The sequence below is a fragment of the Haplochromis burtoni genome, unplaced genomic scaffold (genome assembly GCF_018398535.1).
Source record: "Haplochromis burtoni strain Fernald_Lab_line unplaced genomic scaffold, NCSU_Asbu1 Contig_164, whole genome shotgun sequence".
Taxonomy (NCBI): domain Eukaryota; kingdom Metazoa; phylum Chordata; class Actinopteri; order Cichliformes; family Cichlidae; genus Haplochromis; species Haplochromis burtoni.
Window position 1 is genome coordinate 749,335 of NW_024582525.1, and position 72,089 is coordinate 821,423.

The following is a 72,089-nucleotide window of genomic DNA, read 5'->3' on the forward strand; positions in this document are numbered from 1 at the left end:
TTCTACTGTAAACAAATATGGGGGTGTACGAAAGTAATGGAGTTGAGTATGGTGAGGCAGCTACCGAGTGCCAGATCCTCCCTGACATTTCATATGCCTCAGTCATGTTGCAGAATCCATCAGCAGCATTTTTGGGACTGTTTTGGACACATAGGAAAGACAGTTGTATTGTATAATTAGGCTAGATTAAGGTATTAAGTATATTTTCAAATACTTGGGGCTATAATGGAACCCATATGAGAGAATGCAAGTCGTAAAACAGACAAATTGCCTCACAAATGCAAATAAACTGTCAAATATACAAATCAACACAGAGCAAGCTGGCATAACAGGCTGCTGTGCTGTGAGCAACTGTTTCATAGTTTCAACGCTGCCGTGTTGGTTTACTCTCTCGCTACGTTGTCTTAATTTACTCCATAATTCTTGTCAGATTTTTTTTTTCTTAGCCCACATAAGTGGAGTCAAACTGTACTTTGTGTTGCTCCATCTATCAGAGACAACTTGGGTAGGACTGAACAGTTGAAAGGCATTCACATAGTCATTGAAACTCGCCTTGTTTGACTGGTACGGCTAGTTTCACCTGCTGCTGCTCCTCCACCAATCACTTGTCTGGGATCCTACGTGATCTGTTGCCTTAAATACTTCGGCTCGTTGACCATAGTTGGGATAGCTAACTTGTCTGTTGGAATGATTTCATCTGCTCTGGGTGGGAACTAAATCAGTTTGTAGGTTTGACAACAAAGCTCAACTGAACAGGTATGTTCCAGTGTCTTCCTTTTCTAAATTAGACTGAGTGTCATTCAGGTTGCTGTATATCCAGCTATTTTTTTAAAATACAGATTTGTTAATTTTTTTTATGTCAGCATTATTGGTAAGATTGTTTTTGTTGTAATATGTTTTTTTGTGTTGAATCAAGGTGAAAGGCAGAAAAGTGGCACATTAAATCACACTAAACATTCGTCCCAATGTGGTTTGTGTATGTTGATAAAATCTTAGCCATAATGCTGCCAACCTACTACCTACCTCCTTGATATGTCACAAACCTCCATATAAATTCAATTTCTTCTTTATAAAATTTGACTCAAGCTTAAATGTCACACAGGAAATATAAATCACATTAGGAAGATGAGTAAGGGGCTGGGCTGCACAGTCTGCCACATTACCTTCAGTGTGTCTTGGCACTAATTCTACCAGTTTTTTTTGTTTTAAACCTACTGGTGAGATGAAAACCCTTCCCCCAAAATATAATTCGCTGTTCTAATTATAGTGGTAGAGCATCATGTTGGACACTAAAATGTCCTAGAGCTGTTCAGTAGAGTTGGGATCTGGTTCCTGTGAAGCCCATGGCATATAATTTCCAAAATGTTCATGCTGATTAAAGCGTTAGCTACCCCCCATGCCTTAGGTATGGGGGGCATTGTTACACTGCAACTTTTCATGTCAGCAAAATATTCTTACAGCATAACAGAAACATTGCAGGGGTTAAAGTTTCAGCCTTTTCCTTTTAACTCGTTGCCCAAGTCGATCTTTTTCACTGACTGTCTCCAGTATGTTCACATCAGCTGATCTCCATGAAGCTTCTACGTAAATTATGTGCATTAGACCTCTAAAAATGCACAGCAAATTAACTCAATTTCACTGTTGTTGATTATTTTCATCTAAAGGGTAGCCCTCAAGATGGAGAACAAGAAGAAGAATTTAGCGGAGAGATTCCGTCTGAAACCCAAGTTTCCCAACTTAAAGAAGCCCGCCAAGAAGCCACTGGCCAAGCAGGGTAGGAATCTGGCCAATCGACGAAGTATCTCTGTACCCGACCTAACAATGGTGCCAGGTGAAGCATCTACCGAGGATGCTTCGCTGTCTTCTGCTGCTTTTGGCATCTCTCCTGGTCTGAGTGATAGTGATTCTATTGCAAGTTCAGAGTTTGCAGACAAACTAAGTGATCCAATCCCAGAAACCAGAACCAGATTTCTTCAGCCTGATCACTCAAATCCAGCTCTGAATAGATTAAGCACACCCCCGGGGACCCTGGGCATTTATGAAGAAATGGATGATTTTGGTTTAGAGAACAAAACAAACCCAGCTGTAGATGAGTTATATGCTAAAATAGACAAAAAAGGCAAAGGGGCCTTATCAAAATTCCCTTTTGAACCAGCTCCTACAGGAAAGAAAATGTCTAACAGTGGACAAGATCCCATACCAAGACCAGACCTTCCAGAGAGAAGTGAAGAAGTCTCAGAAAAGGGGTCTAGAGAAAGTCTTGCTGCTGCAGCGCTGTTTAGAGCACAATCAATGGGAGAGCAAATAAACCCTTATAGAGAAAAACAGAACTCATCAGTTGAGCCGAAAAAGACATCATCTGAAAAAGGGACTCCACCAACAAAAAGACAAAATGCTCGTATAGATAAGCTGATGTTGGACTCTATGGGCAGACCTTTGGAAAGTGGAGATGGCAACTCTCTGAACTCAGCATGTGGCACTCCCAGTGAAGAGAAAGCCAACATGCCTTGGGTGAGAGATGTGGAAGAACAAGACAGAGAACCCTCTCCTCCCCTGCCGATAAACGAGTTCATAGATGAGAATCTCCTCGATGAAACCCCGGCAGATGAGGAGGATGAGGAAGAGGTCAGTATTATTTTTATTATTATATATTTCGGCACATATATATATATATATATATATATATATATATATAACACAAAATATATATATATATATATATTATAATATATATATAATATATTACAATATATAATATATATATACACCTATATATACAATACTATATTACATATATATATAATAACATATATACATACATATATATACTATATATATATAATATACTATATATAAAACATAATACATATATATATATACTATAATACATATCAATATACATATAATACATATACAATACATATATTAACATATATATAACATATATACTACATATACATATATAATACATATACATATATACATATATTCATACATATAACATATACATACTAACATATATATACATACATACATATATATATACATATGATATATATATGTATATATATATATATACATATATACATACATATACATATATAAATACATATACATATATACATACATATACATATATATATACATATACATACATATACATATATATATACATATACATATATATATACATATACATATACATATACATATATATAAACAGGTTATCTCATCAAAGTGAACCTCAACTGTCACGAGTAGTTGCTTAAGAAAATAGTTGCGGTAAATATAACATGAAGTAACAGCACAAAAACTGCCAGGATCACTGGACACATTTACTTGAACCTTTCCATGCTTTCATTTAGCTTTCAAATAGTGTGGCTTTGTTTTTCCACTCGCTTTTGCAAATGAAGCCAAATGTTGTAGTTACTGTATCCTCTAGTAAGCAGTCATGAATGAAACCTTTTCTAAACCTGAGCCCAGACCTTTGGTTTTATTACATTTGATCTCTGCAGCTTTTAGGCAAATCACTCAACTGATGAAGCATCAAAAGCTGGTTGGTGTTCAAGTTAAAGTCCCTGTGTGGAGAGAAGCATCCACTTTTGTTTAGATGTCTCTTAGATTAAAATAAAAAAATGAAAACAAACCTCAAAAAGGAAAGATAAAAACCTGTGCTACAAGTTAGTCACACAATGTGCAAACAAGCCAAAAAAGAAAAAGCACAAAAGAGGTCAAGCAGAATTCACTTTCTCTTCAGATGCTACGTCTACAAAGCATCTACTGACTTTTTCACCCAAATGCAATAGGTTGTCATTAGCAAGACATTAATAGACACCTTTTTTGTAATAATGCAAACAACTGACTAAATAAATAATAGTAACGCTATTATGATTCCCTTGGAATGCTACACAAACCTAGATGGCTTGGCTGTCCTCGACTCGAATGATTGCGCAGTTTTATGTTTTATAAAGTGTCACAACATTTTTAAAAATCTATTTTTTTTTTACACAGCTTGCCAGTGAATCAGCTGACTTCTTTGACGAAAATGCTTCAGTGAGTATCCACTGAGTTGTCTTCATTTTATTAAGCTAATCATCTGGTGTGGTAAATGCATACAAATATCAGTGATTCTCCGCAGGATGTTACAGGGGGGTGTGAGGATCGAGTACCTGCCCCATTCCAGAGGTATCTCTTGAAAATCAACCTGAAACGAGGAAAAAACCTGGTCATCAGAGACAAGCGCTCAGGTACGCCAAAAACCTACAGGTGATCCATAAAATAAGCTCCCGACCTTTAACAACCTGTAAAATTAAAAGATCTCATCTAGATCTTAGAAATTTGAATAAACTAACATCAAATCCTGTTCTTATAACAGCAATTTTTTAAAACAGTCTTGGTTGGATCCGTATCTATCAAAACGTTAGATCATAGATAGATCACATGTCCTGTATACAGTAAAACAATGCATTTCTTTATTTGTTGGCTCCTAGGGACAATCTGATAAAATTTTACAGGCACGTGAAGTCCATATTGATCTTGTCAGTCTTATTGTTACTGTGACAGGAATGTAAGGTGAGATATCCTTCAGTTCAGGTCAGTTCAGTTAAAGCTCCTATTTGCAGGTGAGACATCTCATGTGAAGTTATGCACGGACAAAGAAAAAACAAAACATTAGAAAAGTATGCAGTCAAACGAGTATGACAAGAGGCTGACGATACAATGAGACACTACTGGTATTGTGACGACTGTTTGCCTGTAGATTTTTAAAGTGGAAAAGTCATCCCTTACCTCCTAAAGTCAAAGCTGTCTACCACTGTAATTACTTTAGAGATGTCTTTTGGTTTGATAGTTTGATGTTTACTTCCTAAAGTGGCAGAGCCGTGCTTTGGTTACGTTACGAGTCACCGTGTGTAAAATCAGTTAGATATTTTGAAAGGTGGTTTCAAATCTTTGTGTGCTTAAATGACTGTTTCCCCCCATATCTGGCATTGATCTGTGAGAGGCAAAAAAGTTTTCTTTCCCCTGAGGCCTAGGTCGGCATTTACTCTGGGAAAGCTACACCCTCACGTGGTCATAGGTTGAATTACAACATATGAGAAAACTCTGAAGGCTGATTAAGAATCCAAAATGAAAGCAACATTCTGGCTTTTATTTTAAGGTTAGAACAAATGTGTTCAAATTGGCCTCGTAGAAGGTCAATATTTTAAAGCTATGTTAATCTCATCAGTTTCCTTCTAACCAATTATAAACTTTGCTTTGCCTCCCATCACCTAACAGCTATATATGGTTGTGGTACTTGAAATGGTGCTGCTTTGTGGTACAAGGCTCTCCCAGCCATACTTCTAAGCTAGTTGAGACCTCACTTCCCCTGACAAGATGGCACAGTGATGATGCAATCCCCACACGCCCCCTATCTCTCCACTGTTTGCCCAACAGTCAACACAGTGCCAAGAGCTCACCAATGGCATACATTGTCATTACATATTCTAAAAGGACCCACATAACCAGCCCCTCCCCTCTCCCATTCCTTGGTTTTTGTTCTCCCCTTTTTTTCCCCCTATTAATTTCCATCGTCACCATTCTCAGTCATGCCAGAGCTTTTCTCCTTGCTAGCTGCCACATTCTCCTCCTGTCAAGCTGCCTGGAGGTTTCCCTGTCACAGGCTGGCAGGGTGGAGCTGCTGTGGGTCCTGCCTGCCTTTGCGAGATGTTCATTTGGAGTGGGGAGCTGACAGGCCTGACAGCCCATCCCCACAGGGCCTTTGTCATGTGATTCAAGCCTCCCTGCAGGCTCTCTCAAGCACCCCTTTATTCCCCTATACAAATGAAGGCATGGGGCTGGCTTTCATTTTTTTGGCCAATCTGCATGCAATTGCAGAAACAAAGAAGTCCCTTACCCCCACCCCACTCACAGACAGACTTTCTTAACAAGCTTGGAGGATTAACACTGGTTGCTTCTAGATTTTGGTTTCTGGTAGCCTCATGCTGGCGAGTGTTTCTACCCTGTGACAATTAAACAGCTACATTCTTCTGTTTTTGCCATGTGTGGGGTGCACCTCCTCCATACATATTTCACTCTCTCACACGACGAGCATGTGGGGGGGAGGAGGGAGTGTATACGAATGTGCGTTTTCATGCACAGTGTACACTAATAGAGCGACAAGCTGCTAACATCGTTTAGTTTCCATTTAGTATTTCCACTTCCTCTATATGCTGTCATGGAACCAGCTTGATGATTGATAATTTAACACATAAGATCGCTCCCCCACTTGTGTCGCACGACACTCTCTTGCTGATTTGCCCTTTATTGTGTTTCATTTAGGTACCAGTGATCCTTATGTGAAGTTCAAAATTGAAGGAAAACAGTTCTATAAAAGCAAAGTGGTTTATAAAGACCTGAACCCTCGCTGGAACGAGTCCTTCTCCCACCCTCTCCGAGACAGAGAATATAACATAGAAGTTCGGGTAGGTGCTGCTTATATATGATTGCATTTTGCAAGGGACACTGGTCTTGTGCCAGACCGGACAATTTCAGTCTGAATGCAAGGCCAAGAGATGTTTAATTTAATACATGCCATACCTCTAATAATGTTGCAGGTCTATGATAAAAATCGGACCTCTGATGATTTCATGGGTTCCAGCTTTATTTCCCTGAGAGAGCTTGAACTGCACAAGTGAGTAATACTTTTACATTTTAGAGATTAGCTTATGCACAAGGGGTCTTCTCATTTTTAATCTTCATACCCTTCCTGTCTCCTCACAGAACCAATGAAATGGAGTTGCGTCTCGAAGATCCAAAAAGCAAAGAAGATGACATGGGAGTCATTATTGTTGATGTCTGCCTGATGTTCAGAGACGCCACCATCAAAAAAGGCCCGGTAGGAATATTTCAGACATTACAAGTGTTTGTGTGATGAAAATCTATATTCTTACCTGCTATTATGCACTCATTCATTGCAATTCTTCTCAATTTTATAGAGATTTGGACCCAAAAGAAATAAGGTATGGGTTTTTTAAATCTTCACATTTGCTTTTAATGCCATGATATTTTTTTAATTTCCTCATTAGCGCTTATGGTTAGGCTAATCTAACTCACTAGGGGGCAGTAGCTCACTACACAATGGTGCAACAAAGAACGAGGCATATGTTCAGGACTCAGGCTTTTGTGTGTAACCTTGTTATCAGCACAGCCTATTTCCTTTCTGCTTTATAGTTAACCTTTTTAGCAATGCATACTATATTCAGTCAGTGGAATCATTTTGTGTAAAGAAAGTATGGTACAATATTACATTCTGATCAAAATCAAAGTAATAGTATTCGCTGAATATGCTGTCATGAAAGAGCCTTTTGATGAGCATTATAGAGCAGTATTTGGTTTTGTGGTAAACAAAGTTCCGTCTCTTCTCAAGTGGTTTTCAATATATTGAAGCAGTAATTAGATTCAGAGTGAAATAGGAGGGTTGCTGTTTGGGACTCACACTGCAGCGATTGGGTTTATTTTCACACCTATGCTGTCACTACATCTGCCACTGTTCAGTCTCTTGATGGTCCAGTAGGCAGTCTCAATTTGAAATTAGATGACAAAGGAATGAATGCCATTTTCATACACATTGTAGGTTATCCACTACAGATGGTTAAATATACTCAAAGGGAGACAGAAATGTGTGGCGGGACTCTGCGCGCTGTTCTCCTGCCTAAATCACGGTGCTAATTTAACAATGTAACAATGCCATTTTTACCCCCCCTATTTCATGTTTTTTTTTTTTTGACAAACGTACAATATCTTATTGCGTTTAACACCTATCCTGGAAGTGCTGAATAGCCGGCTCTTGCAGCTCTACTCCCCCTCCGTCAGAACATCGTTTTCTCCCTCTGTGTTACCACGACAGAGACAGGGAATTGCAAGTGCCTGAGTAAAAGTCTGCTGTGTGACAGTGTTTCAAACAGGAGGGGGCGTATGGGAGAAGCGGAAGGGAAGGGGAGCGGGGGGGGGGCTTGGCTGTTGGAGGCATGTTGCCAGTGTGGGATGACTAAGATCGGCAAGGCTGATAATTCCCAGGCATAGCGGGCAATAACCCAGATGTTAGGATGTAATATCACAGCTGTGGATGGACAGTGCTGAGACACCAGCCAAATGGACCTGGGTCTGAGCTCATCATGCTTGTCCCCATGCTGTCCCACCATATGGAAGCAATCGCACAGCCCTTTTAAGACCAGGAATAGATTCTCTTTAGGGGCCACTTACAGTTAAGTGGAATTGTTTTATTGGCCGCTGAGATAGAAATGTGTCCAAGATAAACACTTGGGATGACTTGGCTGAGGCCTGTTTTATATCGCTCCTCCACTCCCTCTGTTCCTCTTCTTTTGAAGGGCCTGATATTTATAGGGCTGTGCCTGTGGTATTCCATGTTAATTCAGGTCCCCGAGATGTGCTTTGATCCCCTCCGGATTGGGTGGCAATGTGGGTTGCGACCCCGTAGCTATTGAGGAGGGGCCGGAGTGGCAGGGGAGTTGCAGTGGGGCTGTTTGAAGCGCCGTCGCCGGGGCAGCCGAAGGAGCCGGGCAATCAAAGAAGCGAGAGCAGATTACGCTCCTTCGCTTTAATTACAGTCAGCCCTACACAACCTCTGTGCTGTTTGTTTTTACAGCCCTGGCCTATCACCGCACAGCCTCACGGGAACTCTAACATGGAAACATATCAAGGTCTCTCGTTCTCTCTCACACTTGCTCTGTGACACACGGCGGGAGAAGTGGATTATTTGCTGCTCTTGAAGGCTTATTGAAAGCACAGTACCCTGGTCAGTTTGATATCTTCACCTGAGCAGAAAAACACTCGTTACTTTGCTGGCTGAATTCAAAGTGGATACATTTGCTAACATGCAGTAAAACTCTGATGCTGGCTATACATGCTGCATGTATGCATAATTTGCTGATGAGAGAGAGAGAGAGCTGTGTGGTTTGCATCATTACTCACTGCTGCCTGCTGTCTCTGGTGCAGTATGCCAAGTGTCCTGCCTCCCCACACTCAGTCTGGGAGCCAGTGATGAGTGGGACTGTCACAGCCAGGGACATCTGGCTGCTCGCTGACGTCCCTCTCTTCCTCTCGTTCCAGGAGCCGCCATGGTGTGGCTCGCCTGTCAGTAGAGATGTGCTAATGTGCACCAACAGAGATGCACTGTATAATGTAAACCTTTGTCCTACTTTTGTGCACTCTGTGAACATGATGAGATGCCAGGCTGAGGCGGGAGCAGGTAAAAGGGAAGCGATCTCACAAAGCTTGCGCGCATGTTGCGTTGAGGAAAAAAAAAGAAAAGAGAAAAAGATCTAACTATCTGTGTGCATCTTTGCCCCGCAGCAGAACCAGGCCACGCCGGCTCAGCGCTCGGCTGAAACACAGAAGAATCAGCTGAGGAACCAGATGTGGACCGGGGTGCTCTGTATCACCTTGGTGGAGGGACAGGACATGCCGCAGTGTGGCCAGGGTGACATTTACGTCCGCTTTCGCCTCGGTGATCAGAAGTACAAGAGCAAGGTTGGACTGGTCTCATTAAAAGTCGCTCTCTTTTTGCAATTCTCCTACACTCCCTTTACTCGTGCTCCTCTGTCTTTTTAATGTCTGCTCTTTAGACTTTAACTTTCTTCCTAGGCCCACTCTCTTACTTCCCCGCTTTTCTCTCCCAGCAGGCGCCTGCCACTGACTCACCTCCACCTTGGCTCACTGGGCCATGGCAGAGGCAGCTCATTAGACTGGGCAAGGCTGCCACTCACTTCTAACTGTGCTTCGAGTGCCGGGCTTCATTGCCTTCATTTGCATACCCAGCATGCCCTGTTCATCTACCTGTACTTGTTGGCCTCCCCCCTGATGATTCCATGGTGCACTTGTCTCATGTTGTCGTGTCATTTCTTTGTAAACCTCTCTGCTTTCCTCTCTGCTTGTTTGTTTGTTGAACAAAGCTGATTCTAATTGGAAGCTGTCAGTGTTTACAATCCCACAGTGGCTACTGAGGTGTACACATACAAGCACACACAAATAGATACACATACGCGCAACATACCTCTCTTTCTCCTCTCCTGCCTCTTTCTGGTAGGACTGAGTGAAGACTTAATCCAGCCGTCATGCAGGAGCTGCTCAGTCTGATAATGCATTAAACCTGACATTGCGTCAAAGTGTTTGTGCGCGCTCGTGTATGTGTGTGTGTTTCTGTGTTACTATATGTGCTGAAGTCGCATCTTTTCTGCCCTTAGAACCTTTGCATTCAGTCAAATCCCCAGTGGAGAGAGCAGTTTGACTTCAATCAGTTTGAAGATAACCAGGAACCTCTACAGGTGGAGATGTGCTCAAAGAGAGGGAGGAAGAGTGAAGAATCATGGGGGATGTGAGTATTCCCTGGTTCGTAAAGTTACATTTTGCCCACACACTCGCTCACCCGAGGAACTCACACTCCTTACAAATTGTTTCAATTGAGCGAATCTCCTTTTTTGTGCGTTAGGCTTGAGGTTGACGTGTCGACACTTACGGTTAATGAGAAGCAACTCTACTCCTATATGCTGAACCCAGGAAAAGGCAGAGTGGTGTTTCTGATCACCCTGAGATCCGTCTGGGGGGTCTCCATCTCTGACATCGAAAATGCTACCTTGTCAAAACCTGATGAGAAAGACGAAGTGGTGGAGAAATTTGTACGTTTTTCCTTTTGTACCTGTATAATGTTAAAAAGAAATACAGGACAATAGTAGTCATGCACATAACACCAACTGGTTCAGTAATGAGTTCAAGTTTGGGATATAGATGGGATTGCTTAAGATGAATATATGATGTAATATATGTATAGCAGTATCACACTGAATAATTATGCCTTCTTTGTTTAACATTTTTCAATTTCATTTTTCCAGAGCTTAAAAAACTCGCACAACTGCATGAGAGATATTGGCATCCTTCAGGTTGGCGTAATCAGGGCAAATGATCTCCCTGCTACAGACATTAATGGTATTCAGCTACTCCAGATCATCTTTTTTTAATTCTCAGATTCATTTCTTAGATAAGAATAGAATAGCCCTTTATTGCCATTGAACATGTGCAATGAAATTGTGGATACATCACATTGTTGCTGTTTTGCAGGAAAAAGCAACGCCCTGTGCGTTATAGAGCTGGGGAACTCTAAACTTCAAACTCACACAGTCTATAAGAATGTAAATCCAGAGTGGAAAAAATCCTTTACATTGTAAGTAATACAAGTAGGGAAAAAAAGCAAATCTGTAGCAAATTTTTGGGATATATAATTTAATATTGATCACATTTGAATTGCTCATTCGCAGCCCAATTAAGGACATCACCGATGTGGTCGAGTTGACAGTCTTTGATGAAAATGGAGACAAAGCCCCAAACTTTTTGGGGACGGTGGCCATTCCTTTACTTACTGTAAGTCTGCTGAGTTTATAAATATCTGTTTAAAAAAAGTAGCAAATCACTTTTATATATACGTATGTATTTTGAATTTCCCAAAGGTTAAGAATGGCCAGGAGATAACTCTGTTACTGAAGAAAGAAAAACTGGGAAGTGCGTCTAAAGGAAGCATCACTCTGGTGCTGGAGGTTATCTACAACAAAGTAAAGATCAAATCAACTTGGTCAAAAATTGTTAATGTTGATAATAGCCTGTATTATATGCTGTGAAAAGCCTTAACGAACGGAAGCATTCGTTTGTTTTCTTTCTTTGCCTCAGGTGGGAGCTAGTGTCAAATCCTTCCAGCCCAAGGAGGCAAAATTAACAGAGGAAACCATCAAGTTCAACAAAAAGGTGATTTCGATTGGTTTTTGCAAGATTTTGCAAAAGAAACTAAAAGCTTACAATAAAGTCTCCTCCTCACAATGTCCTAAAAAAGTGGCCACTAAAAATCTACACATAGGCCGTAGTTCAGATTGTTCTACTCAACCTAATTAGTTTTATTGGGTTTGGCTTCAACGTGGCAAATAAGGGATTGTAAAGCCGATCCAAGCTCATTGCAAAGTCATAAACATTTTGTCCAGTATCAAAATGATACTAACTGGTGTTTTCTTCCAATTATTTCCCATTAGGTTCTTGCCCAGAGTATATATCGGGTCCGCAAAATCAGCACAGCAGTTCTGTCCACGTTACAGTACATTAAAAGCTGTTTTCAGTGGGAGAGCACGCAACGGAGTCTAATAGCCTTTCTGGTAAGTCATTGCCTCATGTTAATGAACTCTCTTTAAGCCTAGGGGCGAACAAGTTTTGTCCCATTTCACTGCAGCCCAGTTTTAACTCTTTCATTTTATGTGAATTAGATGTTGAAGAGATTCTTTGGTTTAGCCATTTTCTCTCCCTGCTGGACTTTTTCCCATGAAAAACAATGGCTGCCTTCTGTTTTTATCCCATGTGCAATGTGATGGATGTGATTTATCCTTTAAATCAAACCCCACTTGGCTTTCCTTCACTTCTGATGACATTAGAGTGTATTTGAAGGTGTGGGGTTTGGGCGTTTGTACATCTGACTTCTTAGCAAAGCCTCCTAACCCAGGGGATGGTGTAAGGAGGATCACAGTCTCAGCTTCCTTGGGTAGAGTAGTGACAGTCTGCCTCTGAGATTTGAACCTTGTTTAAATGTCTCTGTTTAGCTGTTTTTAATGAGGGTATGTGATCTTAGGTCCTAAGCTTAAATAATCTTAAAGCACCCAGTGAATCCCCTGCAGTACAGCACATGTAATGTCATGATTAAGAGTGCACACTTACCATGAAAGCCCTGCCAGCGCTGTGTCAGGGTGAGGAAGCGGTCACAGACAGGGTGTGTGAAGAACTCTCCTTTCACCGCCTTTCTTCTGTCTGCTCTGTCTCAGGATGACATGCAATTCATACCTGGTGTATTCTATAAGCCCTTCTCACTGATCCTGAGGTGCAAATCCCCGCAGGCAATGGCCAGGCTCAGTGTATCACAGCCTTTAGAACAGCACGGCACATAGACAGGCAGACAGCGGACACACAGACAGGAAGGCAGAGAACAATGCAGCCAATTGTATAAGGAGAGTGGGAGGCAGGCTACTATCTGGGAAAGAAAGTTGGAGCACAGAAAGAGGAAGACAGTTCAGCGAGAGTGCGGGCGAGATAGCGAGAGACTTGGAGGCAGACGGGCAGGCATGGATACGGGCAGGAGAGCAGGAGGATAGGCAGGCTGACAGGTGACAGGTCAGCGGGATGGGGCCATCTTCTTCCACCTATAATTAGATCCTCCGCAGGCAATGGGAGTGCGAGGTGGTACACTCTAATCTTTCATTTCCACTTCTACTCCACCTGCTGTTTAAGAGTTCAGCAGATTTTAAAATTGAGGAAAGAGGCTCGCGCTCACTTTTCTCATGGTGACTGTCATTGTTACGGCAGTGTAGCCCCCCCACCCCGTCGTCAGCTGTGTATAATCTGTTCGCTGTCGGTGAAAATGATAATTCTTGCAATTCTTATCCTTTTATTTGAAACAACTGGCACGTTTTCAGACACTGATACCAGCGTGCAAAAAGCAGACAGTAACACACCAGTCAGAGTACGCCTGTGCCCGTGAAGAGGTGCGCTTCAAATAGTCTAAGTGTCGAAGGTCGACGGCGAGAGTTGCCCGAAGAGAGCGAAACTGCCATTGTTATTCATCACCCACTCATCAGCAGACTGAGAGTACAGCGAGTGAAAAGCTCTTTTTTTCCCCTTTTCAGTGATTTATTATAGTTTCAACAGGCACAATGAAACATGCAAATCACAATACTGTAAATACTGCAACAGGAAAAAAAACTCCTTCTGCTACCGCCTCACTGTCAACGAGGCCAACCGCAAGGTCTTGACTGACTGTCATTACAAGCCTGGTGCCATGCCACCATCCTCGTCTCGTGCCCCTGCCCACTCCAAGGGCGCTCACCGTACAGTCACTTCTCCTCCTCCAAGTCATCGTTTCCAATTAAGTTACTGTTTGGAGCTGTCTAAAGCAGCATGCCACCATGTGCTTTAATGAAAGCAGCTCCCACTCCTATCTTTATATCTTTAGGCAGTGGTAATAAGGTAACTGATTCAGACATTGACAGATGGCCTCTGCTTGCCTCTCAGATGTGCATAATTATACCACTAGTGTCTGCTCTTTTCCACAGTGGCAGGCAGCGCAGGGCTTCTCAGGGTATAGCAGTTGGAAACACTGCAGCGGTGGGTCTAGCTATAATATACATTACAATACATTATTTATCATGCAGGCAGACCAGTCCTACCCTTTTACACTATATACATCCTGTAATGCATTACCACAGCTGTGGTTTTTACTGGGACTGCGGGATGCTCACGTAGTGCTTTACCAGGAATACTTAGCTATTATATCACTCAGTCCCACAGGCCAATTTTCTGACCTCTACACAGCACGTAGTCTACGCTGCTACCCTGTTTATGTAGATTTTATAACTGGATTATGAAGAGGTTGTTGGTTTAGGGTGTGCAAGGTACTCAAATTTTGCAGAGATCAGTGAACTGGTTCCAAAGACTGAATAAGCAAGTTGTGTGTGTGTGTATGTATGTATATATATATATATATATATATATATCAATTTGATTTCCCCCGTGGGTAGCAATCAGAAAGCTGCACATTGACTTATTTGGCTGGGCGACTAACGAGTGTTTTTGTGGGAGAGGAGACTCCGTAAGGAATGGAAAGACTTGCAGTGTTGTTACAGTTTGTGAACGCGGGGCGGTCGCTTGTTTTGACTGTGCAAACTCATCAGCAGAGTCCATACTTTTTGAAGTTACCTTCAGTTTTCCACCAGTGGGTTGCAGTTTTAAAATAGTCTCTCTAATTAGGTAATGCAATTTAAGAAAGGAAAAAGAAAAACAAGAAAAAGGGGAGAAAAATCTTTGTCGTGCATTTAAACAAAGTTTTGGCAAATCCTCATAAACATTTTCATCAGTAAGTGGAAATACAAACATGAAATTTGGATTTTTTTTCCTCCCTTCTTCTTGTTTATGCTACAGTAATGAGCTGAGGATCTGGGCTTTTAAAGAGTTTGACAACAGCATGTTCCTTTCTCTGAGAGAGAGGGAAATTTGACAGCTAAAATCTTCATAAAATAACTGCCTTTAGATGTGCTTTTCACTAAGACTGAGCGAGATGAATGTGCTATACATCAGCAGCGACTGCAGAGGGGTCACCCAGAGTTCTTTGCTGCACGCAAGGATACTACCTGTAGATGGAGCTACAGCACTGCTAGAAACATCAGCGGAGGCGCTGGAGAGATCAGATCACTAACTTTTTCTCAACAGGAGCCATTCGTGGGAACAACTTGGAGTGAAATCTTCCATTCTGTGCATTAAACCAAAAGACACAAGTTTCTTCCAGGAAAAAAAAAAAAGAAAAAGATGAAAAAGAAAGAAAGAAATGAGCGCGTATTAACAAGCCAAATTAATCTGGAGTTTAAAGTTGAGAACAATTTTGATTTAGATGAAATGGTTGAAAGGTAAAAAAAGGAGGGGGATCATTTACACTTGAAAGCTTATTTTGAGCTTTGCTGTCATTAGACCGTTTTAAGTATTTAAGTAGAATTAATATTTTAACATATGAGGTACCTCATCTGTCAGGACTAACTAGAAAGAAACCTGTAAACCTTTCGTGAGTATTTGAACCATTTTCTTTTCGACATTGCCAGGTAACAACTGCTTTAGACATCATTTGACGGCCTGTGAAATGCTGATTGCCTCACATCACACACTGTAAAGATGGCATTTGATGAATGTTTGATGCGGTGCAGCTGTAAACACACTTGGCAGCTGCAGCGGGCGCTCTTTTTTTTTTTTTTTTTTTTTTTTTTTTGTGGGCTGATAGAATCATCGTCGTCCCAGATGAGGGCAGGACGGGGTCAGATCTGGCTCCAGAGGTCTCAGGAGACCACCTGTGTAGAGCAACAGCAGTCAGAGCCATTAACCAGAACACCAGCCTGGCCAAGATGAAGGCCACAATCAGAGTTGTCATAATTGTTCTTGTTAACACCGTCCCTGAATATGAGATGCTCTGTGAGTCTTGGATGTGCTCTTTTGTGGTTTACTGCATTGCGGCGTGCCTGGGCTTTTTGCGAGAAAAGCAAGAGGTCCGCGTGCGCCTGTGAATCGTCTCCTTGTTTCTGCTTTACATCTGTTTTCTCTCTGTTTGAAAAAGTTGGAGGCCTTAAAGGAGTGGTTTTTTTCAGTCTCATGAGGGTTACACTCTCCATCTCTGTGGCTGTGGGAGTTCTCACAGGCTGTGCAGTGGGAATGTGTCTAGAAGGGAGAAAAAAAATGATGGCAGCGATGGCGGTGTGTGTTCATGGTGTTTTAGCCCGAGATCTATTAATTATTAAATGATAGTCTGTGACTACTTGCAAACTGCTCAGCAGTGCCTCCTGATTTAACACGCTATTATTATTTATCTGCCCTCAAATAGCAGTTTTCTGCTGACAGCTCTTGAGGCCGGCTGAATTCAGTGTGTAACCTTGGAACATGTCACGTTATTAGTGGGATTAATAAGCTTTCTGTGCTAACGTTCACGTCATTAGGGCTGCGAATGTTTTATGTTTTAGGACATTCAAAGTTGCCGGCGCTCGTGAATTAATTGAAACCACTGCCGATCATTACAGTTAGAAAACAGCATGAATTCACTTGAAAGTTTTACTAAGTAGTTACGGTATTATGAGAAGGCAAGATTTTGTCAGTGCATCTGTTGCGCTTTGTTGTTTTATATTATGCATGTTTTCAGCCTAGTTGAAGTATGCTCTGCATTTGACCCCATTGTCTGCGCCGTATCATCACCACCTTCCCACTCACAGAGGACACCTCTCCCTGTGCAGCTGAGGTAGCGACCTGTCCACCTCTGTGTGTGGCTGTTTCGGGGCTGGTCTTGGCCCCGACGTGAGCTGAGCTGACAGGGAGAAAGAGTCGGTGCCACTGCCACCCAACCCCCCCCCACCACCACACACACACACACACACCTCCTCAGGGGAGAAGGGTTGCATGGCAGATCTGTCACCCGGGAGGTCGCTCAGTGTTAACGCTCCCGACACGGATTAAACACTAGTGGCCAGTGCCGGAGTGCGGGGTCAGCGTAGCCACTACTGACAGGCACCACGGGGCCCCCGCTGACTGCCCCGCTCCAGCCTGTACTGGCGCTACTCTGGCCCTGGCATGTGTCAGACAGGCAGGGAGACAACGGCCAGAAATGTCCCCGTGTGCAAATGCTAATGCCTCGCATTGCACAGCTGCTCTTCATAAGTGCTTTGATGAAGAGCTATCACTATTGCATTGTACCGCGCAGGCAGACTTACAGGCTTATCATTCAATGCTAATCATTTGGGTCTGACTTTGAAAAAGTACTGCACACAGATTTGATGTCAGTTGCGCTGTATAACACTATATTTAGGTTTTGAGCTTTCCTAAGAAATATAATTGTTTTTATTTACTTGGACATTTATAATTAAAATTGGTACCTTTGTACTATTTATACCCTATCCTGAAGAAAGATGAATATTAATTTTAAATAATATAAAAAAAAACAGTCAGTTTTGTTTCTTTAGGTATGTAAAATAATGTTAGTATATACTTATTTAAAAATTTTGTTCCTAATTGTGTCACACTGTGCAACTCCCACAAATGATTTCACTCTGCTTAAGAGGAACCTGATTTTTTTCCCCACCGTATCGCTCCCTGTTTCAAAGGTAGCCCCTTTTACGCTCACTGTCTCTCTCTTTCCCTCCCCTCAGTCGATAAGACTTGAGCTGAGGGTATGTGAAATATTTATTCAGCGTTAGCTCAGAGCACTATGGCTGCCCACACACTCTACCTGCCCTGAAGAGAAATCTTATCTGTGCTTCCTCTGCCTCCGATACCCCCTGAAAGCCTGTCCCCACACTGGCCCGAGCTCAACACAAATTACATGTCTCATTGCTCTGCATTTACAGCTACTTTAAAGCCTGCCGCGCCTGTCCCCCACATAAGCCCTCTCATCCAGACTCTGTTTCAGCTCAGCTGAAAACAAAAAAAACAGGACTCGCATGAGCCGAGTTGCTACTTATGCCTTTGATTCATTATTAATTTTTATTTTTGTTTGTTTGGGGTTTTTTGTATTGTAATTGAGGTCTTTCAGATTCATTTTACTGCCCTTGATTTCACCCATAAGAGGAAAATTTTAGTCACAATAAAAATTATTCAAGGTTTTGTAAAAGTTCCTAAGATTTTTTTTCATGACTTAATTTTATGATTTTACTATTTGTAGCGTTCATATTTTGCCATTAATCACATATATCAATTATGTCCTTTTTGGTGTCTCTCTGCCACACACACACACACACACACACACACGTAGAGACTACCACACACATTCAGACACAAACCCTGCAGCCTATAGTCCGTCTTAAACTCTTTCACTGTATGTTCACGTAATCTGGCATCCGTCCACAGCCCCCATGACTGACCCTCATAATGCTGGCTGGCGCTCTTCTCGCTTTGTTTAGCTTTCCAAGTGGAGTGCAACTGAAGAGAAATAGTGAAGATAGAGCCAAGATTAAATCTTTTGTGTTTTTGCTTGGTGCATAGTTTAAAAATAAGGGTATTTTTGAAATGTACCACACTGAGGGGAGGGGAAAAAAAAGAAGCTTTTATTTATTTTTTATTTTTTTAAACAGAAACAATAAGGATTTTGTGAAGGCCCTGGTGCTGTGACATTACACTTATTTGGATTATCAACAGTTTTATTTATCTTATACTGATATCAGGCCTATATTTATAGTCTGTCTGCATGAACAGAGCATTTGGCAGCTTGGTAGTCTGGCGGTGTGTCTGCCAGTCAGTGGTTTAGGTTGGTAGATCGGGCCACCCCCTGTTAATCAATTTACAGTGATAGAAACTTATATAGAAGGTGTCTTTGTCCCTTTGTTCTTGCTACAGTCCCTTCTCCCTCTCCAGGGAGAGTGTGGGTGGTGGAAGCTACCGTGCTTGCTCAGCTTTAAGTTATTTTATTCACACTTTTAATCGCTGAGTGCTTTATTATTAGGTGCTGGATTCTGCTGGCCAGGGGATCTGCATGAGAAGGCGCAGAATGCATTTAGTGGAATCATATTAATGGCACTATAAAACAAATCTGTCAGGCTGTTCTTAACCCTCCTGGCAGAATTGCTCTGCCCAGGGTTGCCCCCTTCTCCAAGCGCTTACAGGTGGCTAAGGAGAGTGCATCTCCATCATCTACTCCACCGTGTGCTAATAGTTTTATTAATTCATTCTTTTTTTTCTCCCTAGGCACCATGTGCATAATCATACAGACATTTTTCAGCTAAATGGTGTTTGTCAAGGGAGGTTTCCTGCATTAGAGACACTCCTTCCAGACATACATACCAACACTTGTTCAATTACAAGTCGCTCGTTATCCAATTTTGCTGTGGGTAAACCGCAATGCCCAGGTATATCATTAATTATTACTACTCTGGCTTTCATTTGCTGCTTTGTGTCCTTTTTGGTGAAATAAATCACAGTTTAAGTATTTGTGCTACATATTAGCAATGTCATGTTGACAAAAAGACGATTAAAATATGCGGCTGGGCTCGGAAATGGAGCTGAACGCAATTAAAGACGAGATTATTTTCCTACAAATTTACACTTACTTTTGAAAGGCTGCACTTTGTCCAATATGTCCTTTAATCACTCAGCTGCTTGCTAATAAAACATAAACCACTTAAGTGGGGAATTAGCTCCGTCTCCATTTCACAGAAACTCTGTAGAATGTGCGGAGACAGGGGGAAGGAATAGCCCTGCCTCCTCTCATTACTGCGGAATATCTGACGGCCAAGTCTCAGTGTGCGCACCTGAGTGAAGGAATCTGAGCGCCTCTCCCAGATGTTTCTCTCCGTCGTTTTTATTAGTGTTAAAAAAGCATGTAAATCCTGAACACATGGGTTGACATACCATGAGGGAGGAATTGAGAAGATATTTCTGACAGTTTTGGTTTATACCCTCATTTAAGCACTCAGTTTAGACACAAGGCATTGTATTTCTGTAGGCTTTTATCTTGTCCACTGAGCCAGAACGCTGTGAGAAGAAATTTGCATTAGTGGGCGATTATGAATACCTGTGACAGATTCTCTCTGCTGGCTCCCTGGGCGGAAATGAATTGGCTCCCTCTGTTGACTTGCACAGGAAGACAGAGACCAAGCAATTAGACTTTAGTGGTTAATGTAGAAGCTTTTGCAGGGAGGGCAAGGAGGTTCAACATTCCTGCTGGGCTTGTGTCAGTTTCCAGGCACACCCTCCCTTCCCCCCTTTTTTCTCTTTTCTTTTTTTTTAATGAAAATACTGGGAATATGACAAGCTACCTGTCCACCAGCCAGCAGAATTCCTCTGGGGTGAGGGGAGCATTTCTTTAGATTGCCTCATGGGAACTCAGGTGACAACACATGACGTAAGTTATTCATAACCGAGAGGAGATGTAGCGCAGCTATATCTGCACATCATGCATATTCATTGTTTACCTATTTTTTTTTTTTATCATTTACCAGCTCTAGTTTGTTTTTGTGTACGTAATTCAAATGAGCTGTAACAATAACATATTGCTTATATTGTTCATTTTTTGCATCTTGGTGATCTTACTGCTTTCTGCACGGCACTTTGGCCCACCCACCCCTCCCACCCAGGTTGCATAGAGGGGATAATAAGCAGTACAGTAGCGAAGCCCAGGGCTCTTGGGCCACAGTGTTGTCGGCATTAGTCACGGTACACGTTTCCCTGGTGGCTGTTTGAACCTAGGCCTGGTGTGGCAATAGGTAGACTGCCCCCCAGAGCAACATGCACAGACTCCGCATGGTTGCTGTGACAGGAGCAGTCTGCTGTTTACAGGCCTGCTATTGGGGCCTGAAGGCCTCAGTGCTTCACATCCTGTCTCGAGCTTAACTCGAACATATTGTTCATACTCTAAGCAGCCTCCAGCTCTTTGAGCCTAGACTGCACACTGTGACCGTCGTGTGGGTTCAACATAGTAGTTACACTATGTTTGAAATGGACGTGAAAGCTAATGTAACTTTTGCAAAGGAAGCATTAATTACAGAAAATGTATACGCAAAATTTCAGCACGCAAGATGAATTGTGGTAAATAAAAGTGGGCCATGTTGGGTGCACTGGCACGTATTCGCATTTTATTACATTTTAGGACATCTAATATAACGTGTGGGGGACATTTAAAAGTTTTTTTTGATTTCATCCATGTCAACCTGCTGGTGTGATCCTCCTCAAACATTCCCGATCATTTCAGTTGGAGGCAGACTCATTAGGCTGTCACTAAATGGGTTTAAATACAGCCGTCCAATTAGTGCTCTGCTGTGAAATGCAGTGGGTGTTGTGCAACGTGCTTAGCACCACTCCTTTACAGAATTATGAGGGATTACTCATTCAGTGTGATCCATCTTATTTCTACCAGGGGTCTTGGCTTTTCTCAGTATCAATGCCACGGAGGGGGTAAATGTTGCAAATGCTTTTCTAGTTGCCATATGTGCTTCGTCAGAAAGCGTTCCTGTCTCTGAATCTAAGAGGATTTGATGTGGATGTTAAAAGGCAGCATATCATGCCTATCCATGTCAGACTTTCTGTTCAGCAGTAAGGCACTCTGCCAGCACAGTGCTATTTGTGTGTATACTGCAAATAGGATTTCATGATATTAAAAGTTGAATGTCTTTTACTTTCAAACTGCCAGGGGTAAAATCTGTTGCCACTGGATGTAAATCTTACGAGCTTAGTACTGTAGCTGTCATCAAGAAAATTAGGACGTGATTAAAACCATTATATATTTTGTTCTGTGAAAAGGTTTGCTGAGATTTGAAAGCTGGGTGAGGGTACAGTGGTGTGTGCTGTGTGCTTTGCTTTATACTGTCATGTTCTCTCTCCTCAGATCTTCCTCTTGACAGTGTGGCACTGGGAACTCTTCATGCTTCCCCTCTTCCTGCTTCTCCTCATAGGCTGGAACTACTTCCAGCTCTCAACGGGAAGGGCCAGCTACAACCAAGACCTGGTAAGCGATGAGGACTCGTAACTTCAGTACTTTCTTCAAATGCATGGTTTTACAGTGCAACAGTTTGTAACAAGTTAAATTGATAGTTCATCTCAAAGTCAATCACATTTTTTCTCTCTGCCCTCCACTGTGCTTCGTCCATGTAGATTGTTTTGGTGTGAATTGCCCTGTTTTGGAGCTATCTCCTGTAAGCTGCCTTCTTTTTGGCACAAGATCCTCAAAGCAGAAGAACAAAATGTGACCTGGTTACTCAAAAACACTCCAAAAATGATTCTTTGTGCTTATGTGGCAAAATTACATTTCAAAATTTACATTGAATTAAATCAGATTTTTCTTTTTTGAGTGAAGATTCACAAACCTTGTTGTGAGCAGATTTTAAAACAGTAGCTATTTTCTTTCTACGATCTACATCTGCCAACCAAAAGAGTCAAGCAGCTAAAATTACATCGGAATGGGAGGGGACACTGTGTTTACATCCTGCTGTGCTGTCACCAGCACAAGCAACTCGCCAGGGGTAGACGGACTTTCTCATGTGAGTGATACGGTTGGTTTGTATAGTTTGGTAAAAGCGAAAACAGTTTCCACATTAAGCTAAGAACAATGTTTTTGGATTTTTTGAATGACCAGGTCCTGGTGTGTGGAAAGAGACATTGCTGCATAGTTCTTTATTTTATTTTTTGGTGCTTTGAGAGACTCGAGATAAGTGCCATCTGGTTTCATTCTACTCAGAAGACGGCAGACTATCACTGAAATAATATTTGTGAATAAAGGAGCACTACAGCTGAGATAAATGTGTAAATTTGTGTATATGTAAATTTTTTTAGGGGGGATTTGTCCCTTTAACCCAGCGGTGGAAGGAATTAATTTCCTTTGGTGCACATGGGGCATATATGCAGTTTTACAGCAACATAAATCATTACTTTTTGAGCCACTCCCCAAAAAATATCTTTCCCAACACTACAGTCAGTTGTGGCAGCTTTCCATTGTATGCAGCTCATAGCTAGTAACATTAGTTTCTATGTTGTCTCCAAATACAAAACCTCAAGCAGCAAAAAGCCACTCAAATGAAGTGACTATGAATATGCGATGCAGCTTACAGACTGCTGATATTGTTTGTCCACATCTGTAGGTGGAAGACTGCAGGTCTTTCAACAGTGTTATCTTTTCTCTATCTAGTCTTATGGAAATTATTCTCGCCCTACACATGCTTGTGAAGGTTAATGCTGTTCACACTTCTGACTGCCCCCCAATTTCACTGTGTTGTAAGCCTTCTCACTGGCCAGCCAGGGGCCTGGCCTCCTCACGCACCCTCCCCAAAGCGAAATCTCTGTCCCAGTCATTGTGTTTATGGCTGCTGGCTCAAGATGCCATCCCTGGGCAATGTTAAAGCCCAGGATCAACCTCATATCCAGTGTGGAGCCTCTGTCACCCCCATGTGACCCTCTGGCCGGCAATGACACAACTCTGTGCCCAGGCAATGCCACAGCGCGCACCACAGAGGGGTCAGGGATGACTTGATATAAAGTGATCTAGGCAACAACATCCAAATTAAATGTGTTTTTTCTTTCCTTTTCTGTTTTTCTGTGTGCTTATGTTGTGAAGAAAAGAGATTGCTTTGGTGTGACAGTGCTCTTGTGAGGAAGGCCCTTTTTCACCTCTGCTTTTGTGTGAGGTCACCCCTGTGATGCAGTCTCTATGGAAACAAGCCTCTCCCAATAGGGGTGAATGTACTCAAAGAAAATTTCATTACTAGGTGTTTGTTAAAAATGCTCCAGTGCCCACATGTCCCATTCGTTGGAACTCACCCTCTACCCTTTATTTTCTCTTAGGTGAACATGACCATAGGTGACGACGAGGAGGAAGACGAGAAGGTATTTTATGTTGTCTCCTTCTTGCATTTTAAGGGATAACTTGTTCTGCTAGAATGCTATTTCCTCTCAGTTTCACTATGAATGTAAATACATATTTTAGCGCATGCTGTTTTAACATTTCACTGTGATTTTACACAACGGCTTGAGCAAAAATCCTTTAAATATTTTTTTCTGAATAACTAAGGTTAAATCAAACATGGCGATGCGTGCATGCTTGTGGCAGAGACAAACCCGATTCAACCAAATAGCTGTGATTCTTTTGCAAATTTCTTCTCAGGAAATATTCAGACAAAATAAAAAAGCCACACGGGTCCTAGTCAGTATTTTAGCATAGTCACAATGACAGCTCTCTGAAGCTCTTTTCCATATTTTCATGCATTCAAAGTCTGTGAAACAGTTGTAGCACAAAGCTCTTTGTTCTCTTCCTCTGGGCGCTCAGTATCAATCCTGAATGCATTGCACAGAGTTTCTGCAGCACTCTACAAATCCAAACCGCATCATTAGGTAGATTTCGAGTCCGCTTTTGGGGACAAAATAAGTAGATTTTCTTATGTCATCCTTTTCTAAAGGGAGAAGTTACACTGAGTATGATCTTTTAGAACGGGATACAGTAACAAACACATACCACACCCCAAAAGGTTATCACTTATCTTCACTTTTCCTTTGTGAGAAATCATAAATAATAATGACATCGCTTGAAAAACAGAACAACAGGAAATCTTTAAGTAGCCTGAAAATTATACTTCCCACAGCAGATAATATTCAATTATACTCAACCCGCTGTTTTTTAGTACAGAAGGGAAAAAAGTTAACAGGGATGTGTATTATTGCTTTACGGCAATGAAGTGTGGAACTAACGCAAAGCCTCCAAGCAATGACCCCTGTGCTGCGTGTCTAGGCCCAGGATTCATATCCATAATGTGCTCAATATATTCTGCTGTGATAACCAGGGGCTACAAAAAAAAGCCAGCTTTGTTTAAAAACACAGGCACATCCTGCAAATCCTGTCTGAAAGGACGGGCTAATTCGCAGATGAAACTCGTGTGATATGTCTGCACATACAAAGTGGAAAACCCACACTTCCTATCACAGCTACTAACAGGCAAACCGAGGCTTAAACAAACAGCGGCAACGCTGAGAGAATCCGGCATTTTATCCACATTGAACTGGGAACTGAATTGACCAAATCATCATTACATTACGAGGTCAGAAAAATCATTATTGGTTTCACCTTGAAACTTCAACACATAAGCGAGAAATGTCTCTTTTTTTTCTCCCACAAACTGCTTTGGTTTATGATTCTCTATATATACACCATGTGTTTGCAAACTCAGCCTTCACCTCTTAAAGCTTTTTGAAAGGTTTTTCCATGAGCCTTCTAAGCCCTTTCACACTCAGAGGAAATGAAATATCTCCTTTCATTTACTAATTAAGCAGTCACCCATGTTTGTTTTAAGCTGTCAGCTTTAATTTAAAGTGGCTTATTTGAAAGTCTTGTTATGGTCTTGCTGTCACTTGAATGCGATATCATGCAGTTAGATCAAGCAGTGTAGCTTTACACACCCTATCAAAGTCTTCTTTAAAAATATTTGGGGTTAAAGAGTGATCAGTGTTAAATTTGATGACTTCAAAGCCTCACTTTTTCCCCACAGTCTCTTTTCCCTCTGAGAAGGTTATGATTACCACTCAAATATGTTTTTATCTCCCCCTCTTTTTTCCCCCTTGAGGAAGGAAATATGTAAACCTCAGTCAGAGCGGCAAGAATGTGAAGGCATGACGTTAAAGAGAGACGAAAGGCAAGGCAGCATTACAGCAGGATAATACAGAACAGATTCCCTGCCTGTGAACAAATCTGTCCTCAGGGAAGGAGAGGGCTTACAAATTATGTGTGGCCAAAGTGACTTCCCTTTGGCCTTAGGTATCAATGGAGCACATAGACAATATTTAATCATAACATAAAGAAACAGAGAGGCAAAACAAGTCCATAGATCTCCAACAGAAACGAACAGGGAAGAGGAAACAGCCTGTACACCCCCGCGTCCAAGTCTGAGGTTGACTTGCTCGCAGAACCCAGCCCAGGGGAGTTGGTGGGGGGGGTGAGGAGGTGGTTGTGGGGGTGCTAGACTGGGCTGCGGGGTTACTCCATCACTCACCCGATAGTCCACATTCACCGCTGGGTCTCCTTGAGCACGCCAGCCAGCCAGACTGCCCATGTCGTGATCTGTGATGTGCACGTCGTGCTGCATGTGGACCCAACATTACATTAAAGCCGTATCTCAGCAAATTGTTCGTTAGCTTGTTTCAGGAACGCAGGTGTTTTTTGTTTAGAGATATTTTGTATCCATGTCAGGAAAAAAAAGGAAAAAAAAGATTCAGTCTGAGAATTCAAATTTGGCACCGTTTATTCTAATTAAAATGATGCTAAATGAGCTTCTCCCCCCCCAGCTTTTGATAGCTCCACATGTCTGTGAGAGCATGTTTACCTTTGTGTGGGAGATCAAATTGGTTCTCCATTACGGCACCTTAAAAGGAAGCTTTTACAATTTTATCTGAAATGAGACTATGATTTCACACAGGTTTTCTAATCAGTAGACATTTAGGCCTCGTTTAGTCCATTCCCAGTTCAGCCATCCTTTCCCATTTAAGAGGGAGATCTTTTATTTATTTGTTTTCTTCGCGCTCAAGTACATGCTTAAAAGAGAAATGAACAAAGAATATCATCACATGATTAATGTAGGAAGGACTTCAGTTTTGGTCGCTAAGGAGATGGAGGATTTCAGGAATCTTAAAGCAGATGAATAATGATAATCACGAGAGCTCTGCCTCTTGATGCATACTTCAGAGCACATCTATTTGTCTGCTTTTTCTTTTAGAAATGAAAGCCAATATGGTTTTCTCTCTTTTTCTTTTTTCTTTTGGGGCCTAGATTTACCTCGCGTGCGTATCCGTTGTAGATAAATAATGCTTCGTATCTCATACTGTAATATATTTGAATTCCAAGTCATGTAATTGGGCTGCTTAAACAAGTTTAAATGGAAATAAGGAAAGGAATGCCTAACTGACGAGGCTCCATATCAAATGAGCTATCATTTGATGTGTGGCTGTCTAAGTCCTGCAGGAGCTTACCAACACGGTTCGTAATGGCTTTTAGCAAACTCTGAAGATGTTCCGCGCCTTCAAAATAAACTTGAAAGCGTCCCCAGTCAGCTCAACTAACACCCAATGTGGAGTAAAAGACACTCAGGATGGTTTCCTCTGTTTCCCGGTGCAGTGAGGGGGGAGAGCAAAAACGAAGCGTGCACACAGATAGTCGTCTTTCCTCATAATGAGACCGTGAGATGTTAATCTCACAGAAAGCATATTTGTGATAGTTTTTCCTTTTTTGGACAGTGCTAGGCCTTCAGTGTCTGTCCAGATCGGAGCCCAGTGGGGGAGGCTCCGCTAGTGTGGGAATTGCTCTCTTCCTGCGCCTTTCGTGGAGGAGAGTGGGCCCAGCAGTGGGGAGTCTCTCTGTGCTGGCAGACAGCGTGTTCCCAGGGGCTGCCTCATGAAGCTCTGATAAAGGCACTCTGTCTGCGCCCTGTCAATGGACACTGGCTGTTGCTTCAGCTGACTTGTAACACAAACATATAGACATCCTCAAGCCTCCTGTTAGGGTCCATTAGAGCAAGCCAACCACCCCCACCCCCAACACTCTCATCCCCCTTCTCACTCTCCCTCTCCCACACTTCTCTCTGTCATCATTCCTGTCATTATTTCCTCCTTTTGATGTGAGGCTCCTCAGCCCTCTTTAGCTTGTGTTACTCGTGTTATCTCTAGTCTACTTCTCTGCCCTGGAAGGCTTCACAGTTGCCATTATTTCCAAGTTTGATGCAATCACGTTTGCTTCATTTCAAGACAAACAGCCCAATCCGCTCTCGTTCTGACTTATTGCTTTTCCACCTTGTTTATTATCTCAATGCATAAAAGCAAATAGCGCGCTTTGCGTCGTGATGGTTGTGATAATATTCGTGCGTGGTGTTCTAAGCAGGTTGAAGTGTGTGTGTGTGTGTTTTTTGTTGTTTTTTTGAGAATGTTAGGATAGGCTAGGAAGCAAAACGTGTTCAGACTCGTCCTGTGCAGGTTCCTGGAATAAAATCGCTCCTAAGTTGTGAGGCCCCTGCACTTCTTGTCTAGGTCGTCTAGTCTGTCTGATTGCAGATGGCCATTTTCTGTACTTTTCATCTACCGGAGAGTCTTGATTGTGCTGCACTTGTGCAACAGCTCCATTGTGTGTGACGGACAAAAGCTGAAATCTCTCAGTGCTCTGAAGCTGTTATGTGGATGGCCGAGTCTGTCTCATCTTCAAAAGCATAGTCTGAAGATGTACAGTGTTTGCTCATTACGGGCCATTCAATAGATAAATCACACATAATAGCACAGCAGAGATAAACTGGTCTTTGTCTACTCTGCCCAACAATTGACATACAGTGTACCTCATCAGTGTCTGTGCATTTTTTTGTTTCATTGTAGGAACCCGGAAAAAAGGGTTTGATTGATAAGATATATATGGTGCAGGAAGTAGTGCTGGCTGTCCAGAACGTTTTGGAGGAGATTGCAAACATCGGGGAGCGAGTTAAGAAGTAATATGACTATTTCATAATTACCTGCCAAATATCTGGATTTTATTATACATAATACATTTAAATTACTAACATTTTATTGTTGTAGTGTATATATAAAACTTAACTAGACATGTTATTCTTTTTACAGCATATTCAACTGGTCTGTCCCATTCTTGTCGTGCTTGGCCTGCTTGGTGCTGTTTGTGGCAGCAGCGCTATTGTATTTGATCCCACTGCGATACATTGTACTGATATGGGGTAAGTACCACATGTGGAGAAAAATCGCAAGCATGTTTAATTCACAAAAGATACTTAATACCTTTTGTTATTTGATCCACTTATACATATATATAAAAGCAAAAATATCCCTACAAATATTATAGAAAGAAATATATACCTATATCATCTTTGCAAAACACAACTTCTTTTAGTCTTCCTAACTGTGAATCCATGATTTAATGAAGTACACTAATTTAAGAACTATGCCATCTCAACACCTCTGCAAATGCACAGAGATCAGACAGCTGCAGAGGTTTGCTCTGCCCAGTGTGGGCTGATGTAGCAGAGCCCAGCAGAGGTATGACCGAGGGTTTATGTGAAAACAAAGCAGAGGTAGAGTAGCAAGCTGTATATAATACATGATGTCCTTGGGCAGTCTGTAGGCTCCTGGTCTAGCCTCTCATTATCTGCTGTAGTCATAGAGAATAGACCGTCATCTCAGTGGTCAGGGAGATATGCTGCCCTTAACAGGCTCTCCTCCTCCAGCTGTAAGCCCACAACCACTGTACTTCCACACTGCCTTCAACACAATCAATACCAAAAAACCACCATATCAAACAAAAAACACACAGTCTGAGACACTCCTCTGCCTTCCCAGTTAACCCCCATCTCTGTGGTTGCAAGGCAAGCCTTTCAAGTTTCTTGCACATATTTAAGTCCTTAGGTTCTTTGTCTGCATGCTGAGGTACAGGCAGTACTGAGCTGTGAATATAATGGTCCCATTACAAGACCCAAGAGATTTTTTTCCCCTCTGTGGTATGGAACTATTTGTAAAGTAAATATAGATGTGCACAAAAAGATCATATTGAAGCAAACAAAAGTGGAAAAAAGTTGTTATAACCGAGTACCTATAGTTCAAATTAAAGTAACTGCTAACACTTTGTAACTACTATTAATGAATAGTACATTTGTGGGTAATTAAATATTTTATTCTTAAATGAGATTCAGATGCTTTAGTAAGCTAAAGCTAAAGTTGTTACATAATCTTTCACTTGTTTATAAAATTACTAATGCCAATGGGTTAATAACTGATCTTTGAATCATCTTTATTGTGATTTTACAACGACCTGATGCATGCATGTTCAAAAACGTTATAACCGATTAATGAATGGTTAATACATACTGTTTTAGTGACTGATAAACACTTGTCATTGATTAGTTAATGCACAATTTTACACCCATTAAATGTCAGACGTGCCTAGATCTGTGATTTTAAAAAAATCTTTTCTTCCCATAAAATTTTGACGCTATCTCCTTTAAACTTCCTGCTTTTTTTAAACTTTACTTCCTGGATATCCTGTTCTGATGTGTGCGTATGTGACACCATTACAGTCTTCAAACTTGCACACTGAGCAAATAGTAAATAGTAATTTATATGTCGAAGGGTAATACTGCTGTTTGGAAGTTGCGTCTCCTGGTATAACCCAGAGACCATTATTACAATTTGTGGAAGAATCTACAGGGTTCAGTCGGGAAGATGTTTAGCATTTGTTTTTGAGAGTTCTACTATAACATCCTAGGATGTCAAAGGGGAGACCATTTGGCACTGAGGTTCTGAAAAGTGATTTGCGTCTACTGCTGATTCAAAATCGTTGTACACCACCTGCTCTACTGGTGATTTGATAAACTGGATGCAGCACACACTGCGAATGTGGTCAGGAGTCCTTCTAATAATTACAAATAAACTTTGTTAATAAAGGGTAAGATCATATTTGAATAATGTTCCTTATGTACAACTCATCCACTTAACACACTGTTTACTGCAACAGCGACACCCTTCTTGCACATGTTCTTTTTCAGCTATTACTTAAACAAGGTGGGGAAATTCTGCACTGATAGAGTTGCACAACTGTTTTTTATTATAGGTGTTATTTACAGTACAAAACTATATAAAACTATAGAAACTTGTGTCCTGCACGACTGCTTTATTTAATAATGCATTCCTGTTTTCACAGGCATTAACAAATTTACCAAGAAGCTGCGCAACCCATATAGTATCGACAGTAATGAAATACTGGATTTCCTCAAGAGGGTGCCTTCAGATGTTCAAAAGGTAAGGTCCAATTTTACATACAGATATGGAGAGAATTCCCTGAAGATGTCCGCATTATTTGCTGTACCAGAATTCCCAAGTGTTGCAGAGATATATCCTCTGGCTTTGTTTGATTATTAATGGACACTCGCCTTTAAAGCGGGCCTGGCCCAATTATTCCACAGTGCAACTCCGTGTAGCTGCTGCATTGCCCGAATAAGGAGATGCTCAGATCTCTCCTCAGCCATATTGCAGAGGCCTTGTCCGTTATTAGCAATTTTGCAAGGCTGATTGAAGCGCTGTGACATAAAAGCCAGTGATTGGCTGCATGCCGGCAGAGAGGGCTCCTGACGTGTCTGGCTGTTGTGTCAGCAGAGAAACTCTGATGTGGCCCCAGTCACTTCAGGGTGGTAGAGTCAATTAATGTAGTTGCGAGCCCCAGTCGACTTGCTGGGTGCCATATGTGATTACATATTAGCCATGGCTGATATGTCATTTGCATTTACATCACAGAGCTGAGAGGAGCTGTCAGGGTGTTATAAGTGGCGCTGGGTGCTCGGCGCTCTCTGACTGAGGATTTTGCTTAGCCAGGAAATGAAGTGCCACACAATGCCTTTATCTCGCAGGTAACTCACCAGACAGAATAGAGCGAGAAATCCTGACAGTCTGGATCTGGCAAGGCACTCTCACCCTAGTCTGTTTCTCAGCTGCACCCTTGATGTCCTTCTGCAGCAAGCCATTGCTGACTTCTCTGTGATGTTGGAGGGAGCCTGTGTTGTTTGAGATTTGGCTGACTGAGTTGGCAAAACAAGGTGGTGAATACATTTTGATTCAGAATCCTTTGTATGTCTTTTTCCCCCATTGGGATACACTATTTGAGCTTTGAAATTGACTCATTTTCAAATCCCATAGAAACAATACTTTTTTTTCCCTGGTTTTTTTTTTTAGCCTGGATTAAAAGAGGAACTACATCTTGAAAATAGCCTCAGTCATAAAAAAAGGAAACAAAACACTCTTAAGATTAATCATAAGTACGTTCCATTATGCGCTGTGAAAAATAACCTTAACATCATATACACAGGAGACCCAAAAACAATAAACCACATATTGTTTTTTTTGTTGACTTGGAACTTCAATCCTCAGATAGGTGTGGACACAGAAGACCACAAAGGAGGAAAATTGACTCCTGTCTTTCTTGCAAATGTGACTTGGCAATTAGTGCTTGTGCACATCTACAAAGTCCGCCTCAAACGGGGACTTCTGACAACACAGTGTCTGTCTTGAAATAAGAAGCATCTGTCAGTTCTGAGGACAGTTTCATGTTCTGATGCAGGAGGCAGTCACTTTGTTCCCACATTCCATCTCCCATTCTAATAATGGAGAGCAGCTAATTAGCATAGAGTTCTTACCTTTATTCAACAGATTCACCGTATTGTTTGAGCTCAGCGAGCAAGCTTCAAAGCAAGTTTTCTAATTCCAACTTGTCTTTTCAGCTTACCCTATGATCGGCCCTCTTTGGCATATGATGGGAATTTTGGTGGTAATTTTAAAAAAGACAAAAATTAGCGTCCGAATAAACCCGATTCATATTTCGCAAGCACATGCGGGAATTTATGGATGAGAAAGTGTGTAACATGAGTTGAGTTCCTTGAGTTTAACACTACATATGTAGCCAGGAGAAAGAACAAGGTCTTAAGTTCAAATATCACATTTCAGGTCCAGTTTTAGCCCGGAGAAATTAAAGTCACGCCGAGGTTTGCAAAGTCATAAAGAAACTTATACATCAACTTGTGTTGGTAGCGCTCAGCTTAAACAACACTAAACACTTACAAAGTTTTCTTTAGGGGACATAACTTACACTGAGTGATTATGCAGCTCGCAACTCCCTCACTGGCCTGGCTGGCAGGTCATCTCAGCAGTTGATGTCTGTTTCTAATATTGTGATTGTGGTGCAGAATGAGGGGGGCGTTCACTGGTACAGAACCCTTGACTCTTCAAATCCTTCCTCCCTGTGATTAATCCCCTCTGCTCCTGTGTTTAAAAAATGATTCATTACAGGCGAGCCTGCCTCGCTTTCCCCTGCACCAGCTCTCCTCAGGGGAGCCATTACCGTGCGCTCCACTGAGCTCGGATTACCTGCCTCTGACCAAACTCCTGTTTGTTTTTACAGGTGCAGTACAGTGTGCTGAGAGCGCCCACCAGCCAGAACCAGGCGCGGAAGAAAAAGTAAGCTCCGCGGACACGCTGGATGAAAGGCTGGTCTCTTTCTAAATGTGGCATGATGCAATCCACCTGACAACAATGCTCCAGTGCCAGCAGAGCCCCTGACCCCGTGCACCCCATCATACCACCCTAACTCTGCTCCCTGCTGCTGAGGGGCAGCTAGCCGCTCTCTGGCTTGTGCGTTTGCCACCCCCCTGACAGGGGCTGTGAACTGCAGCCGCTAGGAGGGCAGCACATGGCGCTGTCAATCACAAGCTTGGAGGTAAAGAAAAGAGAGCATTGCGAGGCTCAGCCTTCATCTTTGGATATAATTTAGAAAGGAATGAAAAGCATCTGGGGCTTTTTTTTGACTTTGGTAAAACTGAGAAATTTGCCTTAAAGAAAAGAAAATACAAACTTAACAAACCACTGCAATGTTCTTTTTTTCTTTATATGTTCATTTAACTAAAGGTCACATATATTTTAAATAACTGTGGTGAAATAATATTTTTTGTTTATATTTAAAATATTAAGGACAGAGTACTGAATTTATCTTTTTTGTGGTATAGATTTTCTTTATTTAACGTAATCCTACAAGCACTCCTAATTTTATCTCAGAAACAAATATAGTCATGAAATGTATTATTTCCAACTTGCTTGGCTTAAATAAAGTTTTTGTGTTTCCTGTTAAATTCATGTGCAAGTTTTACCTCCTAGCATCATGTCTGCATCATCAAATGGAGAATCTGCAAGAATCCTGAATAAAGAATCTTGATCAGTTTGAGTTCTTGTTTTTTTTTCCAATAACTGCACTCTTGTGAGCATGGATTACACCACTTCTTTACTTGAATACACAGTAAACACATCTGATTACACAACACAGCCATTGAAACGGCGCTCACACACCGGCCACTGCTGCGCCTTGGTTACCAAGCTCACATCAAAGCTGTGTGGCTCCAGTGTGCTTCCTAATGTATTGCTTTGTTGCCTTCTCACAATAACAGGGTCCAGATGAGAGAGAAAGAGCTCATCTCACAGAGAGTACTCTCTCCATCCCCGGCACTTAGTGCTTTATATTTCCACTAAAATCACCTGGCCTATCTAATGGTTGCACACGTACACACACATATACACACACACACGTACTCTGTTTTTCCATCTGTATTCCCGCAACAGTTTTTCAAAGTCAAGGGATATAGCGTATCATCTCTCAGTGTTCCCGCGCATATTAATTTTAAATACGCAAAATGATCGATTGGCATCTTTGATCATTTTTGATTGTGCAAAACAGTATTTCTTCTTATTTATGTTGCTCACATAAATGTTTCACAAAGTGACTAAAGAACTGTTCTTCAAATTAATTGCATCCTGTAGAATATATGAGAGTACATAAGAGGAAATTAAAACTAGAAATAGTAGTATTTCCTTCTTTGCCCACTAGATAAATGGCAGATACTCTCTTTCACAATATACAATATATAGTTATAATTGAAGTTGAGCTGAACTGAGGAGTGGACTCCAGCAATGGAAGTTTGTTCTAACCAATTGGGGGACTGAGCATCACGGCCGGGTCCCCTCCCTCCCTCCCACCCACCCCTCCTCCTCCTCAGGAGTAGCACGCTGGTGAAAGAGCATCCATCTGTGCTTTGTGAAGAGTTTGATTGGCTCAGGGGGACCTGGTGGAGCCCCGGGCTATCTCTTTTGACAGGCTGATAGAGACATCACTGGGCTCTCCCAGGAGCTGCCACCAGGGGTCCATTTCAAAGTGAGAGGGTGTGGAGGTGACCCTGAGCTTCTGACGAGCTAAATCCCACACACTGGCTGAAACCCTCCTACATTCTTGGCTCCACTGGGGCTTGGGGGGGGGGAGCTGGTTTTGGCTGTGCTGAGAGGGGAGGGCATCGCGGGGAGGTGTGTAAGGGGGGGTTACAAGCAGATCCAATGCAAAACCCGATGAAACGTCCCCAAGAGGTGAAACCAATTAAGCGACACTCCCAGGGTACTTTTAAGAGACATTACAGCAAACAACCGGATTTCATCTAAATATCTGACAGAACAAGTGAAAATAAGAATGTGACATATACGGGGCCAAAAACAACACAGTTTATCTAAAGTCATCGCTTTGGTTAATAGCACTTAGTTGAAATGATGTGTCATTTGACATATATATTATTATAAAGATAAATTCTTCCAGTTACGAGAGGTCCTAAGGGACTATGGTTGCCTGCCTCCAAGCTGTCAAATCTTTGAATCTGTGGCACTGAGGTTGTGGACTTGGATGTACCCCGTATCATTCATATTCAGTGGATCATACCGAACAGTCTGACAGGGATTCAACAATTGTTGATTCTACTTTGCATGCACTGGTGCGCACTCATGCTCTCTACTTATATGCACATATGGCACGCACACACAAACACACCTAAGCCCCTCTTCAAAGTGTTGTAATCATATTTAAGGAATTATTTATCAGTATATTTTCTCCTGGGACAGTTGCAGATATTTGCAGAGGAAGTCACTGTGCAATATGGTCCCTGAATGCGGTGGGGAAAATCCCTGGATGTTTTACAAGCCTGCTAATGAACATTTCAGCCACACAGCAGTTAACATTGTCTGATCATATTCTTTCTCCAGTAGTAGTTGTTGTTGTGCATGGTGTGGCAGTGATGTCTTCATCAGGCTGTCAAAAAGGAAGTGCCTGCAGCTGTGGCGGATCCCCCCAGAGCCTGTCACACTCCTTGTTTCCATGGCAGTCCTTCAGGCAGCACCACAGGCAGGCTGTGTGCAAGGACCCATACAACCTGTTTTTTCAGCAGCCGCTCTTCTGATGTTCAGCCCTGGAGCGGGCGTCAAACTACCAAGTGCAGAGAGGGAGAGCGAACACTGCACCCTTTGTCGCAGTTCTGTGTTGCTTTACAAGGAGATGCATAGAGGAAAAAAACAAAACAGAACACAAAACTCATTTAAATAAGCCAGTGTTCTCAACAAATCCTTAGTAATTGTTACTGTTACAATGCTGTTAAGGTTCTCTGACCTCCCCTCTGACAGACATAATGCGCACGGGAGGAAAAACCAACAAAAGCAGCGCTCTCCGTTGACTTACATGTGTTAAAGCGCTTGTGTATGTGTTATTTGGTCTCTTTGTACCACCGGAGAAGCAGGTCATCACTGGAGATCACTGGCTGCTCTGCAATTCCCAAATGGCCTAAATTATTACGGCAGAGGTTACGATTTGCCTCTAAACAGAACACACCAATGCACCAAATGAAACATGACCTGTTGTGCATCAGCTCAGTTGTAAAACAACGCAGAACATACTGATGTTGCTACAGTTAGCGACTGTTTAGCCCAGTGTATATTAACACGTCTACATGAAACTGCATTGGGAGTTTTTAAAATGATGCTGTAGCCACCTTGAGCTGTTTTCCTCCAGATTGTGCCTTAACTAGCTGGCACATTTCTTTAGTCTCTCCTGATGAAAGACATAAATTATAGTAACCAGGACTGATGTTGTCTCTGGGAATACGGGCGGCAATGTAAGTGAGATAACAACAGAGAGAAAAATGGTCGCTAATAGCAGCTGTTTGCACTAGCTCCAGTTTACTAATAATTCATTTTGTGGCCCACAGTACACGCTGGTGTTAAGAGATGGCAAAAGCCATAATTCTTTATAGCATCAAGAACTGAAGATGGCCTTTAAGAGCTGAAATTAAATCATTGGCCTTTAAAAGCATCTCTCCAAGGGGCGAGCTGCATTAATAAATTCAACTGATTCTGCTTTAATATTATTCAGAGTGCATTAAAATGAAGACAACAGCTGGGATCATGGGCAGTCTCGAGAGCTTTGCTTGGGCCAATGAGTGCCGATGAGATGCAAAGCATGTCTAAGCACAACCTTGCGTTGTGGACGTGGAGGGGGACACAAGGTCTCAGTGCCGTACAGGTGCGGGCCTGACAGTTGCTGTTCCTGGATCAGAGGTTGTGCTATACTGACACTGGTCACAGGACAGCCAGTGCCTGCTTCAAAAAACAATGTCAAGTGAGCCACCCGGCTACCCAGCCGATCAGGCCAGTTGCTGCCAGTATCATGACAGCACTGCTTAGAAGAGCTACAAGAATTTTCACACAATAAACGCTTTGGTTTTACAGTCACTGTTTGGAATAGTTATGGGGTCACTTTGTTATGCTGAAAAATGGAATGGAAGTGTGTGTGAGAAAAAAAAAAAAGCAGCACTGCAGTTTTGTTAAAAGAAAAAAAATGAGCGGAAATAAGTGTTAAGCTTTCTAACATTTGGTGTTACATCAGTGCTCTATAGTTAGCACAAGCCCGCGCGTCAGGAAACAATACAAAGAATAATTGAACTGCATATTTCATTCTAATTAACAGTGATATAACGCAATGTGACTCTCAGCCTCCTGAGGAAAGAGCACCATATTTTGTTTGATGAATCTGCTCAAGCCACCGCTAGTCTCGCCGCTAACCCCTGGGGAATCAGGTATCATTAGAGATATGAACAGATCTGCTTTTTTGTCTTGGAGAAAAAAAAAAAACAGGGGGAAAAACACATTTCCTCAGCACTGGCACACGGGTGAATGTGAAAATGTTCAATATTAATAGCCTTTCATCAAGGACACAATTAGGACACCTCTATTTGACACATTCTATAGGTTCAGAATGAATATGAATATATGGTCCCAAGGAAGGAGCCACTGGCTGAATAACAAAGTGAAATCATCAGGACACCGAGCAGAATGAAGAACACACAATATGCCAGGTGGGCAGCTGATGTATTTTGATTCATTGTGAATTTAAAAGAAGCAAGAGATTCAAAGTATATCAATATTAGCCTGCTTTCTAATTCATGGCCCAGGGCAAGCTGTATATTTATCTAAATTAGCACACATGCTGCTATACAAACACATGAACGCAACACACATATTAAAGGGAGCACATTACATTCTGCCGTGCTGAGTCGTAACACTTTGAAAGTACAAGACTTGTGTGTTTCAGTATTTTAGTCCTTTTTTCAGAGAACAAAAAAAAACTATTAAAACCCAACACTGGTCATGGATCAGTCAGAGGTTCACAGAGAGCACATTTGATTAGTGAGTGCAGTTAAAGATATGTAATTTTCTACACCAGAGGTTTGTGGTTCTGACTGCAAAGTGAAGGTGTGAAAAGGGCTTTGGTGAAGTGAGGAGACTAATCACACGTGCATCACCCCTGAGCACTGTCTCCTCTGAGCTCTGCCACATTATGACACCGTAGAGTCATGTAGCACACAAGCACAGTTAGGCCCATTAACCACAGCAGCTAATTATCGGCTCCTACAAGGTCTTCAAGCTCTCAGGCAATGCATGCTCTCATTTCTGATTAAAAACATAAATGCATTCAGGAAAAAAAAAAAAAAAAAGAGGATCAATTACACGAGGCAGAAAAGATAACAGCTCTGTACCAGAGTAATTAGGCTGGGTGTTTCATCAGAACCGCTTATTCTGTGATGAAGGTTTAAAGAGTCCAGTGGCAGAAACACCACAACTGTGTTTGTTTTATTTATGATGCTGCAGTGTCACCCACCGGGGCCCAATTAGCCTGCGACTGATGCCTTGGAAAGAATCTGTCTGCGCTGCTTTTGACAGGAAATGAGAGCTTCACTTTGCTTGTGTCCTTCTTGTGACCTGTGGACTTCAACCTGTTTAAGGGCCAACTGGCCAGCAGGGCTGACTCGAACATGTCGCCACAACAAACTTCTTCTCCATTTTTTTAAAAATTATTATTTCTTTTTTAGTTCATTTGCCTGCAAATATCATACCACTTCACAATGTCAACAGACGGTGCTGTGGGACTTACTTCGCCAAAAGCATCCGCTTCTCTCCTGGCCGATTTGATAGCGATGTTCGACAATGTACGTAACAGCACTCTCACCGTTCCCTACCCACATGAGGGAGCACCACCATAAGGAATGAGCCTGATTGGCTTGAGCTCCTACACCAGTCTCAAACCGTTTGTCAAAGTAATTTTCTTAATTAACTGTGATGTGCTCTGATTAGGATAGTATTTACCAATTTACATCATATCAGGCAGCACAGGGTTTAAATTGGCTTTCATGAACGCAGTGCATATGTTTTACGGCAGTGGAGTGAAATAAAGCAGTAAATGAACTCGTCAAGCTTTGATAGGGTATTACAAATAGGTTAGTCTGAGATTTCTTTTTTCATTTTGGTGAGCTCGGCTTCTCCTTTCAGTCTTAATAACAATAACAACCATTCTTAAATCTACTGTATTAGCAATGCCTCACATTTTCCTCTTTTCCTCCCTGTTAGAACAACACAGCGCTTCATGTAATCCTTGAATAACTGCACACACGCACGCACATACGCAGGCGCACACACAGAGACACACACGGACAGATGTAGTTTATTAGTTTCAATAGGCAAATGAAAAAGAATGTCTATGGTCCTTTAAGCAAGCAGCAAGAGACCAATTAGCAAGTATCTCTATTCAATTTCTCCATATCTCTACTTAGTGAGTGTGAGGGAGAGCGAGGCCTGGGAGGAGGAGTTTGAGCAGCACAGACAGGAAGAGAGAAAACAAAGCCATCATCTCCCAGTGCTTGCCCCCCTCTCCCCTCTCCTCTGCAGCTCCAATTACTGGCTTCTCTCCCTGCCATCAGTATGCAGCAGGGCCGCTCCTCTCCTCCACTCGCCCCAGGCCATTGAATACGTTACCTCTGCTATGGGGCTCGGGGCTCAGGGGCACTGCGCCCCCTAACCCCCTGGATAATTTGGGATTCCTGCTCCTGCCTTGGAGAGCTGAAAACAAATAAAAGACCCAGATAAATATAAAAAATAAGGTTGCCTCACAAATATCCAGAGATCTACTGATTTATTGATTTGTTCATTCCACCACTTATTATTTGTAAATCATTACTGATCTGCAACCACCCACACCTCCATCTGAAACCTATGCGAGGGGAGAAGACAGCACTTCATTCAGGCACTAGTTGAACCGGATGAAAAAGTGGTTTTCAAAAATTTGTTTTTCTTCCTTTAAAAATGTCCTCAACAACAACAACAACAACAACTGGAATTGTCATTTTGAAGGGCAGTACACGATTTCAATTACAGTTGAAAGTACTGTTCATTCATAATTGTTCATTGTTATTGTTCGATTTTGCTAACAAGTGCTTCCAGTAGAATAACAAAAACTTTCTTAAATTTTCTGCAAAGAAAAAAAAAGCAACCTTTTTGTTTCTATAACAAAAACCAGCGCCAGGTGAGAATTACCGCTTTCATTCTTTTACACCCCAAAATCTGCCCGGTGCACTTGAGGCGAGTCTGTATAGCTGTTCAAACTAGACTGCCTCTGGCTTAGATTTCTCTTCCATCTCCCCGTCTTTGTCCATGTTTCAGATCGCTCACAGCTACAGACCACAGAACTCCTATTAAAGCACTTCAGGTTTCATGAGCACTACAGAAAGCCGCGTTTTGAAATCCCTTTTAAACAAAAACTAACAAAAACGGCAAAGTATGACAACCTGCTAATCCGGCTCCCCAGCATCACTACTTACATCACCATCTCAATGCTCAAGCGAGCCTGAATGTACCAAAAATGCCCACAATCATAAAACGAATAACAAAATGTTTCTCTGCTGATGTAAAACTGTAAAACAGGTTGGGGGTTTTTTTTTTGGTCTCGAGCCTTTCATGTTGACAAACACAGCTACACTGTAGTTCTCATGCTGCGGTCTGTGTCCACAGCTGCTCTCTTTCCACTTGTTCTGTGAGCAGATGCATGCTTTGCTCTTTTGCATAGAGCCGCATGACTGAATTGTTTTGGAGATGGGGATAACAATGAAATGCAAAGAAATGGGGTGGAAATTGTACCATGAAAAAGACGCTCTTCCACTTCACTGTACAGCTTGAGGTCGTAAAGGAGAGCAAAAACCCCAACGCGGGCCGTCCGAGTCAGATAGCACTCACATTGCACGGAAACCGCTCCATTCTCCTCGTAGTGACACCAATGCCTGTTTAATATGCTTCTGTTTCTCAAAGAAAACCCCAAAACTATTGCTGTAAATGATTACTAGATTACTTAATGTAGCGCTGAATCAATTCTCAAATGTGTCTGTCCCTGGTATACAAAGCAAGGCGGGGTGGCGGAGCAGAGTGAGACAGTGAGCATGATAGAGCCATAGGGGAAATTATGAGACTATTAAGGAGACACTGTTGTTACTCTTGGCTTCTTACAGGATTTTGCCACTGGCTGTATCTCCATTTTAATACAGCAGTTGGCAGCAACTGGTCATGCAGTAGTGAAGCTGGGAGCCACTTGGTTTTAAATTGCGATATTGTCAAATAATTTGTTCACCAAATCAGCTATGATGTAATGTTAGGTGAGGTAATCCACTTACAATGATTAAGATGCCCTGTTTTCTTCTTTCTTCCATTACACTGCAGCAGAAGATTCTAGCTTTAATTCCAGTGCTTGTTGAATGTAACCGAGTGCTGCTCCATAATGGTCCATGCATAAGAAATTATGCATTTAAAACAAACCACATACAAGGCGGAATTTGACAAGCTCATAAAGTATCATCTGCTTAAATGCCTTATGACAATGTAAGATTAATGACCGTGCATTCAGTGCTAAGCAGCAGAGGTAGAAGAGGCACCTGCTCCTCAAAGGCCACCTCTAATCGTTCTCATCTGGACTCCCTGCTGACATACTAACCTGCTGTTCTTAGGGAAAGGAGATCTGCCAGATCCTCAAACACTTTCCTGGGCCCGCCGTATTACTTTCCTAATTCAGCCCAGATGTGACGTCCCCACTCTGCCATCCTGTTTTTTCCCCCGCTCTGGTTCACCTCATTCCCACCTGCTAGCTGACCCCGGACCCAAGGCCCAGACTCTCATTTGGTTTGCCTCTCCAAGTAAAGTCATGCTCTTTGAATTGCAGCAATCTTTTTTTCCTCCTTTCCTTTTTTTCCTCAGCCTGGGCGACTGTAGTAAAGTCCACATAGTGCACACAGGAATCTTCCTGCCGTCACATGCTTGCATTCCTATTGTTGTCTCCATAAGAATTCCCTTGTTCAATCCACTAACACTTATTCATTTTTCCATATAGATGGCTAATGATCTTCCTATTGACTCCATTGTGTTGGGCTCCAAAGATCACTACTTGAACAACACTTTATGAATAAGCAAGCGTGATTTCTGTGTTGCTCTGCTGGGGGTTGGTCTTCTGTTCTTCATACAAACATCTCATGTTGTTGAATATTTTGCAGTTATTATTCCAAAAAAGAAATGTTTTGCTAGTAAGGGACTAAAATGAGAAATTATTCAAGCAATGTCACTGGTGGATGATGAACACCATCAGCTAGCACTGACCGCCTGAAAGACTTCTACTTTAATTGGATTGCAAGGCTTCCCCAGGCTGATGGACATGTTTGTCTCTCAGGACCACTGAGCGTCTGCCTCCACTGGATGGGCCCCAGTAAATAATCTCTCTCCCCTAAATGCTTACCGTTAATTGTGTTTTTTTTCCCTCCTTCTTGTTGAGATGCGCTGGTGTGGGGGCGTGGGGTTGGGGAATAATTAAGACAATGCCTTTGCGCTTCACTTTGGAGGCAGGGATCCCACTAGAGCAGAGGCAGGTGCCTCTTACTGGAAGAGACTCGCTGACAAGACCTGCCAATCAAGCCTGTGGAGCTCTCAATTTCTTGAGCTCTTAGGTACTCTATTCCCTTTAGTCCGTTTATTCCAAACACCGTTTTAAAATGCTGGGGATTAAGCAGGTAGCAAACAGGCCCAGTCTGTCAGAGGGAATCAGTGTTCCCCAGCCTACGTGAACATTGTCTTTCTCAGCCTATCTACAGCTGCACTCACAAAGAAATGGTTTTTTGTCTTAGAGTTGATTAGACGTCTCATATTTTTAAGGGAAAACTGTTATAGCAGAATTCAAATCTTTGGCGAGAAATTTTTGAGCCTTCATAAACCCAATTGGAAATAAACGATGTCTTTTGTTTTCAGAGGTTTTATCCATTAACAGAGAACGCCAAACTGAGTCAGTTCTTCGTAAATGCTCAACGATGCTTCTGAACTTTCTCTGCACTTCTTGCAGCTGAGCATTTGCATGGAGAGTAGTACAAACATTCTTGAGGAACACAGAAGGAGACTACTTTTTGTTATTCTTATACCTGACCCGGAGGGCATTGTCAAACTGTGCAGAACCGTGTGGACACAGCATATAGTATAATAACATAATCAAGGCAAAAATGTAATGGTACTGAAAAAATGGTGTATCTCTTTAAACTTGCTCCTCATCTAGTAGACAGGCTGGAGAGAGGTGCCAGCAGCTATTCATGATGAACGGGAAAGCAGGTCATGGAGTCACGGCCACTAAGAGCCGCTGTGCTATAGAGTGCCAGTGACAGGCTTGTACAAGGCCAGGGCCTCATCTGGCTGCAATGCCAAAATTTAGACACTGAATATGGTTTTTTCGTGGATACAGCTTTACACACACACACACACGCACAAAAACAAAGAAAGAACCCTATCTCTGTCACAAAACCACATGCAGTTGATTAGAAATAAAAGAAACAAAACCTCACCGAATTTAAAATCACTTTCTATAAACTGTATGTTTGTCTCATTCTCATTTAACTTTTTTTTTTTCCAGTTCATTTTTATTTTTGGAAAATGGGTAGCTGCGCACTTTGCTCAAAATGTGATCTGGAAGTTAAGCAAATGGGAGAATGGTTCTGAAATCCCTGGCAACGATAGCCACTCGTCACACAGACAGGAAATGGACAGCCACTTTGGAGAAATTCAATTCGGTTGTCGGACACTGTGAAAAAAATTGAATCATGCAGACATTTGAGGTGATTTAATGGTGTTAACATGCGCACAGTGGAACTCCACTGCTTGCACTGCACAGGCTGTGGATTATTGAGTTCGGTGTAAAATCAGTCACTTCTCCAGAGTCCATTTGACTAGGAGAAATGGATGGACATTAGCAGGAATTCTGAAAGCGGCTCATTTTTTTGAATAAACTGGTGATGGATCTCTCTTCAGGCACAGTTTTAACAGCTGCTTGAGATTGACTGGATCACACTTCTGCGTTGTCTTACTTCAAATGTATTCAAGTTACATTCAGATTTTTTTTTTAAGTTACCACTTAATCTCTGATATTTCACAAAAATGGCCAAAAAAGATCCCAATATTCTGAAGATCTGCTGTGTTCTGTATTTAAATATTGTAGATATTTCTATAGTGCATACTACATATTTTCTACCTGCTATGCAGCAATATGGACCCAAAAACAATCCATGATGTCATCTGGGACTTTCATGTTGTTTATGTATGTAATGCATTTTCTGCTGCCATGCTCTGCATTAACAGTTGTTATGTATCCTTGCTAGAAAAATTATGGCCCAAGGCTTCTTGGCTTAAAATGCAGATGATAAATTTTCCTCTAATCAGTACAGCACTTCCCCTGCCACTCTGCTTACCTTGGGTTAAGCAGGACCAAAGCCCTGCTTTCCAGTGAATGGAAATATTTGTTGGCTGGTTTTAAAACACTATTGTCTCCTATAGTAATGCGTCAGGCAGATGGCCCGTAAGGGGCTGCTAGCAGGATTTTTTTCCTGCTGTGCTCTATCTTCATTGTCCAGCCAAAGTTTTGTCAAAACTAGAAAATTATGCAAGACAGTTCAATGAAATATGCTTATTTTCCTGTTGTATAGTAATGCATACAATATGGTTCAAGAATTAGAGTTGGTCTTCCACTAACCAGAAGATTCTGATTGGATCTTGAGCTCTTCCAGTCCACATGTATCCTCGGGGAACATACCAAACCCCTAAAACTGTCCTCATGTGTGTCACTGGTGTGTCTTTGATAGTGAAATCCCTCCAGGAATGTGCGGGTAAACATGACATATAGTGGTTGATAAGACTAGAAAAATGTTACATGTGGTTTAATTGTCATATATATTTCGTATCCACTGTTTATATTTGCATAACACACTTGGTACACTGGTGGGAACTGTAAAGAAAATAGAGGTCTCTCTATAGATCCAGTTTAGAAATTAAAAGACTTCCCATCACTGGCAGCTGAGTGATACTTAATAAAGATATTTTATTTTTCAGATTTAGAAAAAAAACCAAACATAAATAGTTTCTATTTTTAATACTAAAATCTTCTTCTGCTTTTCGCAAGGAGAACTCGCAAACATAGTCCCTCTTTGATCTCATAATCCTGTTTGGGCAACATGTTTCTCTTTCATTTTGAATGTCACTGGGACCTCCAGAGTCTCAACAGTGTGCAACCAGATAGTTTGACATGGCGTTTTACTTTGTGCACTTCAGTAAAGAAATATTATTAAACAACAAATTAATTAATTCTTTGCAGTCCCCGCTGGTTATTGTCAGGTTAAGTTTGTCAGGTGTTTGACATGAAGTGTTTTGTCCTCCTCACCAGAGGAGATAGGAACAATGTCCATTTCTAAAGACTTCCTCATTAGCTGCGGAGAGCGTGGGAGTGCTGGTATCTGGAAACAAGCTTTAGCTGACTTTTTTCAGACTACAACAACATCCTTCTCCCTATGCTCCATGCACATGTCCTCTCACTCCGTGCATTATAACCCTGATGAGCTGACCACATCCTTGGAACACTTCACAAGATAAATAATTGAACTCTCAATAGCCCTTGATGGACAAAAATTGCTCCTCCAGCTGCCACTTCTTCTTTTGCTTTGTTCTCGAGAGCAACAACAACAAATGGGCCTCTGCAGAATCCCACACTAAGAAAACACATTTCACAATGATAACACATAAGAGCTGGGGTTGCATTACTCTCCTGCTCTGATGATTTGTGCCATTAGAGGTAGTCTATGTGTTGTACAAATAGTAATAAAGAAGCCTTCAAAAGAGATATGTGATCTTAAAAGAGTGTTTTATGCTGGCAGATGACTGATGTCACTATCATCAGTTATCTGTTACCACCTAACTTGTCTTTTCAGCAATCAAGAGAGGAGCCAGACAAAGGTTTCAGAGGCAGAGAGGAGTCCCTCGAACAATAGGTGGCAGTGTGCTACCACAGAAGGCAGCTACAGTATCCTCAAGTTGTTTGAATCCAGTCTTGGCAGAGGAAGGCTTGAGGCTGTTCTGTGGATTTAATTAGACAGAAACAGATACTCACATGTTCATTTCTCAGCTGCCTCCCATCCATTTCTTTACAGTCTGTTGGGGAAAAACGCTTTATGGTCCAATTGTAACTTTAACTGTGAGCACAGAAAGAAGCACACATTCATAGTGAAAAGCCAAGTGTTAAGACCTTGTTTCACACTTCCTAGAGGCACCCATTACAGCAGGTAGAGCTGTCAGAATCACAGGCCAACTGTTAAAATACACAAAAGAGAGGGCAAAGACTTTGGACAAAGAAAGTACATTTTTTCCAAAAAGTCTTGAGGTATCCTCCTGAATGAAGATCACACCCATGCACCCCAAACAAAGACCTCTTAGGCAAGTTTGTAGCATGACTTTAAAACACAGATTTAAAAAAATAAAGTAATATTTGATCTTACCTGTATTATTTCAAATTATAGGATAATGTTGTGATTATTAAACACTTTGCTGAAATAAAAAACAAAAAAAAAAAAACAATGTCTACATTTTAATTTGATCTGACAGTTGGCTATGCTAACATAATGCATGGTAACATATGTGACAAACGCAAGCAAAGGAACAAAGCATGCCAAGAAAAGATTAGAGTATAATTGAATGAGAAGGAAAATGTGGCTGTGTTAGCCACAGTGGGGGTACGAGGAGATGGAAGAACAACATTTAGGCTATTGGTAGTTGAGAAAGTGGCGTGGCCTACCACTAACCTTCACATCTATATTAAAAGCAAGGTGTCACTGCATGCAAATTAGATGTAGCCGGGTAAAGCACTGTTAATGAACCCAGCCATTGAACTCCATACAGCAGGCTTGTCGTTAGATAGGTGCACCATAAATAGTCCATTTGGCCGAGAGCCAGAGGGAGAAGCTAAGGCAGAGTTACTAGCAGTAGGATAGGGCCTTTATTGTGTTATGACAGACAGAGGGGACGATCAGACAGGATAGAGATATGGGCTTTCCTTTCCAGATTAATTAAAGAAAGGATCAATTAACAGTGATGAAAACCATGGCAGCATACTGACTAGCTGATAGGCCAATCAAGCCTTGAAATGCAGAGTAGTTGGCATGTTTTATCTCTCCAAACTTAATTGCAATTTTCCAGGGGGAATGACGTGATCAAAATGGAGGGGTGAAATTAGCTCCACATGAATAAAGTATTTATTTGATGCATTTGTTCTGTGATTTCAGGACTAAGTATGTATTGTGTTCGTATAGGGCACAGGAGTTTCTCTTTCCACAATTTATTCTTCCCCTGCCTGCTCACCTTTATCATGGTAATTGTGAACATGAGTCCAACCTCAACATTAGCTTTTGCTGAGTAGGAAAATGCCTTGGCTAAGGGCTATTTGTCCCACATTGCCCAATCATGCCAGATGCATGTGGTTATACAATATGGAGCATTCATGAATCCATTTGCATATCAGGAGATGAATTTCATGCACCCATCACTACTGCAGATTCGAGGCAATAATGACTTTACAGGAGATGAAAGGAACCAAAATTCGTTGGCTCACTGGTGGGAGCGAAATGATTGCACTATGTGCAAAGAGTTAAAGAGGATGCATACCTGAAGATAAAGAGGACTTCTGCTAGGGGCAGTTTGACCACATAAAATGTAGTTTACAGCTAGTGTCATCGTCTATCCCAACAAGTCCAAGGTTTATCAAATTCACACTTAAAAAAGGAACTTAGACAGTTAAAATGCCTTAAAACCAAGCTCCACCGCACCGTTAAAAGGAGTAAATTAACCCAACAAAATCAAATTCTACTGGTGGTCTTTAGAATGTTACCATTTGATTGTTTTTAATAATTTATCCAGTTATTATAACAATATTAGCTAAGATTAAACACATACACATTGCTCATTACCTTGGGAACACAGCCCACCAAAAGCTCATTTCCTGTTGAGGAAGACTGCCTAACCCCGATTGACCCTCAGATATTCCCATTACCATGGGCCAATGTTTAAGGGAATCTTATTGAGCTACCTCAGCTGGAATACCCACAACTGATTTATGAGCAGAAGACTACTCTGCTTTTAATGATTATCTGTTTATTCTGCCCTCCTCACAAATCAGAATCAGAAACAAGGAATTATTATTCAAATGTGCCTAAAAAAAGAGCATGGGAGAGAGAGAGGGGGAAATCAAAGCAATCACACCATTTGAATCTTCTTCTTGATGAGGAAAATTGGATTTAAAAATAAAGATGAGCAAAGATAATTTTTTGAAATTCTCCTAAGAATGGTGATTTTGCTAATGGGTTTATTTTCAAGTTAGTTTCTCAGCTGGTAACATTTCTAAAATCTGCTTATGTGCTAGCAGCAAGTGAAAAAAAAAAAAGACAACATGCTTGACTCCTTATACAATCTGTAACTAATTAATCTGATCCCTGTCAGTCTTTAAACAACACTCCGATGGAATATATGCAGTCCACCTGTTCCTGTGATACTTTTTCTTATTAGCTCCAAGCTGTAGATTCAATAACCTCTCGCTTTTTTTTTCTGGAGGTTTATGACCATTATGCACAACAAGAATTCTGAGATCTGTGCCGGTAACAGTGCTAGATGGAGGAGAAGCTTAAGTGAGTCTGTCATGGTAATTATGGTGGATAGTTGAGGACTATCAGGTCCTTAGCTCTTTCACTGCCAGTCTGATCTATCCTGAACATAAAGAGTCTCCAGTGTGCCTGGGGGGAAATTGAAAAGATGCACTTATCTACCTAATGGCAATAGCTGAGGCAAATCAAATGCATTGTATGGCAAGGAATAACTATGCGAGGCATGAGTGTATTAGCGTGTGCTCTGCGGCCGTGTTTCGCTTCATGTTTGATTATCCATCAGGCTGTGTCTAAATGTGAATACTATTGCAACCAGCTGACTGGGTATTGCCACAGAATTGTCATTCATTTTATAATTTTCTAACTGACAATCCAGGCAGTGTTTGACAGGAAGAGAGTCTGGAAGCAGCAGTCAACATCTCGCAGCACCCATATGAAACAGCAATGCCTGTTTTCTTCTTATTTCTGCATGTCGGGCGACAGCTTTCAGAGCAGCATGATGCCACTGAAACACTGAAAATTAACTTAGCTTGACTGTTGTGGGGAAGGGGGATTCTGGGATTTTGCATTCAAGCTTTAGATGATCAAAAAATGTTTACCTCCATGCTAGTACTGTATGTAGTTAAGAGATGGGGTTTTTCACTCGTGGTAATGGTTTCGTAGCACATTATCTCAAGTATATAAGTTACTAAAATGAGACAGTGAGACTCTATGAAACCAGAGTAAGCCAGTAAATCTAATGTGTTTGTGCACGGACATCAATGGTGATGCAGAGCCGTTTTACAGTCATTTATCTGAAAATGGCAACATAATGTAATAACATTTGGGAAGCAACTGTTTTGATTGGGATGGGACACCATGCCGAGCTGCAGTTACATGCTGAAAACACAATATTAGTGTCCATCATTTGAGGTAACTAACAGGGTTTCAGTTTCAGGGTTTTTGGGAAATCAAATTAGTCTGCCAGACATCCAATTTGCGTTTTGGTTAAGTCAGATGTAGCCGCTGCTTAATATGCTGGAGGCCACAAGACAAGAGAAGAGTGGCTCATTTGCGTTACGCAACTCAAAAATGTGTAGCTCTTGCTGTGAAATGGAAACTTTTATTTTGCTAAGAAAAGAAATGACCTATGCTTGATGTACCAAAGACCTTGTAATCAAAAGGTTCAAACGCACACAGCAAGCGGCTCAGCTTCCTTTCTGTGAATAATACATTTCCATTAAAAAGGCTCATTAAAATAATTGTTGGTCAATAAACGAGCAAGAGTAGATGTTAGCCTCCAAACATACAGCAGGATTGTCAAGCGTCTATGGTGAGCACACAGTTCTTCCACAGCTAAATCATATCAGATGGACTATTGACAGCATCCTGTCAATAGCTGAGCCCTTGGAGGGTTAGCTATTTGCACATTGACTGATTGACTGTTTCTTAATAGACACATAATTGGTGACAAAGACCTTCCAATGAAGTGTCATTTGCCAGAGCATTTGTGATAATTCACAGCCTGTCCCATTTTCTGTTGGACACAGTCCCAAAGTAGGGACTGTGATGAGTAACATGAACAACTAGACAGTGTCACACTGACAAGAGAAAATTATAATAAAATATCTGAAGCATGGAAATAGCTGAGAAATATCTGAGCAGCAAACATGACAGACTTAAGACAAACAACCCGCTTGCTGGTATAGAATCCATAGATGGAAAGTGGAAAACGCAATATGGCATTTTGAAGCTTTGACCTGATATGGTATTATTCACTGACAGTAATATTACATGCTATTTCCTTTCATTCCAGTCTGTGGACAATGTTGATGGATAGTAATTTTCACATGGCACTTTTGTTTACCTTATTTATCTGCTCCCCTGTCAGCCACAGCCTTCATTGGGGAACCAGAGCACTTATAGAGGGCTGTGGGGTTTGCACTGTAGTGCAGACATTTAAAAAAGAAGATTTAAATTTAAAAAAAAAAAAAAAAAAAAACAGAAGAAGAAGAAATGCTTCTCCTGATCCTGCAGCATTTCATGAAGGCATTGCTTTTCAAACCAGCTGCTTGGAGGATTTTTAACATCTATTAATGCAGAATTACTCCAATTACAAGCCTTCTTTGCGCCAAGGCCCCCATCCACTGCTTGTGTTAGATAGTGCACACCTCTGGGAGCCAATCACAGCCTTCACAGCCACTGGCAGCAGATGTAAGCAATTTACTTCTGATTTCTTCATATTCAGTGTGAGACGAGCTCCTGGTGACCCACGACCCTGGAGCCTGCAGGATTCTAACCCTATCAAATTAAAGCTCTCTGCTCACTTATTCCCTAGCGCTCCTCTGGTGCTAAGCAGCCATCTCGCTGCATAGCAACGCCGGTCGGGCGTGCTCACTCATACGCCCTGCCTCATCAGCTGCTATTAGGGAAAATATACAGTGCTCTAATTGGATGAGATTCAGCTAAGGAAGTGCAGTTAAAGGTCATTTTCCACCGTGTGCCTCCTGCTCTTCAGAATAATTTCTGTGTCCTCCGTCTTTGTGAGCTGTTAAACAATAGGGCCAAAGTTACAATCCTTTCTCTCTTTTCCTGACAGAGTGCCACAGGCCGTGATGAGCAGCAAGTCCTATGAATCATGTAAACAACATGGCCAGACAGCGACTGACGGGAGCTATGTCAACTGCACATATCCTTTACTGCCTCCCTTCAAAGTGTCCTGGTGCCCATGTCGTAACCTCGTCGTTAGCCAATTGCAGAAATTTGCAAAGGTTGGCAAAGACTACCTATGATTATAATTAGCATACACCTTCTGTAATTTCTCTTCATCTTATCAGGTTCAAAAGCTACTTCGGTATGTTTGTGTTTAATCTTTCATATAAAAAGGTGAACAAACATTTGCAGTGTTGTTGCTCAGCTAATACGATTCTTTGAGATGTGAAAGAAATAGGTCTGCATAGTCATACGTGATGTGTTTCTTGTAGACAGAAGCACAGTCGCCAACACAGGCTCAAAAAAGTCACTCGACATTAACAGCGGTTAAACTGCCAAATAATATTTGAGGCAATTTCTAGTTTATGTACAGAAAATAGTTGTTATCTGGACCCTGTAATTACTGTACTTGCATCAGAACTGTTAATGAACAATATCTCAGCATTAGCACATCGAAAGGAATTTCTTCTTAACAATCAGTTTAAAATCATCTTCAAGTTTGGATTTTATGCTTAAAGTTAGTGTTACTTACTAGTAGACAGAGCCTAGAAGGATTTCTGAAGCCACTATAACCAGCTCTGTAATGGTGACCTCTGCTACTTTGTTTAAATGCACATCAACATTTGATGCTATGCACTATAAATCCCTCATAAGATCCACAAGCCTCTTAAGTCACGGGCCACTTCATAAATAAATGATATTCTCTACTGAGGGGCTTGTGGCTCCCGTCTTGTTCAGTTCACCAGCTTGTGATGCAATAATGATGAACACAGACCTCCAGCTCTTTCACTTAGCGCTCTAATTTATAGGGGGACAAACATGAGGATCAGCATGCAGAATCAATGTTTGAGCATTAAAGTGAGCATAAGCCATTAAAGAGAGCATAAACACAATTGCTTAAAAATAAAAAAAGTGTGATTTTCAGTGCCATTTAGAAGCATGTATTACTATTTCTTTTAGATTAACAGTCGATAGTGCTTGATATGTAGATATTTATATATAAAATATTGAGTTGTTTTCTCCCACATGGTCATAAAATTGATGTAAACTAAGAACTCGTTCAGTAATATAACAATGTGGGTGTAATATGTTATATTTAATCGAAAACATTTATTTTGTTGCACAACTGATAACCCATACCTTAATGTGTACGCTTTTCTTTTACCACTGCTCTACATAAAATGTGCAAAAATGTGTTGTTTTTAGTCTCTCCCCAGTGTCTGATTTGGCCTGTGCTGCAGCCTGGTTAGCTCCTTCCAAGTAAATGCTGTAGTTTTGTGTGAACTCACAGTAGTAGGTGATTTTAGAGGCTCCCTGTCTGCCAATTTTACAGCTGGAAGGGCAAAGGCCTTTTGAGCGCCACTGGAAAACTGAGAGACATTCACCGAATGAGAGGGCTGGGCCCTGAGTCCCACAGCTTCTTCCACCTTTTGTCCTGCCTGAAAGGCCTCACTGCCTGAAACGCATCACTTGACGCCCAGTGTTTGCTGTTGGGAAACCTGATTAAAGGGGGGTGAGACATACACATACACAGCCTAAGCCTATCAATGACTCTCACAGCCCCCCAAGTTACTGTATTTGTCCTTGCAGCTTGGGTGCTCAGAGTGAATGCTGCTGTCCATTGATCTTTGTCTGATAAAGCCGCTGGCGTGGTGTGCATGGTGCCTTAAGGGTTTCATTCCACTCAGGCGAGTCCATTTCAGCGAGCTGTGGTTGAGCTAATGTGGGACATGCTGCGCCAGTCACGGCCTTTGGGATTTGGCCTAAGTGCTGTACGTTGTGATGCTTTGCTCTGAAATTCTTAAGCATAGGCAGCCTTGAAAGTATTTTACACTTCTTTAACAATCCCATGGAATTTCTCTCAGTCTTCTAGGTGAGTGAAAATGGAGCTAAAATCGATATGAGATTGATTAGAAGATTCAGTTTTATTATTTAAAAAAAAAAAAAAATTAGCCTTACAAAAAGGAAAAAAAATTTTTTTAGACATTCCAACGTATTATGTAGCATTAAAGAGTATATTCCATCCACAGAGTGTCTCTTTAAAAGAAAGCTGTATATCTGCTGAGCAAACACTTCTGTCCAGGACATCTGACAGATGCTCTTTGAGTTCTATTGGCTTAGATCCTGGTGCCTGTCACCTTTCACATCTCAATGGGCCCAGAGGTGACCTCTCTGTTCCCTTGGAGCTCCATACGTTATTGGTCCTAACACAATCAAATGCACGTTCAGCATTTGGGGGTCGAAGCGATGGCAGCCACTAAGGTGCCCTTATGCACAGAGAGGGCCAACTCATATGACCTCTAGCACCTGAACCATGACCCTCATTTATAAGCAGGTGGCCTCTGCAACAACTACATTTACACGGGGTCAGCTAAGATCCATGTACAGCAAACAGCTCTAAAAAGAGGACAGATCTTAATCGTATAGTGTTTCCTGAGAGCGCAGACGTGGCTATACATCTGCGGCATAAGAGAAGAGGGTCACAACTGGGCCTGCAAGTGAAGAGGAATCAACAGCTACATCCTTAAGACAGGACACAAAACATTTTACACCATGCATGTGAACACATACCTGAAGTCAGTTATGAAGAGAGTATAGTTTAAAGCTTGGGTTATAAAACGCCACAGTTAATAAAAGCTAAGCACTAATTGTTGTAATGTCAGCAGCATTTAGACGAACGAACTGAAGGGGAACCAACCACACACCAGCGCAGTTTTATATCACCTAACACGGTTTCTCAATGCAGATTCAACCTTGATAAAAGCACCCGCATGCTGTGTGATGAAATCGTATTTTAATAATGCTGTACGTGCAAAACAATATGTAAACGTGCTTTGTCGTTAATAAGCGTTAACCATGTTTCAGCCATGAACCATAACCTCCTTTCTTTTACATACAGCAATGCCTGAAATGTGATGGCACAGAGACGCTCATTGTTTCTCACTGACCAGCCTTGGCATACAGCTGTGGTGAAACAGTACCCTTATTGCTGAGACATCTCAATAAAAGTAAAAAAAAAAAAAAAAAAAGGGGGGGTCCTTTTGCTTTGACCTTCTGGCAGCTCTAATAGGCACAAATAGAAATGTCATAATGCACCGTTTTATGGTTAATCAAATTCCAAAAGAACAGAGAATCAGGGAGCAGCTTTAGAGTTGACAGATGTAGCTGGACATTGTTCATTCACCTAACACTGAGTGATTAGCAGTGAAGCTTTTTTTTTAATGTATTTTGGTCACATTTATTAAAATCTCCAGCTGGCATTTATTAAGACTAGTCTGAAGTATTAAAGCCACACCTCGTGGTTTCTTAAGTAAGATTTTATTTCTGCTTTGGTAAAATAAATGTCTGAATAGAGAAGGAATTTCATTTGATTCACATTCTGGTTAATACTTCACACCCAGAAAGATTCACCTGTCATCTGCTACTCTGCTCATAACACATTTATATAGAGACGGACAAAAGGGAGGAAAAGAAAAGAGGAGGATATGGAGCGAGAGAGAGGGGAAATAAATTGAGAGAGCGATGGAGAGAGGGAGAGAAAGGGAGAGGGAGGTCATAGTGACCGTGTGATGGTCGCTGACACGGGAGTTCAGACTGCGGTCAAGGGAAGCAGTTGAAGATGTAGCAGACACACAGGCAAGGCTCTGTGTGCAGGTGCCCCCTCGCTGCCCCGTTCGCTTTCATCCCCCATCCACTCCCACATTGCCCCGCCAGCCCCGCCTGCTATCCACCAATCAGGGCACAGGGGGGCGGCGGCACAGTGGGGACACATCAAAGCGTTCTCTCGGTGAGAGGCTCAGGGCTGATGCTGGCACAACACAGAGGAGCACAGAAGAAAGCAGGGACGGCCAGTTAGAAAAAAGGAGTCCAAATGGAATGGAAAAAAGGAGTCCAACCAGAACAAAACATTTCATTCTCTTCACAAACCAGCATTATGCCAGCCATGCATCCAAAAACCCAGACACATTTTTCTCACTGCCTTGAGCCAATGGCCCCCTTGAGTATGTGAACAAGGGGGATAATTTAATTAAGAAAATCCAATCTTCCAGTTTGAGGGAACAAAGTTAGATTTGAATGAAAGCAATATGTTCCCTCCTTTCTTTTTTCAAATTAAAATTTCATAGCTGAAATCAAAGCGTTGCTGAGGTGCCCCCCATCTCTATTGAGTGTATGTTTTTAGAACAGATGTGATGATGAGAAAAACTGCTAGTTTTTCTGTGTCCTCAAATCTAATTAAAAAAAAATATTTACAACATTTTGCTTCTCCGAAATAGAATGCAATGGTCTGTAGGTGAATAAAATACCAAAAAAAGAATTTTCAGCCCTAGAAAGAAAGAATGCAAGGTCATCCCTTGGATAAAATGGATAAACAGCAGCTATGAATAAAAATTAATAGATATATCCAGTCTCCGATCTTGTCATTAAACTGTGAATTTTATAGGATGCTCAAACTCATACCAAGATATAATAATGTCCTCTCTCTGATGTATGACCCTTCATGTTCGCTCAAAACTTATAATGACTTTCTTTGTGAAAGCCCTCAGAAAGAGGAGAGCTTTCTAAATGAGAAGCACCCCCTACAATAATGCTGAGCAGCCCGCACAAACTATGAGCCTCATAATACGAGTGTGTCAAGTCCCCAAGTGAGTATGATGCACAATCCAGCAAGCTTTTGCATATGTTAAGAAGGATAATAGGCTCCTATGGGAGAAGAGGCTGAGGCCCAAAAGTGAGTATGACTATAAAAGTGCTGTGAAGGGGATGCACACTACATGGTAAAGTGTAGAAGGAGCCACGATGAACAAACACCACTTTGAATTATGAACTACACTCAGGATTTAAAGCAGCTCTTGTATACACGATAATAACAGTTTAAAGGTTCGGCGTTACCTTCCCTAAGGCGGTGTCAATAATTTGAACAAAATGACACTCAAAATACAAAGAAAGGGAAAACGAGAAAAAAGGATTCTGATACCCTTGCTCAAAAGGAGATCTTTTGATTTACTAAATGCACTCTTTACTCATCTTTTCCCCAATGGAAGCCGAACATGAAGCGCAACATTAAGATCAATACTTAACAAAAACAACAACAACAAAACAACACCCTTGTGACTTTGTTGGATCAAGCTGCAAGGAAGCACGGCTGCTGTTACCATCCCCACATCACTCACGTTCTTAGGCCTGTCAATAAGACGAGCGATGCCTCAAATTCCAAATGTTTGAATTCAACCTTTCTCAGGGGGAAGAAAACCCAAACAAAAAAACCCCAACACATTTAAAACATTAGGTCATTGGATGTGTTACAGCACCTTGATGACTGGAGGCGCTGGATGAAGACAGTGCTTTCATCATCTCTTGCCCTGGGAAGAAACTATAATGCTCTATTGACTGATGGCAACCCCTTGTTGATCATTACAGAAGAGAGGACATACAGGTGTGGAAACATGAAGTCTTATTGATGGAAATATCAAAGCCATAGACAGGCGTCGTTGACCCTTTCATGATGTCAACACTCAGCTCTTGCTGCTGGGCACTGTTTAAGTCATAATATAGACATGCATCTCAACATAATGAAAACTTATTGATGCCCTGTGCTGCTGCAGCGATGTAACTGACTGACTGCACAGAGCTATTATTTGTACTATTCAGGTCGTTTGACATGTGTCAATGCATCAGAATGAAAGGAAGGTTTTATCTGACTGGTGTCAATCACTTTAAAGCACACTGCACACAGTTTGAAGACAGCAGTGGTGCCGAAGCCCGAACAATGAAAAATGTGGCAGTTGTGACAAATCTCAGGATTTATCACTGAACAATAAAACAGAGCTGCTCAGCAGGAAATGGGACACATTGAACACATGTTCCATGGTGTGTGCAATCTCATGTAAAGACCCAGCTGACATTCTGGCAGCATCCTCCTTTCTGTTTTCACTTGCCGTTCTCTGCTCCTGTGCCAGCTTATCCTGTGTGTGGTCTTTGCTGTGACTTGGCACTGTACCGTCGCGGCTCAGATTACCACATTCACATTCATTTCATTCAACGCTGTAGCTTTTTTGTGTGTGTATGTGTGTGTGTGTATGTGTGTGTGGAGAGAGGGCAAATGCAGAGCCACGGACACACAGGCAAGGTCAGATCTGAAAATGCAGTTTAGTAAAGTGAGAGGTATCACTGTGGTGCGGTGGCCACATGGCTCACCGGCATGTATTTGGGATGACCTTCCCATTGTTCATGAGCGGGACTGCCCTGCCCCTGGTCCGGGTTGGGTCTGTGCCCGCAGCCAACCTCATCATACACTCAGCTTCTACCTATCCATCTTCCCTCATTGTGCACAGAGGTGACAGCTGGCATTCAGCTGTTTATAAAAGGCCTTTAAAAAACATGCAGGGACTCCGTACTCGGCTACATTAAAGTAATTAGCTGCCAAGCTAGTAGAAAGCACCCCCCACCAAGTGCCAGCAAGACTGCGGATTGAAGTCGGCATCCTGTTTGACACATCTGGGCAAGGGAGAGTAATGAAAACAGCTGCTTCTGCCCATATGGCATCCAAAGGCTGGCAGCGTGGCGGTGTGCTATGCCAACCTTAGGCAAATTATCCATCATTAATCCCGAGATCTGACCAGCATACGAGTTGCTGCTAATCAAAACATCTGGGGATGGTGGCAGAAGAAGGGGGGGAGGCTTCACTTGAAAGGGGTATATTTTTGTGTGTGGAGTCATTGTAACAAGAGACTATCCATCCATCTATCTACGAAAGCCTGTTGTTTTATAAAATCCTTGCTCTACAAACATTCACCTAGAGAAATCAATTCCCGGCTACTCTTTGATTAGCTGCAAATTGCCCTCACATTTGTTTCTGCGTTTGTCTATTGTGTGTCCTTTCCGTTCATAGGCTGGCCTGTTCAAAACCAGGCTTCAAATTCCCTCAGAAAGTCAGTGACATTAAAATGTCCTTTGATGTGCCTTCCCCAAGCAGGGAGCACTAACAGTAATAGTGATTCTGTCACTTAATGCTTTTCCGGGGATCAATAGCTCTTAAATGCTAAAGTGGGACAATTAAAAATAAATAGGAGGTTGCTCTAGTCTAAATCAGATTATACATTGCTGCCCCTAGCAGGTCCTCAAAAGCACAGTATGCCTCCTCAGCGAGTCATCTGCACAGCACCCTGGTTTGTGACTGATGCATATGTAAGTGAGGATGAATTGGAAAGACACAGCTCATTTTTGTTTTCTTATCCTAACAGACACCCTCTCAGTCAATTAACAAAAGGAATTAGAGAAGAAAATGACTCATAAAAATGCAATACTATGCACATACCTTAGGCTGAATGAACACTACAGAAAAAAAAAACATGAACAAAAAGCAATTAATTGGCAAATGACAAAGAATAACATGGCTGAGATTATATTGGCTTTTGAGGATCCGTCAGCCCGAGCCATTGCAGTGAGGTTGCAGGTTGGCTTCATCTCCCTTGTGGTTGCTTCCGTAATGTCAACTCTGGCAGTAATACAGCTGTAACTGGAAGCAGAATGTGATGAGAACCCGCTCTTGACAGACATGACCAAACCCAACACAATTAGCTAGCGACAGCAGGTGCTGCCTAACTCCGTTGAGTTAACATGTCTCAGGTTTCCTTGTAATGGCCACAAAGTGATCCTAACTTTCAATTAACACATCCCCAGCCTCCACCGCCATGGCCAGCCAGTCATTTCCACATCCCCGCCATTAGCTGCGTGGGAAGCACTGCTTTGGCACAGGCGAGCTCTGTGCATACTGACTGTGAACAGTTTTCACAAAGACGCTCATGTGCACACACCCCCACCACACACACACATGCCACTCCACTCTTTAGAGTTTTAAACAAACACCATTCTTCAGAGTTTTGCACCACAGATTTGGAGCAGAAGCTAAAGCTTTAGGAGGCTGAGTATCAGTCTCTGTCCAACACAAAGGGGAAGTACTGATGTTACCACTCCAGACTAAATCAGGATAAATGGCCGGGTCCTCCAAGGAGAAGACAAGGCAGGGGCGGCACTGCTGAGTGCACAAACACACATAGTGCAGACACCTTCCCCTGCACGGGAAGAGGTTGATCTTCACTCAATAGTGCACCATCCATCACTTCACGTGACTCCACAACAAAGGCTTAAAAACCACATAGCTGTCATGGAAGCACCTCTGTGACACAGTGCCAGGGGAATTAAATGGCACAAATGATTACTCGGGTAAGGACCGGGTTGCTGTCGAACAACAGTATTGTCTTTAACTTGCTCTTTGCTCTCCATCAGTGCAGAAAGAATAAGTGTTCAGCTCTGTCATTTCAGTCTGTTGACCTCTAACAGGCTGTACCTGAAACAACAGACTAGAGGTGAGGGGTTTAAGCATAACCTCCAAACCAGCATGTACATGCAGCCTGATGAGTGACATCGCTCTATAAAGTGTCATTTGCCATGTCACTCAAAAGATACACCATCCATATGGATGGGTAAACATCCTTTCTAGGTCACACATGCTCCATCTATGGTTTGGGACAAGAGTTTACTTTTCAAGATGGAAATCTTTTTTGCATAGAAATGATGTTTTACTGCAATTAAATATATGAAGCATTTAAGTTATCAGTATAAGACCTGAAATGTACATCCTTTTTCGGAGGAAATTAATGAAGTTTTATTAAATTACTATGCATAAAAGCATTTCATCACCAAGTAAAGCATTTGCTATACAACAGTTGATTTCTTGTACGTGGTGCCGTGAGCCTCTTCTGATCTCAGAGGTACAGTACCCAGTAGCACTTCAGTCATACTGGCTCTATCACAGTTTTGACCTTGTTTGAGGGGCAATGAGCGTCATCAGGAGCTCCCTTACCTTCCCAGGGACACAGTAAAAATGGCAGGTCCCCGCAGAGTCTGAATAAACATGTGCTTTAGTGAAAGTTATGTGCAATTTGCACTTTGCCATCTTAACTGTAGTTATTACTATTTTAAATGGATACATCTGTCTATGTGAAGTCTTTCATTACCTCCACTCATTACCAGTACATCGCAGTGCTCCCCAAGGACACGCCTTTTACGTGCTCATTCGCTGAAATCTGCTTTAATGTTCTGAATTTGACGCTTGGCTCAAAACAAATTTGTCTGAAGCAATTAAAAAGTATCACCTCACAAACAGCCCCTCCTTAATGGTATGTTTTACATTAGCTTTTCTCTCACTGTCTGGAAAACATGTACAGGACTACATGTTTGACCTCGCTTTAAACCGCATCTCTGGCACGAATAGATTAAAACGCTTACTTTTGATTTCAGGAAAGAAAACACATAAAGCTTGAAGCCATGTTTTGATTAGTACGCATCCATTATTTATGCCTTCTCTCATCATTTTCAGCTGTCATGATGTCATTGTGCTTTTCTGTTATAGAATGAAGCATATTTTAGAACTTAAGGCCAGAATTATTAAAGGGAGATACAATTGTTCCAACTTAGACACCTGTATTTTTCTTTTTTAATTATTCCGTTTTTTGCTCAAATGTAGAGGTAAGTTGTTATGGTATGCACCTAATTACACTGTAATTATATTTGCTTTTTGTTTCCAATTTAAATAAGTGGGTTAAAAAAGAGGACTGGGGAATACGGACCTGAGAGAATAAAGTCTATAAATGCAGATGGGTCATATTTATTGCTTACATTCAGATCCTCAAGTTGTCTTTTGTGGGGTTACCCATAGTTTTTGTAATCACAGCTGAAACCCAAATGCCGCACAGCACCATGACATCTGATGTCTTAACGTGCGTGTGCATCGCGCCACACTGCCATGCTCAATAAAATCCAGGTTAACATAACACTGGTTGAGACTAAAAGTAGAAAGAAAGGCATCGGTTTGTGCAAGGGGACAGAAATTTGAGCTTCCCAGGAATGCAAACGTTTTAGAAGTCATGAAGAAAATGCAGCTGTTGCTGATGAAATCAGTTGGTTCCAGGCCTCATTTAAAGGTCAGAGTTGACTGAAATGACAATTTACATAGCATAGGCTGGCGATTCAACATATGCCTGCACTTAACATGATTGCATTTCGAACGTGGCTTTTAGTTCATATTTACTTTTGGGAGAGTCACTCGAGTACAGTCCAAAGCACCAAATGGCTGTGTTTAAAATTACAAAAGCATGCTGGAAATCATTTGGGTCACAGGATGGGGCTTTAGTTGCAAGCAGTTTAGTCTTTGTGGCTTCATCCCCACCTTACCCTTGATTTTTGGGTGAATTACTGGCTTCCTTTAGAAAATACTTTCCCTGTTTGTTTAATATTGTTTGTACAGCTGTAATACTCAGCTGCACATATCTGATGGCAAACTGGTTTAGCATCTCCTCTAATCCAGTGCCTCATGGAAGTCACTGGCTGTGACACAACTTTGATCCAAAAACTAGACTAATTCCTGCATCACTCAGAGGGGGCTGAGAGGGATTTGAGGGCGGTTGTGTGTCGAGTATACAGTAGCCAAGTAAAGTGCAATTAGTGCAATTCAAAGGTTTGCATGTAAGTGAAGCTAAGCAGTCATATAAGACGATGATTTATGATTAGCATAATGCAGCTTCATAGCCAAATTCAACAGAAATGTGTTCAGTTGCTCAACAGGTAAATGCCTATTAAACTGAAAAAGTTATCATATTACTTATATATTATGTACAGTAGGTACTTTACATTTGTTGAGTCACAGAAGATGCAAAACTTAACTCAATATTTATATGATTTAACATGTAGCCAGACTCTAGCTCAGCGGTCTCCAACCTTTTTTGTGCCACGGACCGGTTTATGCCCGACAATATTTTCATGGACCGGCCTTTAAGGTGTTGCGGATAAATACAACAAAATAAAACTAGTACCGGTACCGAAAAAAAGACGATTTATTCATAACACACCTGAAAAGACCAAGGAAAACCAAGTAAACGATAAAAACGATAACAAAAATAACGCTGAAAACTGTTAAAAACCCTGAAAACTATACATTTCACACCTGAGCCTCAACTCTCATGGCCTGGTACCAAACGACTCACGGACCGGTACCGGTCCGAGGCCCGGGGGTTGGGGACCGCTGCTCTAGCTTAAACATCCATGTCAGATATGTCAAATATAACTGTGAGCACAATATTCATTTAGCACAAAGCCAACAACCTCCTGTCCCTGAACCAATTTAACATGTAGCATATACTGGGGCATAACAAGACCAAATTAATATGAACCCTCATCAAACTGCATGTAAAAGAGCAATCAAACACAAGTTATCCTAGAACTGTTTAAAAAAAAATAGTACAGCATTATTATAATTGACAACTTTTTGGTTGCAACTCCTTACAGTAGCATTACTGCAAAGCATCACCACAACAACTTATTTTAACCTGAAGTGAAAGTTTCCTATTAGCGCTCCTGTCGCTTTTATGCTTTTTTTTGTTGTTGTATTTTTGGATTATATGTTTCTTATAAAAACATATCTATACAGAATGGGTTTGCAGGGCCTTATGACACACCCACCAGTAACCTCATGCTGTCAGGCAATTGCACCTCATTGGAAAAAGCCTGATGAAATAAATGCTGGCTGCTGACTCCTCCAATTTCATGGCACTCCTCATTGTCACCCCGAGTGCCTTTCCCCAGATTGAGATATTTGCAAACTGTCATCTCCTATAAATAGCTGTCTGGTCTGATGCTGCCTGTGCCCCTCTAACTCTGATTCAGAGCTGCTTTGGTGTAACATTTCCTCATTCTCCTCAGTTTGTCAGTTAGAAGTCAGAATTGTTGATAAAGAAGAAAAAAAAAAGGCAGAGTGACAGTGGCTGACGAGTGATGGAGCAAAAACCCTTTTAAACAACACACTGGTACTCGCATAGCTATGCTCAAACCTTTCCTCACTTCATATCCAGCGCTGTCACTCACTTCCCATGACTCCTTATCTGACATGCTGCAATCTTTGAACTCCATTAGTGGAAGCAAATCCCTCTCCCTGTCTTAGGGATAAAATGGGCTTTGGCATAGTTCCATGCTGAGATTAAAAGTTGTCATGTCTTGTGTGGCCACAGAGGTAGAGTAAGGCTTCATGGCTTAGGATGATATCTGGCAGGTTATTATTTCATGCACATTCTCTTCTATATCAGATGTAAAACAGATAAGAATGATCTAAATTTGTATTTTTTTTCCACATTGTAATGTCAAATAAATTTAAATATAGTTTCTGTGACTAAAACAATCTTTCATTTCCCATTGTCCAATCACGTCAACATTTTTTGGGCATGCAAGGTATTTTTTTGATATAGACAAACTAGTGACTTAAATAACTTATAACACCACCATTTATTAGCAATAGTTCTACAAAGATATACAAAAAAATACAAAACCAGCAGCAACTAGATTCAATTTGCTAAAGGGATTTCATAAAATTGTATGTGGACATTTATTTCCTCCAATTATGGCACTGTGGTGGCTGAGCAGAAATGCATTCCTTTATCAAATATGGAATAAAAGTTTAAAAACAAGGTTCATGAGAACCCATGGAAAATTAAGTGCAGCTGCTTTGGTGACCACTAAAATGAATGCGCTTTTTCTACTTTTCCAGCCAATATCTCACTGTTGTAACAGGAAATGCAGACACGCCGTTAGGCAGCAACGCAGGCCTTTATGAGCTTCGTTATTACCACTGCTGGCCCACTTTTAATAGCCATATGATCCACCCAGCACACAATGGGCTGTGCCTGATAATATCATAACCAAGTATTTACCATGGAGCCGTTTAAGATTTCCTAGATAAAACTGAAACACTAGAGCTGCAAATTTGTTAATATCATTAAAAGATGTTACCAGTAACTGAAGCTGAGAGAATATGATCCCTCAAGGCCCAGGTCTGTGGAAATAATTTATAATGTAACAGCTATAAAACATGTACAAGTTATCAGGTTCAAGACCTGTCCCAGTATCTGAAGGCTCCTGTTACACATGGCACTGCCTTTTATACGAGTGGTAAAACAATTAAGGGAAATGGATTTTCCACTGTCTGCATGTCAGAAATCAGCCTCCCAAGTCTGTCATAAAAGCTCCAATCAAAGTAAGTACATTTAGAGTGAGTGACACAACAACTCATAAAAACTTATTTCTTTTTGAGCACAAGCCTTTCTCGCTGTACCTTGGCGATGGTAGCGAAGAACTCGTGTTTTCATATAGATTTGCCACATGCGCCATCTGTTTGTGTCCCTCAACACTTAACGGTACAAACTCACATCTATAATAAGTTGTGAAAAGCTTCATATTTAATTACTTATTAAATCTGTCCTAGACTAAGACATCAAGGTTGCTGTGACAATACAAATGGTTTAAAGTGCATATCTATCAGTGTGCAGTCTTCAAAAAATGTAGAAACACAAAATAAGGCATATTGGCTGAGCAGAAAAATTAAGAAAGAGATGGTCACTGAAGCTGCCATAGTCTTTAGTATCTCCTTTATTGTATTCATGGTGGTAATATGATATGTCACACTGTTGCTAATACACTTCTGTACGCTGTCATCTGGCTGTAATGCTTATCAGGCCTGTGTTGATGATTTGCCCTCTTGTCAGGGCCAATTATGCGTGAATGTGTCATGGTGGCAGGCTGTTCCACTGCTATTACTGGTGCAGAAGGATGACGTGAGGCAGTTGCAAGCTGGCTGGCCTCTCTACCCCACCCCAGGTCTGCAGGTGCTGCATTCAATTTTCCCTACCGTAGGTCGGTGTAGGCCGAGAACCCATTTTCAGGTTAACGTTAACATGGGATGTTCTTGCAACGGTAGTGAATTATTGAGAAATATAATAATTGATATTTGATCTATTTGCTGTTCATGGTCATGCCTGTAAAATCAATGAAAGACTGCAAAACAATAGAAAAATCTCAATATTTATTTATTTGAACTATTTAATAATAATGTCCATGTTCCAGTTGAGTCTAACCCAAAAAAAATTTTTCATAATAAATTCATATGTAAGTTTCAAATATTTCTTGTTTTAATTTTTATGCATATGGCTTACAGCTCAAGAAAAACAGAAATGAGGTATCTCAGAATATTATAATATTTTCTAGGATTAATCACAAAAAGTCTTTATAACACTGAAATGTTCAAAATCTGAAAAGTGGTAGGATTGTGGCACTGCTGAGGTGTTATTATGTCGAATGTAGCTTTGACTGTTTCCTTCGGCTCGTCTGTATTTTTGGGTTAGGTGTCAGGAAGTCAGGAAACTCTCATCTGCCTCTCCACAATATCCCTCAGGCCAGGTGAGTTAGCCAGCCAGTTAACCACAGTAATGTTGTCAGTAAATCATTTGGTAGTAGTTCTTGCACCGCTGGTAGGTGAATTCTAAAATCTAGTGGTAGACAGCTGTGTTGACTCTGGACTTAGTAGGCTAACCACCATGAATGCCAACAGATGACAGTCTGACAGGCTTCACAGACTCAAGAAACTTCACACTGGACTTCAAACACCTTGGACTTTGGACCACTGAGCAATAGTCCAGTTCCTTTCCTCATTTGCCCAGGTAAGAGACTCCTGACTTTATCTCAGATTCAGGAGGGACTTGGCATTAGGAATGTGCCAGTTGTAGCCCATTTCCTGAAGATGTCAATGTGTGGTGGCTTCTAATGCCCTGACACCGGCATCAGTCCACTGATTGTGAAATTCTCTCAAGTTCTTGAATTGACTTTCCTTGGCAAGTGTCTCAAAACTTCAGTCATCCCTGTATCTTGCCCACCTCTTCCTACCATACTTCATATGTTTCAACAGAGCACTTTGCAACAAACCAGCCTTTTTAGCACTGATGTTCTGAGGCTCACCCTCATTGTGGAGGTGTCGATGAAAGTCATGTGGACAACTGTCATGGCAGCAGCCTTCACTGTGATTGTGTTTGTGTATACTGAGCTAAACAGAGAGACAAGGAGTATTTATAATGTTTTAATAGTAATTTACCCAAACATTAAATGAGTCTAATAGATAGATCCAGATTTTCTGATTTTCAGGAGGTACGAGCCTAAAGGCTTACCCTTTAGAATAAAATTATGAAATAAGTGAATGATTTTTTTAGTGATTGGAGAGACACCAGCATAGAAACATTCCTTATGGACGAGTACACATAACACTAAATAGTGATATGTATATGGCGTGACTTAGTTTTTTTTTTTTTTAATGTCATGTTTGATGGGAGTGCTAACAATATGCAACATTTTTCCCTAATTAGTCATTCTGTTAAGAATATAGCCAGTAAAAATGCATCCATTACAATGTATGTATATGCAACACTTTGTATGAAAATGGTATATCTAAATGATATTGCCAGCTATAATAATACTTGCCATTGGGGGCAGGGATATGGGACATAAGCTGTCAGTTCTACCTTAGAACTTTGCAGGTGTTGAATTGCTTTTAGACCACGATAGTCAATTTCTGGACTAAGACTTTGTAGTGTTTCCCTTTAAGCTTTGTTTGGTTCAGAAACAAGACAGTTTCCCAAAATAAAACTCCTCTCAGTGACCTTCCCTTTCCACCGAGTAGAGCAAATCCCCATTCTCTCTGCCAACAAGGACTCATTACTCCCTGTTTTAAAGAGAGCTTTCTGGTCCAGGAGGCCTCATTACAGCTGAAAAAGACACCCATGGGACATGCAAGGAAAACAGTGAAGACCCCCCCTTGAGTAATAAGCCTGCAAACTTCTACACAAGACTCAGTGAAGAACTTACAAACTGTAAAGCGAGCAGCCCCCTGCTGTTCCATAGGAAAGGTGTCTTTGAGGTGTGCAGATTGTATGGCTCAGTAGTCAGGAGAACTTCCAAATGCTCACAAACTGATTAGCGCTGCACATCGGTTCAAGACAGCAAAGCAGATACTCTGACACTACTGATGCCTTCACTGTCAGACATTGCAAAGAAGAGTGTACTTTGAAGCATTCCTTTTGGGCAAATGCCACTACTAAAATGCCGTTTCTGTCCTATCCACTAGTCAGAATAAATCAAGAACTCAGCACTCAGAACTCCGCAAACCAGCTTCAGCAGTTAAACATTCATCTTGGTGAAAACAAAGACTGATATTATTGATAATAAATAAGTACATATGGAATGAGAACATTCGAGGCATTTGAAACTACAACAATTACTGCATCAAGAAATTTTAGAAGGAATTATTTTTAGTCCATGTCTATTGAGTGACCTTGTGGGCAGGACTGAAAACACAGCTGTTCCTTTCTTTGGACAAAAATGTTATCTGAACTAATAAACTTTGGGCAGCAGTTTACTTTAAGAGAAACATTAAGGGACCAAAAAACTCACAATTGAATTTTCCCACAAAGTCTTGCAGACGTTTTTTGTTTCAATATTGCTGCAAGCTGTGATTCCCACGTGAAAGGCAACAACACGCTGCCTCTTCCTGTCACTCACTGCTTAAGAGAGGGAGCCTGGTACGTTTATGTCATGACCCTATGCTCCAGGCAAGTGTATCCACCCACATCCAACTCCATAGTGTCTGTTATACTGTCTGGACTTGTTTACTCCAACACTTCTACTTTGGGCCACTCAGCAAAGTAAACATAGCTAGCTACGCAATCTGAGGAACTAAGTCAACAGTTCTTCAAATATTTCTTCCAAATAACTTTGGCTTTTCATTACAAATATTCAAATGAGCGGCGTTGTGTGTGTGCGTGTTTTTCTGGCTTTTTTATATTAACAGACAAGAAAAACAAGATTTCTTATTTTTAAGTTTAAGGTCTGGCCGCTTTTCCAGATGTGATGAGTTTTGGATGACTTCAGTGTCTGCGGAGGTCAACATTCCCAACAGTTAACACAGCAGCAGATGGCAACTGCATAAGATTTAGTAACACATGTCAACCGAGGCTCCCTTAAGGGAGTTACCCGGCCCATTTATAGCATCAACTTCAATCTCATCTGCAACAACAGAGAGGTGACTACAGCTTGCGCGCCTCATGCAAATACAACATTTCTTTTTTTCCCCTCAACTCTAATGCAGTGTTATTTATAGACATTTCAGATTTTCAGCTATTTGTTTAGTGTTTGTTTTCTTGGGTTTCTAACCATAGAATATATACATGGAAATATGCTCTAAATCACCATGGTATCATTATAGTAATACATATACATTCGATTCTTTGTCCTTTATAAAAGAGGCTACATCAGTATAGAAAAATAGCATGATATTACTTTTTGGAAAGTGTTCGTGTGATGTGTAACTTTTACATGGTTGGACATTGTTGAAGCTTTACAGTGAATGTACAAAGAAGACAGGTAAGGTGAATAATATAGGTGGCTACAGATCAATTAGATACATTACAGTGCTCTGCTGGGAAGTCTTGGGTCCTGAGGTTAATTAAAAAAAAAGATTTTCACTTTTTACTTTATTTGTTGTATTTATCACTGGTAAAACTACACATTCTACCAAAACAACAACAACAACAACAACAAAAAAAGCTTAAAAAAAAACACTTACATAATTTCTGCAAAGATGACATGATTTAATCACTCATTTATAATTCTTTCACAACTCTACAAACTATAATAACATGATGTTTTTACATCATAAACACTGCAAAATGGGATTACAAAGTGGTTGCTATGGCACCTAATAATTAGTTCTGTTTATGGCACATGAGCCAAATCCACATCTTCCACAGGTAGTGTTGTGTCACATGGGACTGTTTATTGATGGGCCTTTAAATGTTCAAGTTGTTTCAATTGATCAGCCCTGTAGCTTGCGAGCTGTGACTCAGAGGGTGCAGAAGAGCTGCAGGGCAGGGGAACTTAAGAGCCATTAGGCACAAGTGAGTGCACAATCGTTGATGTGAACTGATTATTGTGGCTGGTCAAGCCTTAAAAAACACTGATCGCGGTGATTATCTTTTCACTGGGAGCACTCAGAGTGCACTGACACTGGCAAAACATTTAAGAAATGTTCAGGATGAAGTGCAGCTGGAGAGTGTTCCTCTCACCAGCTTGGATCAATGTGCCATGGTCTACTAGGGTAAGTGCCTTGCTGTTGACATGAGGTCATCCTCATTTTCCTAAACATATTAACCCATGAGTTGTGATGCCTACTATGGGGTGAGCTCTAAATTTTAAAGTAATCAGTCCTTTTGCAGAGACTATAGTAGTTCAGTCCCTACAGCACATAAAATGTACAATTGCCCACCACCTTCCTGTGTGGTGTTGCTAAGATGTTGAACTCCTATCGCCTAACTTATTGCGAGGCAGGAGATAAAAATATTGAATCAGGAAGGATTTCCACAACTGTCATCCTCACAGTAAGATCCCTTTTAAAGCCGATTTCACCCCAGCCAGAGGCACAATATTGCAAGATGGATCTAAAATGCTATATGTTAAAGCATATAGAGTGTTACTTTTACTACACTTTACCACACTTATCAGTTTATAGGTCTAATGGAAGCCACTGTGAGTTATTTCTGTAATAAAAAAGCCGGTTTTTGTTTGCTGTGCTGTCAGACTTTTTGTTTATCAATACACATAGCAAATTCTGTTTGAGTGACAGTGCATTGCAAAATGCCAAAGTTGGAGAGAGCTTTCAAGTGGAGGGAAATTGAGTATGCAAGACTGACACTGACTGATTTAGCAAATGTCAAGCAGTTATCTTGAGCAACAAGAGCCACAATCATAATCGGAGAGGCTCACTTTCAAGTAGCTGTTGAAAGAGAAGATATTTAAAAAAAAAGAAAAAAAAAAAAAGAAGATGTTTCATCTACTTTCCTGTTCTGCTCGAGTCCATAATTCTGAAGATTTCTGCACTTCTGTTTTCATAATGATAGATATAACCTTGATATTCCAGATTCCTTGAATCACATGACTGAGAAAAATATCTGCACAAACTTTGGATGCCACCTAGAAAAATGTGCACAACAACATTCAGTATATTTGAGCTGTCACCGAGTTGTCAGCGTACAGTGATGCTGACAATTGATTCATGTGCAAATGTCTCTGCTCCCCCGATGGCAGTCAGAGTATATAAAACTCACTTTTCTCTCTGTGAGAATGACAGGATGCAGTGAGTCAAGACAACAAAGCTGTCACAAACAGCTGTCTGCACTGACAATTATCAGATTTATTTATTGACAATGATCGGGCAGAACCACTTCATAAAAAGCATCGTCTGAAGACAGGGACATCCTCTCCTGTTAGACAGGATGGACAACTATGATAATACACCACACACTTACACTGATAGGATGTTGTCAATCACCTCCGCTTTGAAAGGCTATAGACTGATGGCTGAAAAATTCTTTGAGGCACTCGTTCATTACCTTTCACCATCCTCTAAGAGGAACGAGCTCCCCAGTCAAGTCAGTGTGAAGCAGCAGATATTGAACTGGGTCACGGAAAAATAATGTTCAGCTAAGTGAATTCAGCGAAAAATAGGCTCAATAATGAAGATCTACTGTGTTAAGCCCATAATGATCAAAAGGCTAACACATTACCGACCCACACTCACCTCAGTGTCATACCTGCTCTCTGAGGACAGCTATACATGCATCTCAAAAAGCACAGAGTGTAGGCCACCACCCTTGAGTGGCTTATGTACTTCTGGTCACAAATGCAGTGCCCTGCGGTTAATTTAATGATCTCTCTATCCAAAACCCCCTCTGAAAGGTGAGAGTAATAACACTTGTAACCCTGCTTGTTTGGTGGAGAGCAGCGAATGCATGTGACTTGGCTGTGGGGGACATGTGTTAATCCGAACAGCCCGACAGCACTCACCTCTATTCAGAGGCAATGGCCCTTCATGTCTCATCATTTCTTTGCTGTGCCCCACTGCTACCCATTACATAAAGAGGCTGCAGTGTTTGTTCACTGCCGTAAGTGTTGGACCTATCTGAGAAAGTTCATTTGTATTAGTGGATGCACACAGCATGCTCTGGCACTCACTCCTTATGGGATGGATGTATACTGAGGGCCACCAGCTGATTTGGGTAACAAGGTTTTTCAAAGAGCAAATATTTGGCTTGAGGTAGCTTCCAAGTGATGCTGAATAAGAAGTATGTGATGAGTTATCCGGTATTAGATTTTGGCTTTGTGTCATCACAGATCCTACAGTACTTGTGCAGATAATGTTAAACACAGCAATATTTCTAGCAATGCCCACAACATTTGAATACGCATTTCATTTCCAGACATTTATAAACCATTTCAAAATGTCTGGGAAATATTACTATATTATACTATACAAACTATGCCATATAATATTTTGTCATTCAAGGTACAACTCCCTGGAAAATTTACTCTCATTTGCCATCTGTTCCTTTGAAATGCAGTACAAATACTCCTAAAATTAGAGGTTAAATCATTCAAATTATTACCACTGCTTTCTGTCCATACTAATTCTATTCAAATAATATGGAACAAAGGCAGAGATGTGAGATTTAATTTCATTATTCAAATCAGAAAGCTGCGGTACAGTTGACAAAGCTGTTCTTTCCCATCTTGTGTCACAAGGAGTGATCACTATTAAGAATACCAGGGACACATGCATGTGTAGTATAAATACACAGCCGTCGCTCTTTAAAAGTGAATGCTCATTCAGACAGTCCATCGTGTGTTGCCCAGCTCTATTTGCAGTGAGAAGACGGA

At 41.4% G+C, this 72,089-nt stretch overlaps 1 protein-coding gene across 2 annotated transcripts; it reads left to right on the top strand.

Moving 5' to 3' along the window:
- The first annotated feature begins 280 nt into the window (after nt 1-280).
- On the top strand, nt 281-34,369 carry mctp2a (multiple C2 domains, transmembrane 2a). Of its 2 annotated transcripts, none has more exons than XM_005933041.2 (23): nt 281-756; nt 1,665-2,625; nt 4,012-4,053; nt 4,139-4,247; nt 6,322-6,464; nt 6,597-6,673; nt 6,763-6,877; nt 6,978-7,001; nt 9,358-9,531; nt 10,245-10,375; nt 10,490-10,676; nt 10,890-10,983; nt 11,116-11,218; nt 11,313-11,415; nt 11,502-11,603; nt 11,719-11,793; nt 12,072-12,191; nt 21,917-22,036; nt 23,866-23,907; nt 28,420-28,529; nt 28,660-28,769; nt 30,746-30,843; nt 32,993-34,369. In XM_005933041.2, the coding sequence occupies exons 2-23, from the start codon at nt 1,678-1,680 to the stop codon at nt 33,050-33,052; spliced, it is 3,087 nt and encodes a 1,028-aa protein (XP_005933103.1). In that variant the 5' UTR covers nt 281-756; nt 1,665-1,677; the 3' UTR covers nt 33,053-34,369. The 2 variants fall into 2 exon arrangements, with proteins under 2 accessions (XP_005933103.1, XP_005933102.1); XM_005933040.2 differs by having other exon boundaries at nt 282-756; nt 9,355-9,531; nt 32,993-34,366.
- Nucleotides 34,370-72,089: the final 37,720 nt, after the last annotated feature.

Bases quoted from the DNA above. Each gene is read 5' to 3' on its own strand.
- mctp2a (XM_005933040.2), top strand. From the start codon at position 1,678: ATGGAGAACAAGAAGAAGAATTTAGCGGAGAGATTCCGTCTGAAACCC. The intron at 4,054-4,138 runs GTGAGTATCCAC...GATTCTCCGCAG, and splicing joins TCTTTGACGAAAATGCTTCA to GATGTTACAGGGGGGTGTGA. The intron at 6,878-6,977 runs GTAGGAATATTT...TCAATTTTATAG, and splicing joins CCACCATCAAAAAAGGCCCG to AGATTTGGACCCAAAAGAAA.